The sequence below is a fragment of the Mustela erminea genome, chromosome 17 (assembly GCF_009829155.1).
Source record: "Mustela erminea isolate mMusErm1 chromosome 17, mMusErm1.Pri, whole genome shotgun sequence".
Taxonomy (NCBI): Eukaryota; Metazoa; Chordata; class Mammalia; order Carnivora; family Mustelidae; genus Mustela; species Mustela erminea.
The window spans coordinates 24704306-24776394 of NC_045630.1; the positions used below are offsets into that span (position 1 = coordinate 24704306).

A 72089-nucleotide genomic window follows, 5' to 3' on the forward strand; every position below is an offset into this window, starting at 1 on the left:
CCCTCTGTGGGCTGCCACTCACTCACCACCCGGAACACCAGGTGGTATTTGAGGGAGTGCACACATGAGTCAGTAAGAGAGTTGAGCTCCTGAGATGTTTGGTTTTCGGTCAAGGCTTGCTCTGTGGGAATCACCAGCTCATGCTGGTGCAGAAGCCTGGCAGGGCTCGAGGAAACAAGCACAGGACAGCACCATGGCCCATGACCTGTGAGTTCCCGCCCTGTCAGTTCCATTTATTCTCATATCAGGCATTTACTGAGTACCTACTACATGGCGAGTCCTCTGCTGGGCATCCTCATGAGGCTGGAGATTGGTACTCTCCCCCTGTTCATAGTCAGGGTGCAGGATGTCTACACAGGTGGCCAATGACCCCGTTCCTCCCCCTCTCCATCCGTGCTCCGAAGTAGCGACAGCGCAACCACCTCCTCCAGTGTCGTCTTTGTGGCATTTTGGTAGAGTGAGCGAATCAGATTGGAAGGACATGAAAAAGCATTTAAAGCAATTGCAATGTGCCAGGTCTGGTACTGGGCACCATCTACATACATGTTTCAGAGTGTCCCTTCCTCCTTGGATCGAGAAACCCGGTTTCACTCCACAAACATGCATTAGTTAATAAAGGGCCGCTGCTCTTGGGTTGTGCTTCGACCTTTGTGGAAAACTTGGCACCGTAAACTGACCTTGACCACTCAGATGCTTGACCTCTTCATTTGACTAAGACTGTGGCAGCTGTTCCTGGGGCATCACCAGTTTGAGCACAGTGAAAATGACCTCATCTTTGCACATTCTGTTCCCTCTCTCTGGAAGGCTGTTCCCCAACATCCTCATGGCTGGCATCCTTCCTTCCTTGGCTGACTGCAAGATCCCCCGCTGAGGCAGATCTCCCCTGGGCACTCCTGCTCCCTGAATTCTTGCCATTCAGTTGTTCTCCAGAGCACAGGTCCTCATCTAAGACAACAAAGTTCACCTATTTATTTTGTGTGTTCTTTCGTCTTCCCCATAAAAGGCAAGCTTCACAAGGCCCAGGGTCTAGAGACATCTGCTCCTGCTGTAGTCTCAGGACCCAGAAAGACAGCTGGCCCAGAGCACATAATCAAGAATTGTCTGTTGAATGAGTTAACCTCGATGGTATAAGGAAGCAATGACTCTGTGCTGCCGGAGGTCTTCCCTCGCATGGCGGGATTAGGGAATGGACGATTCATTCACTGATGCATTCATTCCCTAGGTATTTATTGTGTCTAGCACAGTGCTGGGTTTTGGGGCAGCAGATACAGTGAGACGTGGTTTCTGCTTCCAGAGAATTCAGTCCACCGAGGGAAAAGGACACATAAATAATACAAACAATAATGGCCATAATAGCTCACCCCTCGGGGAGCGAACTGTGCGCCCGCTGCCCTCATAAGCATGTTCATGTACACAGTAGTAACTCTTCAAACTCTTTAACAAAATGAGGGATTGCTCTTTGGCTCATTTCACAGATGAGGAAATAGAGGCACGAAGAGACTGGGAGCACAGCGTGGGGAGTGTTCTGAGGTGTGAGTGGGGGCATGACAGCAGGTCCCATGGTAATTGGGTATTCCTGGCATGGAGAGGGGCAGATTTGAGAGACCTGGGTGTCGTCCTCGCTCTGCTGCCTGTCTCCACTGACCTGCTCTTTTGGTTTCCGGACACCTCAACCCTCCCGCACTCCCATTCCTGCTGTTGCGAATCTGGTCTCTCCTCTGAGCTCAGCAAATGCTCTCATCCTGACCCTGGTGACCGCCAGCCCTTTGGATCCTGAGTCCGAGGCCCCTCCAGGGCTCTAAAGCAAGCACGATGGCTCAGCTCAGATGTCCCAGTTCCCCACGCTGTGTTCGCAAAAGTTGTGACCTTAGACTCATGTGACACTTAGACACATACCTGCATTGGGTCCCGGCATCCTCTGTGAGAGGGGAGAGACTGTGACCAGCCCACATTCCACGACTGCTCACTTTGCAGGGACCCGCAAAGGTCTGTAGTCACTGAAAGGGTCTGCTGGGAGTTTTCAAAATGAGAAAAGTTGAACACCTTCCACCTCCTCACCTTGTCTGCTTTGCCCTCACTCTCTTCTGGGTCTTGGGCGACCACCCTTTGTGCTTCAGAACTCTGGGAGGTCACTTGTCTTCCTCACCTAATGATGTGTTATAGAAAACAAGCTCCCATTACTTGCAAAAGTGTGACAGGAACATGAATATTAATAACTCCCATGGGTTTCCTACAAACATCCATCACCACGGCTTAGAAGGCTTGTTCTGACTCGCCTGGCATGGGGGTAACTGCGCAGCAGAACAATGATAAAGCATTCATGAACCCAGCTTAGGCAGAGTTCTTTCTGGGACTTTGAACTCCAGCGCTCCTGCGGGGCTCAGGGGCAGAATGTGGTCTCCTCTACCTGGGTTCTGGCATGGAGATGTTTGACTTCCATCAGGGACAGTAGCCGGCAGATGTGCCAGGATCCAGGGGAGACAGAGTGGGGGTCTTTTCTTTATCAGAAAGAAAGTTCTCCTTGTCGACAGCATCTTGGTGAGCAGGTGCATTTGATCTCATCTGAACCGGGTCAGGTTGGAGTGATGCTAAAGTCTGGAGCTGGAGAGCTGGTCTGGCACAGATTCGTAGAACTGTAGAACTCAGAGACCACCATTTTGGGTAAACTGAGGCCATGCAAGCAAGAATAAAGGCAGCAGCAGGACCAGGAGTAGAAAATCTGGAGGTTACCATTTTCCTTGGAGAATCCTAGGACTTGTCACTGTCATCTGTGACATAAGGGTGACACAAGGGTGTCAATAAATGACACCCTTGACATTTATTCCAAGTTTCCACTGAAATCTTTACATGGCTTCTCAGTAAAAGTCCTTTTCTCTGGGAAATATCCAATTACAGGGCATTTTCTCCTCCATGGGTCTCTGGATCCCTCTTGAGGATCTCCCGGCACTGACCTGGGCTGTAACAGAGCTCATGGGATTCCCATCTCAGGCAGTCTTATTTTTGGAAGACGTGGTCCCAGGATCTGGAGGGAATTTCTGAAAGGATTGTAGAATGGCTACAGTATCAGGACATTGGGGACCCTGAGGTCGAGGAACATGATGGCTCCATTTCTTGAGTTCTGTTGCCCCGGAAACCCCATGTGGTCTTTGGGGATTGAGCTCCTGTTTTGATGGCTGTTCAAGAACATTGCAGCCTGGGCCCCCTAGTTGAAAATCCACTGTTAGAATGTATTTGAATGTGTGTTGTGTGTGCCTTTTTAAAAAAATGTAGGACTTAAAAACTCATATCTCTAACTCACAAAAATAAAATAAAAAAAATCTTTGGGCTTTTTCAAGAAAACTATCTTCTTAGGTAATTTCGATGTGATCAAGGCAGCATCTGTTTTTCTGACCTTTAGGTCACTCATCAAATCTATGATATTAATGAAAATGCTCATTTTCTTGGGCAGAAGCATGCAAAATCTCTCTGCTATACAATTAACAGTGATGGGGAAATCTGCTATTCCTTCCAGCTGTCAGATTTTCCTATACTTGGAATTTCAACCTCTTGCACCAGATGAGACTGTACAGATGAATCATCGAAACATTCATGGCTTTAGACTTCATTGCAGGAGGCCACCCCCCATCCCCGCAGAGTTTGGACCTAGGTTACACTGGGTCATAGCCATTTCTGCCTACCCGTGTTTACTTGGGACACAGCTTGGTGTCATGGTGGAAGGAGTGAAAGAGTTGGAACCAAAAGATCTATAATGTGAATCCTGGCCCTGAAATTTGCTAGCTGTGTGATTCTCTTTTCTGAGCCTGAGTTTTCCCATCTGTAAAAGGAACATGTAGTAACAATGGCTCTGTACCTTATAGAATTGTCCTGAGGATAATAGGAAACCTTTGCATTGCTAAAGGTTGTTGTTTTGCTGGATATTGTGTAGAAATTGAGTTAGTCAAAATTTTTCTCAGGATATCCAAGAACATTCTTTGAACCACCCATAAAATGGTTACAGGGTATATGCAATTAAAGCTGATTATATGGGAAGGGTACTTTTCTGGTCAAAAGGGGAAAAAATTGTCACAGCGATCATAGCAGATAACATTGGCTCTGTTCTCTCCTCACTCCTTTCTCCTTCGTGAAAGAACCCTGATTTTGTTTATACATACACCCTCCTTTATCATAACCACATGTTTCTAGGGAGGTGGGATTTCAGAAGAAGCAGATCTTGCCTGGTCTCAGCTAGTGGTTTCCAAAATTTAATGTGGACCAGAATCTCCTGGAGGGCTTTTTGAAACACCAATCGCTGGGCTCTGCTCCCAGACTTTCTGATTTCGAAGATCTGGATGGGGTCAGAGAATTTGCATCCCGTGATGCTCTACTGCTGGACTGAAGACCAGGCTCTGAGCTGTACTGTCGAAGTCAGTCGTGGTGGTCCCATTCTCCATGCCAGTCACTGGTCAGGTACGGGTGCTTGACTCAGTGCTAACCAATGAGATGTGAGTCGTCGGCTGGGATCTTATGGGAGAGGCGTCCCCACTCCTCCAGTGTAACCCAGGGAAGAGCTGGCTTCCTTTTTACCTCTGGACCCTGTTTCCAGATGGAGCACCGGGGACCACTGCAGAGATAGAGGACTATGAAGGAAGTAACCCTAAGGACAAAGGGGACATCCCAAGAATGACTAAACAAGAAAGATGAAGAGCATCCAAGTCCTTAATAATGTCATTGGGTTGCCAAAATCACTGGAGCTGTACATCTCTTATTTGCTGAGACACTTTGAGTTGGAGATCTCTGTTACTTTCAGTCAAAGGGAACTTAATGGATAAAGTGACAGTGTTACAGTTTCTCTCCCGTCATGGGGACATCAGGGTAGGTTATGTGACAAGAGTGCTGAACCTTATTTGAGGTGATGGGAGATACCTGGTGCTAGCGACTATAGTCAGCCAGAAGCCATGCATCTAGGTCAAGGTCTAATGGGAGGAGAGTCAGGATGGGAACGATTTTAGGGAGGGGTGAAGGCCGTGGGAGCAAAGGGCTCACAAGCTGGGAGATGCGACCATATTGGAGTAGGTTAGGAGCATAGGATGGATGGAGGGTGTGCTGGGTACCTTAAGAGCCCCCAACTCTTGAGGAGCTTGTGGTCTGAGCAGGTCATGTTGGGTGGGAAGGGGAGCCCAGGGTTGGAAAGAATAGCCAAAGAGAGGCGGGCTGGGGGGATCAGAATCGGAAAATGGAAAATAAAAACATGGTGAGGGGCCTTCAGTTCTTGTGTGCTGAACGAGATATTATGTCCCCAAATGATACATTCTTTTCTGCCATTTTCACATTGGTAACATTTTGTCCATTAAAAGACAGTGTGGGGTCCTGAAGTGGCCTTTATCCAGAGGCGTGTATGCGATCCGAGGCAGCCAGTGATTTCACAAGAGTTATTAAGAATTCTCCTCTCCTCAGTCTCTAGGACTTGTAAATGTGTCCCTCTGTCACCAGAAGGCTTGATCTGAATCCTTCTGGTGTTTGTCCCATTTCCTTCCTCTTACTCTCCTGGGTGTGTTCAGTGGGTCTGTACCTGCCACCCCTTCCCTGGAAGCATTACCCACCGTGGGTCCGCCCTGCCCCTCTGCCCACCGCCAGGCCCAGGTTGGGGGGATCCCTGTTCTCAGCATTGGTGATGAGGGAACGAAAAGACAAGAGACTGTTCTCAGGACGGTCAGGCTAGGATGGCCCCGTCCAACAGGGCACAACACAAGCCACGAATGTAATTGTAGGATTCCTAGTAATGCCATTAAAAACAGTAAAATGGAAAAGGGATATTAATTTTAATGATATATTTTATTTATCCCAGTAGTTCTCAACCAGGGAAGATTTCTCCCTCCAGGGGGCATTTACGAATATCTAGCAATGTCACTTGGCAATGTCATCAGGCAGTTTGTAGTTGTCACACTGGGAGGGCTGCTGATGGCCTCTAGTGGGTAAAAGCCCAGGACGCAGCTAAGCCTTCCCTGAGGCACAGGGCAGTCCCCTGCAACAAAAGATGATGTGACCCCAAAAGTCATTACTGCCAAGGTTGAGAAACCCTGATCTAGCCGGATATATCCAAAATGTTTCATTTTATTCTATCATCAAATCAAAAAAAAATCATAAATCTGTTATTTTGCGTATTTTAAAGTTCTAAGTTCTAAAATCTAGTGTCTCCATTTAGGGCAGTCATGTTTCTTTTCTTTATTTTTTCTTTTAAAGATTTTATTTATTTATTTGAGAGAGAGAGAGCATGAGCAGGGAGAAGGGTCAGAGGCAGAGGGAGAAGCAGGTTCCCTGCTGAGCAGAGAGCCTGATGTGGGACTCAATCCCAGGACCCTGGGATCACGACCTGAGCCGAAGGCAGATGCTTAACCAACTGAGCCACCCAGGCACCCAGGGCAGTTACGTTTCAACTGTCAAGCTGCCACACATGCCTAGCAGGCGTAGCGAGTATCCAGTAAAATCGAGGTGGCTCTCCGTGACTTCTATTTTGTGGGTGCAGCAAATCCGGTGAGACGCAACGTCTTCTGGGTGAGATTCAGGGTCCTACCACTGGTGGCAGATCCAACAATGAGGAGTTGGGACAAAAGGATTGCACAGGGTCTCTTGGATGATGAAACTAGGTAGGGCTACAGGTGTATTTCCAACAACATCTTTCCGACTCCTCACATTACCTCCCTGCAAAATGCCATTACGAGACTGTCGTTTCCTGCTCTCTGGAGGCAAAGGTCAGCCTGCCTCCTTGGGAGATGAGTGAGCCAGAGCTGGCCTCAATGCAGCTTTGAGGATTTAGGTATTGATCGCCAAGGCTTTCATGTAGTTAAAACAAACAACCAAGCAACAACCTTTGCCTCCTCTGAAGTACTCTATAATTTTTTCCATTTGAAAGATGAGAAATTAAGGTTTTCAGGTTAAAGAGAAGGTGACTGTGTAGTAATCAGAGCTTTAGAACGATCCCTGCCAACCTTGGTTCCACATGCTGTATGGCGTAATCCCCAGTTGGAGGGCTGCGCAGCAACTCATTAGTCTCGAGGAGCGGCATGGATGATTCTGTAGTGAGGGAGTAATTAAATGTGACATGGCAGCAGGCGGATGGTTTCAAGGCACACTCGGGGGTCTGTGGCGGGGGGGGGGGTGCTTTCCCGTCTCTGCCCATGAGGGAAGGCATTGGAGAAGCCTACAGAGTCCCTTTGGGGGAGCTGTGAGGCCAAGGCCCAGCAAGGTTTCCGGCATGATCCCTGGGGCCGGGGCAGTGACCCAGTCGGTGTGGGGACAGGGCCTCACGGAAGGACCCCTGGGGAAGCCAGGCCCCATTTGCAAAGCAACAGGGCCCCGTCTGTGGTGCTGCTGATCGTTCCTGGGCTACAGGGAACCGGTCCTCCGCTTTTGCAAGCTGGCTGCTTATCTGTCTTCCATCGGACAGGAGCCTGCTGTGTTTACCTTAAGTCAGAGTGAAGAATGCCACCCATTGTTCCAGAACCCTCTGAAACCTGAGCACATCTGACAAGCCAGGCTTTGTCTCAAATGAAGGAAGACAAAAAGAGCATTTTCTCATTTTTATAGTATTGATAGGACACCTATTTTCATAGGATTGTAGGCTTGGAGAGGGACTCACATAGTTCACCTTTTCAGAAAGCCCTTCACTCAGCTTTCCCACACACATAAAAATCTACCCTATTTTTCCAAGTCTGCCAGGGAAGGAACTTATAAAAATCTTTTTGGGAACACATTCAATTTCTCATTAGCTCCCAATGAAGATAGATCGAGCACAGACTTTGTGCAGGGGATTAAGAGCCAAGAGACTAAAGGAAAGGGAAGATACAGCTTCTACTTTTAAGGAGCTCATGAAGAGACATAAAAAAGACGGGTGACAAGTGCCAAACGGATGGCACATCCATTTAGATCCTTAGGGCTTCCGAAGAGGAAGCTGTAATGGAAAGGGACTTCCTGTGGTAGATGAACTTCAAGTTCTTCCAGGGTTGGACAGAGGGGAGGGGTTGGTGTGAGGGAATCGCATCTCCTGCTCTCCCTTCCCCCATCCCCCAATTTTAAGTTGAGTTTCTATAATGTTTCAGCAGCAAACCAGGCACCGTGGATCAGGCTCTGTCCCAGACTGATAGCAACTCACAACAGACCGATGCAAATTCCCTGAAACTTGACCTTCCATAGAAATGGGACTCAGGCCCACACGCTCACTCATTCAGATATTTGCTGAGCACCTGTCCTGTGCTTGGTGCAAAGGACACGGTGGGAAACAAGATAGACACAAGCCCTGCTTCCATGGTCTAGGGAGGCAGGAGATGAGTAATGACAAGTGTGCTAAGAGTTATGCAAAGTGGAGGCAATGGGTCCTATGGGTTGTACAGAGCAAGCTGTTCAACCCGGTCTGGGAGGAAAGGCTTCCCTTGGGAAGTCCTGTGTAAGCTGGCAGGTGAAGGCAGAGAGGGGCAAAAGGTGCGAGGAACATGCACCTCAGAGGGAGGAGACCGCACAGAAGACCAAATGCAGCTTTTGACAAGCCAAAGTTTCCCAGGATGGGCGCAGCAGGGATGGGATGAAGCCCAAACATTTGGGCTGGCCCTTTCTGGGTTGCAAAGGGGCCATGTGTTCCCATGGCACAAGGTCAAAACAAGTCAGAGCTAGAAGGGTCCCTGCCCTGGTCCCTATACCTGTTGCCTCCTCTCCTTCTCCATCAGCCTCCTAGCCCGGGACTCCTGCAGGCCCTCCACCTGTAAGCTCCGCCCCACCGGTCCCTGGGTTAATTTCCACCGTGAAGGAAGTGCTAGGACACAGAGTCTCTCCCGTGCCTGGCAGGCAGGGCACTCACCGAAGGTGTGTGTCTCTGCTGTGCCCGGAGCAGGGCCTGGCATTCAATTCTTTCTTGGGATAGGCTGAGCCCTGAGTAGCCGAGGAAGCTCCAGGTGCCAGTCGTTTTTTTTTTTTTTTTTCCAGGTGCCAGTCTTTTGAAATGCCACCAAGTTTGTTCATAATGGGGCTTCTGCCTCAGTTTCCCTGCTTAATATTCCTGTTACTTGCCAAGGTTGGAGATTTGCCCAGAAACTCTGGTCTCCCGGGTTTATTGAGCACCTGCTGAGTGCAGAGACCCAGCTGGGTTGTTGAGGCCAATGTACAGAATAAGAAAGCATTCCAGACGACCTGGCCCGGGATCACAGTGTTTGTGATGTGTTTGTGATGATTCAGTGTGTTGGATTATCACTCGTATTTTGAAAATGTGAAAATCATCTTTTTCATTCCTTCAAAGGGCGAGGTGATTCTTAATATAAATATGACTTTAAGAAATTTCACCCTTAAAAAAAAAAAATATATATATATATATATATATATATATATATATATATATATATATGGTCTACATAGGTGCCAACAACTGTTTCTTTTGTCTTCCAGTTGCCAGCAGTTCCAGCGTTCATTATATTTTTGTTCATGGAATCCACATGAGGTGGAAAGCGGCGCTAGTCAGGAGATGGGCTAGAATCCAGAGTTCTGGATTCTCAAAGCTTTCGACCCCCACCTCCGACCTCCCTCCAGGCTTCCCCACCCTCCAGGCTTCTTCAGGTTTCTGTTCAAACCGCCCCCTGCCTGGAATGCCCTTCTGTTTACCTTCTCTTCCACAAAGAGCTCTTCTCTTCCATTTTCATTGGCTTTGCCTCTTTTCCTTTGTCTCTGACTTCTTCCTCTACCCTTGGCTTCTGTATTCGCTCTCATCTTTCACCTGGTCCTCTGCGTAGACGCATGTCCTCCTAAGTCGCCCATGTACAATTAACATTGAGTTTTGAGGGTACCCGAGAAAGCTGACAAGAGATCTTCCCAAATGTCCAATTCAAACGGTTCATTTTTAAATTTAGGGAATATGGAAGATTGAAAAACACAAGGGTCTCCACTGACCGTGGAAGAATGGTCAAGAGCACAGGGTTCAAACTCGAGCTTTGTGATGTTGGGCAACTTACTTAGCCTCTCTGAGCCTTAGTCTTCTCAGCTGGGAAGAGAAAGGGTAAACCTCAGGTTGTGGGCTCACTGTGAGTATCTCATGAATATTCCGTGGCAAATGCTTAGCATTGTTTCTCACAAGTAATAAGCACTCGATACTTGGGAACTATTGTTATGATAACCATGGTAACAGTTTCAAACTCTTATTTATAATGTTACTTCTATTAAAAATACTTTGCAGATTCCAACTACCAATCTTGGGAGTAAAATCTGGATCTATTCCGTTATCAAGCTGTGGACTGTTCCTTCCCTCAGAATGAGAAGGGATTCGCTTCCCATCATAGAAACATCCATGGTGTCAGCAGAAAATGGACCAAATGTACTTGACTTTCTTGTCTGGGCCTGACAGTTGCGTCAGGCGGCTGAATGGTCCTTTCGGTGTGAAACCAGCAGTCACTTGACTCAGTAGCAGGTGTTTTTTATAGCACCCAAGTTCTTTCCTGGAACCTTCTCATATTTGTGACACGGGCCATGTGCTAGGAAGACTGCAGGCACGCCCTGTTGTTTCACAGTGGGACGCACTGATGGCAGACATGGCCTCTGGGTCCAACAACAAGATGGAACGAGGGGCCCCTCCTCATCCCACCCAACCTTCTGCCCTGGGCCACTAAAGGCTGTCAGGGTAACTGGCTCATCTCCAGTTAGGAAGAATTTCCATGACCACTAATGGGTAGTTAGGGACAGCATCCCAGTTTAAATAAAGGCTTTGAAGGGCCTGGAAAGCTGGTGAGTAAATAACCATTTATCTGCCTGTCACTTAGAGGACATCACATGGAACCATGTTCCAGGACTTGCAAAGGGAGAGGAGCCATAGATCATGATGGAGCATAAAAGTTACGTGTGAACAGGCTGTAAAACCGAGCAACTGTTTACCTCGGTGAAGGTTTTATTTACATGCCCTCCAGCAGATACTTAGCGGTACTCTGTACAAGGCTGTGGATTGGATCGCGGCTTCAAGCAGAGTCTGGCGAAGGGGAGCTGCCACGGGTAGGTGCCAATTGCAGCCTCTGATTTTGGGGGCCCAGAGAAGACCTCTCTGGCTCCCTCCAATGTTCTTTTTGCCTGCTGGATGCTTAAAACTTCTTAGAACTAAAGCTTTATTTCTATGATTACAGAAAATTCAATTGGACAAATTCAACACTGAAATCAGTACGAAACACACAAATAGCTACATTCTTTGCAGAGTGCTTCCATATGTGGACTCTTCTTGATCCCCAAATGCTCCAATAAGTCGGATCATTGCCCCCAATTATGAGGAGGGACCTGTGACTTGGAGAAGTTAAGTGGCTTGTCTGAGGGCACAGGAAGGTCACAGCAGAACTGCCTCCTTTGTGATCTTTCCACTAGAGCAGGCTCTTGCATTAAATACCTTCCACGGGGAAGTCCACGGCTTAAATGAATTCCAGCCTGAGAGCCAGTCCTGAAAGATGGAGATGTGAATGGGAGAGTGGGTTCAGCAGTCTTCCAGAGTCCTGCTCAGCTTGGAGTGGGGAGGGTCTTGAGGTCCTCTCCTCCTCTGCAGTGCTTCCTGTTTGTTCCTGGGCTGACCTTACCCAAGACACCCTCGGACCGTGCATGTGCACGCACTTCCTCCATTCTGCGGTGTTCATCTCGTCCCATGTTTGCATTCCTTGCTGGGACTGGAGCCCTGTTCTGACCCCCGGTCTCTGTGGCTGAAGTCCTGGACATCTGCTACTTTCCTGCCCGTTCTCTCCCCTAGGAAGTAAGGTCCGTTCCTTCTCCTCCCACCCTCAGCTGGGGTTTGATTCTTCTGGACCAATCTGCCAGAAGTGAATGCTGATTGACGCTTATTCCCTCTGACTTGTGCTATTGCAGGAAACTGTCAGTTCCTTCATTCGCTGAACTCATTTTTATTGAGCACCTACTACACACAAGACACAATCCAGAGTTGATTTCCCTTGGTTCTCAAGGTGACCCTAATGAAACAGGAGTTTGCCACCTGCCTTTAGAAAGCACACTGTGTGCTACCACTGTCTAGCTCACCAGATGCCCTAAGGCTGGGCCAGGGACCGCTACAGCTCACATTCACTGTCAGTCATGGGACCTGACAGTGCTAGGGACACTGAGAAGGCTGGAGGCCAGGGTGGGTGATGGCTGGGAAATGGGTTGTAAGAAATCCTTAAGACAACATGGGGATTTCTTCAAAAGATTTTATTTATTTATTTACTTGAGAGAGAGAGAGAGAGAGAGAAACAGCAGGAGAGGGAAAAGGATGAGAGGGAGAAGCAGGCTCCTCACTGAGCCAGGAGCCTGAGCAGGACTCGATCCCAGGACTCTGGGATCATGACCTGAGCCGAAGGCAGTCGGTTAACCACCTGAGCACCCAGGCGTCCCTCCTCCTTCTTCTTTTTTAATATGAGTTTCAGAGGTAGAATTTAGTGATTCATCAGTCGCATGTAACTTAATATTACCAAGTCCTGGCTGCCTGCAGCTCCAGGTGACTCAGTGAGCAAGTGACCCTGCAGAGTGACAGTCACTGAGCCAAAGAGAAAATGAGATAATTTATAGAAAAGGGTAATAAGGAATGACCTTCAACCCCATTGTTTAATCCTATTACTTCACAAGCTGCAACACTTTCAATTGACAGATCCTGGTGGCAGGACTTGAATGAATCTTATCTGAATTTCTGCTTTATTTATCTCCCCGCTAGCTTCAAGGATCCCCTTTTGTGAATGACAACTCAATCAATTCCATAACATACAATTTTACACAGTAGGAACCTAGTCCGGTACCCCCTTCGTACTTGTAATTGTCAGCTGCTTTCCTGAATAGCCTGTGTGTGTTTCAAAGCCAAGTTATTTTCATCTCCTGACTCCCCAGGTGGAGTGACACTGTGGGATGGACACGATTCTGACTTAAGGCTGAAGATTCTCTCCTCTCCCCCTCTTTGTTCACAGGCAGCTCTCCCTTGTCTCAGCCGGAGCTGCCAGCGCACATTCAATTTCCCATCAGTCCAGTCCAGTTAAGGAACCCACAGCTTGATCGGCAGCTTCATTTTAGAAGCTTTCTGAGAGGGTGGGGTTTTATACTTTGTTTCCCATGCTTTTGGAATGCTGCCAAAGCAAAGGAGGGTAAAATGAACATGTATATCTTGGCTTTGTTTTCCAGGGCTGGGTAACATGATGGACAGGATTGTATTAGGAGAGGAATTAAGGAGGAGATGGGTTGCACACATTGGTTGATCCACAGAGTCCGTGGGTAATGAACTGGGAAAAAAACTGCTGATTGAAAATTTGAATCATTAAAAGCTTTGAAATCAACAGCTTCTTTTAGAATTTCAATCTTTGGTGATTTGCTCAGAGTCCGTGCTGCAGTGGTCTGAGCCACGGGCCAAATGGTCAATGAAAATGATCAGGGTTTGCTCATGGCCTCTACTGTTTCAGAGAGTATATTAAACACTTAAAAAAGCTGCCGTAACTCTTCTGGGCACCAGAGCGGCCATCACAGTACAGCACTCCCTGGACTTACACTGATTTAAAATTTGCATTTCTCATTATTTGCAAATGACCCTCCAGGTTCAAAATATATTATAATTTGTATTTTTGTTGAAGCATGAATTAGAATTGCACTTGCTGGCCGGGGTGCTGGAGTGTCCTGTGGGGTTACAGGGCTGGTGAGCGAGTCTAACACCCTGCCCCCAGGGGCTCAAAGAAACAGTGTTTCTCTCTCATTCTATTTGCATGTTACAGGGTGGGGGCGGGGGACTTAGGTGATCTAGTGGTTCTTTGTGAATCCGGGAGATTTATAAAGGTCTTGGAAAGAAGTACTCTTTGAGTATCATGCTATGGGGTGGGGTATATCTTATAGAAATGAAACCAAGTAGTACAATGCCCTTCTTAACTGGACATTAAGATATGACTTATTTTGAGATCACTCTGTAAAGAAAAGATGGGGGGTTACTAAGCAGAAACTATAGATGTTCCCATGTCTACCCACACTAAAACTCATGCTCTTAACTCAAAGGTGATCTCAAATCCTTGCTCAGTCTGTCCTCTGCTCTTTTCTTTTTGGTTTGGGCCTCAGATGCAAAGAATTGAAGTCAGCGTCCTAAGGAGCTCATGGCACCCGCCTCTTCATGGTTTCTCACTTGGGTTAGTCTATTATAGTATTTCCCACCTTCATGTCCATCCCGATGTCTATTGTCTTCTTCGTGTACAGTAAACATGCACATTAATGTGTTTAGAATATGTCATTGAAATTTATGATAATTAGATTCATATAATAGCACTTTAGCATATGCTTTTTCCTTTGCTTTCTTTTCTTTTTTTTCTTTTTACTGTTTCTGTTCTGTGTAATTTTTTAGAGTTTATCCATGTTGGCGAACGTGCTTCTGGTCATTTCTTCTGCTATGTCATCTTCCAGAGTGTGTCCACCATGTTTTGTTTACAACCCCATTGTTGGCTCAAGGCTTTGTTGTCATAAACAACCCTTTTCTAAATGCCCCCATATGACCCTAGGTGAGTGTTCCTGGGGCGTTATCCCTGGAGTGGGATCACATGTCATAGGGTAATTGCACACTTCATCCCATGTAGCACTGCCATCTTGCCTTCCAGGATGGCTGTTCCACTGTCCTCTCCCGCTGGGAGTGAACCAGGTTTCCCATATTTCCACGTTCTCATCAGTGTAAATTTTTTTCCCAAGGTGATTCATATAGATATGTTTCTTTGGTTTAATTTACCATGTTTCTGATTATTAATAATGTAACACATCTCTTGATATATTATTGGTCACTTGGATTTCCCCTTCTCGGATTTGTCTGGTCATATGCTCATCCATTTTACTACTGGCTTTCTTGTCTTTTTCATTAATTTCTTAGAATTCTATGTATATTTTAGATGTTAATTTCTGTAGGTTTTAGCTGATATGAATTTATTCTGATATCTTTAGCTGAGATTATTTTATAAGTGGCAAATGTTTCATTTTAGAATAATTTTAGATTTACAAAAACTTGTAAAGATAATCCAGAGAGTTTCCATGTCCCTTTTACTGAGCTCCCTCTAATGTTAACCATCTTAAATAATTTGGCACATTTGTCAAAACCAGGAAATTAACATTGGTCTAATGCTATTTAAAAAACCACATATTCAGGTTTCATGGTTTTCCCCCCATCGATGTTCTTTTACTGTCCCAGGATCCAATCTGGGATACCACATTGCATTCAATTACTTTATCTCCTTAGTCTCCTTTGATCTATGACAATTTCTCAGTCTTTCCTTGTTTTTCATGATCTTCATAGTGTTGAAGAGTACTGGTCAAGCATTTTGTAGAATGTCTCTCAATTTGAGTTTGACTGCTGTTTTCTTTATGATTAGACTGGGCTTATACCTTTCTTGGAAGAACACGGTAGGAGTAAAAATGCGCTTATCATGTATCAAGGGGTTTACGATATCAGTATGACTTAACAATGTTAACCCTGACCACTTGGGTGGTATTTGCTATTTTTCTCCATTGTAAAGTTAAACATTTTCCTCTCTGCATGTTATTCTTGAAAGTGAGTCATGAGGTTCAGTTCATACTGGAGGGGAGGAGAATTAAGCTTTACCTTCTAGACAGTTGAGTATCTATATACATTATTAGGAATTCTCTAAGGAAGAAGGGATTCTTAATTTTAATGTAATCAAAACTGCCTTTTTTTTTTTTAACCATATGGCTTGTGTTTTTGAGGTCTTTTCTTCACAGATACAAAAAATTGAGAATCTTGAGATTAAATTTACCAGGATTACCTAGATTGGTCCTAAATCCAAAGACAAGTATCCTTACAAGAGACAGAGGAGGGGAAGATGCAGACATACAGAAAATAAGTCCATGTAAATGCAGAGAGACAGAGAGGGAGTGAGGCAGCCCCAGCTGAGGAAAGCCAAAGAACGCTGACTTCCAGCAGAACCTGGACGAGGCCAGGAATGGATTCTCCCCTTGAGCTTCCAGAGGGAATGCGGCTCTGCCAACACCTTAATTTTGGACCTTTAGTCTCTGAAACTGAGAGAAGAGATTTCTGCTGCTTTAAGCCAGTTTGTGGTAATTTATTAACAGCAGCCCTGGGAAACTGATACAGGTATTGATGGCTTCTGTTCTTTGTTTTTCAAAACTGTCTTTAATATTCATGGACTTTTGTTCTTTCATACTCATTTTAGCATCAATTTGATGAGATGTTTAAAAAAAGCCTACTGAAATTTTGTCTGTAATTCCATTAAATTTATGAATTAATTTGGGGTAAGAATTTATACCTTCATGGTGTTAAATAATCTCCCCCATGAGCAGTGGGTTTTTCTCCACTACTCAGAACTTGTATGATTTAATGGGTTTTAAAAATTTCTCCATAAAATTTTTAATATTTCTCTATAAAATTCTTGTGTGTTGTTTTTGAAAACATTTAGAGTTTTGCTTTTTGCTTACAGTCTTCATGTTGTTAGGGCCCGTGATCAAAGGAGCGAGACTGATACAAAGTGAAGGTCAAGCAAAGCTTTATTTTGTGCCAAGCATGGAGAATCAAACAGATTCTTGCAGAGAGAGCGAACCCTCCCAGCCTCACAGAGTAACTTGTATAGAGCAAAGACCATGTAGTTGAGCCTGGCCACACACAGGTGGCCAATGAAATTGTAACACACAGAGAAAGCTGTGCAGTCATGCTAGGTCACTCACGGGTGGCCAATTAAACTACAATTTACTCTATAGTAGATATTTGAACTAGCCTATCACCTTGGTCAGAACTGGCACCCAAAAGGCACCCAAAAGATGGGGCCCACATTCTTTTAGGAAGATAGTGATTGGATGTCTCCACCTGGCCTGACCCGCCCTTGTATTTGGGCTCTGTTATCTGGGACTGGTCGACCATATTTTACTAGCTTCCCAGACTTGCTTTTAAGTAAGTCCCCTGGGGGTGGGGGGCAGGGTCAGTGTAAGTTTTACTGCATAAACAACAAAATGGCCGTTCAACCAAGATGGAGCCGCTCTGGCTAAATAGGCCCTTACAATGTCTCATTTCATCGGCCAAGGCATGGAGAACCCTGTAGAACAGCTACAGCAGTAGTGAGTACCTTTGTCTTATTCTGGTATTAGAAGGAATACATTTAAAATGTACTGATTATGATATTGTAATACCATTGTATGGTGAAAGAGCTATACCTGTGCTGGTTACCACACTTGTGGTAAGCACAGCATAATGTATAGAGAAGTTGAACCATTGTGTTGTACACCTGAAACAACACAATATTGTGTGTCAACTATACTAAAAAAAATTAGAAAAAAAATGCATTGATTATGTTGAGGTTTCCTCTGGGTTTTGGGGCAGATCTCCTTTCTCCTTTATCAACCTAAGGGATTTCCTTTTTATTCTTGATTCAAAGGAATAGGAAAATAGACCTTATGTCTTGATAGGAGTAGAGGCCCAGTTACATTGTAAAGGTCAAGGACACAGTGAGCAGTGGAAGATTGTGACCGTTTTGCCCATTGTGACCATCCATCTACCCTACCCCATGGGGTAAGTTATTAGCCATGTTTGGCACAGTAAATTTCTGGGTGGAAAAAAGATGATGGGATTGGCAGTTGTGGTGTCAGAGACTCCTTTGTCATGAGAGAAATATCCAGAGCTTAGAGATGGTGTTGATGAAATGTAACTAATCACAACAGGGACATCATAGCGGCAGAAGTCTACAAAATGTTTTCTGAGGATTTCTTTTCTTTTCTTTTTTTTTTCAAAGAGTAGATTCCCAGGAAGTAAAACCTTTCATGTTGTGGAATTGGCCAACAATTTGAGCACCAATCCATCAGCAAATATTTAATAAGTCATTATTGCAGGCGAGGCACTATTATAGTGTTTGGAGAAATACAAAGAAAAAGACAGTTTGCCCTCAAAACACTTTCCATCTGTTAGGAAGATACAACAGTGCCCCAAAGGGGCCAAGGGACCGGTAATACAAAATGAAATGTAACAGACATCAAAAGAGAGGTCCATAGAGATGGCAATAAAACATTCAGCTTTTAAGAGAGATTAAAAAAAAAAAAAAAACCTTGAATATATCTTCAGTATAATGAAAACCAGTGGAGAGGGCGATTCACTTTTCATCACTAGGCCTTCAAAGTATTTCAATGCCAAAAAGCAAGGGACATTTATATTAAAATTTTGTCACCAATGGCACCCTACTAAGTGAATGTCCTAGAGGTATGAGAGAATTATTGTGACTTTGAAAAGAGCTTCCCACAATTTGGTTCTACGAATTAAATGTAAGAGACATGAACAGGTTTCCAAATCTTCCGTACTTGAGCCTCTCCACTTACAAACCACAAATAACAAAACTAACTCAATGCATGTGTTGACATGAGAATTAGCTAATAGAAACCATTGCGAAGCACCGTGGAAATCTTAAGTGCTGTGCAACTAGGTCAATAATGGATGTTGGCTTTCCTCCAGTTGCTCCTGAATCAGGGGAGGAGTTCAGTGACAGTTGAGTGACCATTTAACCTGCTAATCAGGCGACTGGCGGGATGCCTGATGATAGACAGAAGGAGAAAATTTATGGAAGACAAAGATTGGGGAAGCAAAAGAGATCAGATATCATGCGCCCCACCCAGGGCACTGCAGCCATTTTGGGCAGGATGACTTTTTACACCTGTTCTTTTAGTGTTTTGAGGACACATGGCATCACTGACCTCTGTGGAAATAAAGCCCCATGTACCTACCTTACTCTCTGCCCCAACTTTTGAATATAGCAACTATCTCAATAAGAAAAGCCAACTGACTTCCAAATCCTGTACCTCCCCTCTGGTTGAAAATCACTGAGACAGAGTTAGAAGCCCTCGGGAAAGACTATGGTCAGGGTGTTTAGAGGGACCAGAGTTTAAAGATGCAATTAATGGTGGAAAGTGTAAGGTCTAATTAGAATGACAACAATAATTCAGTATTTGAGCGGATTCAAGTGGGTTCACTTAGTCCAGCTCTGCCAGACTCTTCTTAAAAATTTGCTTTCATCTCATCATGACTCTGTTCTAAAACCTTCAGTGACTCCCTATTTCTTACAAATGTGGACCACATCCCTAAGCCTGACATTTGCCTTCCCTCTAAAACACATTTCCAACCCCCTCTCTTCCATTTTCTCATGTAGACTTTTCTGGTTCTGGTGAGTAGAACCTGACCAAAAAAAAACAAAAACAAAAATGTGAATGATCCAGAATGACCAAGATGGGAAATGAATTCATGTTAAGCTAGTTTGTGATCGAAAGTTTTAATGAAGAGTTTCAAATAGGGTCAGTCCCAAGGTGTAATCCTTTGTTTCTCTGGTTTTGGGACTTGTTAGCAATAGCACTGTCAAATTGCAGCAGTTCACCTGCCCACTTTCTCCAGTGTTGTAGTGGTGTTCTGATCACAGTCCCACCACTGGGACCCCAGGCATTTGTCCCATACTAGTATGACAGTCTTTGCTCCCAGATGGGTCCCTCACCCCTGCCATCTGGTCTTCTGTATAGAGGTTGTCATTCCCAGGGGATTGAACTTCAGTAGGAACTGCTTCAGCTGAATACAAGATCTATTGCTACCTGAAAAACTTGTCCATCTGAGGCTTCCAGGTCTAGAAATTAAGTATTTTCTTTTGTTATCCATTTGGTATGCTGAAACCTCAATTTCACATTGTCTGAAAATTGCAAATATCTGTAATGTTGCACAGAAAAAGTATCATATAAATCTAAATACTCTTTTTTAAAGATTTTATTTTTGAGTAATCTCTACACCCAATGTGGGGCTTGAAATTACAACCCCGAGATCAAGAGTCGTATGCTCCACTGACTGAGCCAGCCAGGTGCCCCCAAACTCTTAAAATTTCTATCTTACAAATTAAATCTTGACTTTTCATCCATGATAGAAATCTGGGATGCATTCATCATGGCCTCTCTCCCTTCTCTTCCTAACCAGTCCCATATCCTGATGATCTCACTTCCTAAATAGTTCTGAAACATCTTCACTCCTTTCAATCCTACACATAGGTCTTAGTTCAGATTCTTAACAGCTCTCACTTGGGTTAACAAATGAACTCAAAGTGTGCTGACTTTAGCTCCCACACCAACCCTGCAAGGCAGTATTAGCCCTATTTGCTGATAAGGAGGCAGTCTCAGGAAGGGTAAGTGATTTTCTCCACTAATGCCACGCATTAGTAAGTGTCTGAACTGGGTTTCTTTTTTTTTAAATTAAAGATTTTATTTACTTATTTGACAGAGAGAGAGAGAGAGAGAGAGAGATATCACAAGTAGGCAGAGAGCCAGGCAGAGAGAGAGAGAGGGGAAGCGGGCTCCCCGCTGGCAGAAAGCCTGATGCGGGGTTCGATCCCAGGACCCTGAGATCATGACCTGAGCCTAAGGCAGAGGTTTAACCCACTGAGCCACCCAGGCGCCCCTGAACTGGGGTTTGAATCCAGTTCTACTTGATTCAAAATCCCTGCTTTTTAACCCATACTCACTGCCTTTTCTGTATCCTGCCTTCTCTTTTCTTTCCTTTTTTTTTTTTTTTTTTTTTGGCTAGAACTTCCTTGTGAATCATTGCAGGAGAGCTGTGGCCTATTTAGTGGACAACACAGTGGAAACAATTTTCTGGGATCTGGGGGAGTATCAGTATCAGAATCAGAAGCCTCATGATATACCACATACAAAAATAGGGTAGAATTCACTTTTAAGTCTTAAATGTCTGCACTAAGAATCACTTCAAATGCTGTCTTTTTTTTTTTTTTTTTTAAAGATTTTATTTATTTATTTGAGAGAAAGAATGAGTTAGGGAAAGGGAGAAGCAGACTCCCTGCAGAGCAGAAAGTTGGATTCTGGACTCGATCTCAGGACCCCGGGAATCATGACCTGAGCTGAAGGCAGACACTTAACCGACTGAGCCACCCAGGTGCTCCTCAAATACTGCCTTTTTTTCTTTCTTGAATTTTCCATATGCCTGGGAAGTCAGTGTGAGCAAGAGCTGAGACTGTGGCGTCCGGAGCACACCTATGTGGCTGGGAGAAGGATGCGGGGGATGCCCAGCTGTGGGGGGCTGCGAGGCCTGATGGTGAAGGTCCTACCAGTCGGCGGGTATGGACACGTCCTCCTGAAGGCAAAGGGTACTCGCACAGTATTGCTGAGTTGGAGAGTGATGAAATCCATGTGTGGATTTTGATGGATTTTTATGTGGATTATTCCAGATTCAGGTACATGGTGGGTGGGGTCTGGGAGAGACTAGGAGACAGGAAGGAGGATTTTCAGGAATGGAGACAGTGGGATATTGGTTGGAAACTGGTCGATGGAGTAGAACAGATGGGAAAGACGCCATAGAGAGGGAGTAACAGGATTTGGTTGGTCGTGGGAGGTAATGGCATCATGAGATGGGAAGAATAAAGCATCATTAGAGAACTGGGGAGATCAGAAATGGGAACTTATTTCAGGTGGAAAAGAGTTTAATTTAAAACAGCATTTTGGGGGTGCCTGGGTGGCTCAGTGGGTTAAGCCTCTGCCTTCAGCTCAGGTCATGGTCTCTGGGTCCTGGGATGGAGCCCCGCATCAGGCTCTCTGCTCAGCGGGGAGCCTGCTTCCCCCTTCCCCTCTGCCTGATCTTGTGATCTTGTGATCTCTCCCTCTCTCTGTCAAATAAATAAATAAGTAATCTTAAAATAAAACAGCGTTTTGGATTGGGGGGGTATTTTGGGGTGGAGGTAATTTAAAAAGGGTCTAGTTGGAAGTATTTACATTGAAGAGATCATCCCATGTCTTTCAGAGACACCACCAGAGGGGGAATGTGAATCTTTTACCCATCTATTTAGGACTCCCGAAGACAGAGACGAGCCTTCTGTTCCTAGTGATCACCGGCCCCCAGATGAAGCCAGCCTCAGGATAATAAACCAGGTAATTATCTCCATCCTTCCTGTGACAATAATGGTGTCGAGGCAGGCAAAAATTCATCAGAGGCGGCTTCGCAAGCCCCCAGGGAGAGTGATGATAAAGGGGCTGATTGTCAGAATCTGTCTCCGCAGCCTTGCAACAGGGTGGCGTGATGACGGCTGAGGGCCACATGGTACCCCCAGAGTAAAGCAGCGTGCAGATGAAAACGGAGAGACGCCTACCTCCCAGCCCGGCACCCCACCAAGTCTGTGTAGATGGTCTGGATCAGTAATTAGAAACACGGTGCAATAAATATTGAAAGAAACTTCTGTAAACATTGTAGAGGACAATGAAATTAGAAATAATAAGCAGATGGGCTTTTATTCAAAGCAAATCATGCCAGATGGACTCAGTATCTCTTTTCTTTCTTCCTTTCTTTCTTTCTTTTTCTTCTTTTTTTTGGATAAAAGTACAAAGTTGGTGGATGAAGGGAAAATGGCACGTTTGATGTCACGTGTTTGAAGACTGTTAAAACATTTGAGTCTTCCAAGAAGTCTGATTTTCAGACTTGGCTCAGAATGCCTGGAATAGAAGCGCATACCTGACAAAAAAAAGTTGGATAAATGCTACTAATTGGGCAGTAGAAAGAGCTGGAACACTGGGCTGGCAGGACAGTCTCAGGAGGGGTGTTCCAAGCCACCACATAGCTTTGGAACCTGAAGGGACCTTCGAGATCATTGGTTCCAACCCTCTCATTTAAGGATAAGAAAACCCAGTCAAAAGGAGACAATGATTTTGCACCACCAGGTCTAGGACAAGGGTTAGGTGGTGATTAGGTCTGCAGTGTGGGTGAGAGGTCTGCTTCCTACCTGGCATCTCTCTTATGTAGGGAAGGAAATAAATGTGGTCAAGTAAAATTCTTTTTCTTTTTAATTCAAATATGATTATAATACAGTGTTGTATACTTCCGGTCAGATACCATTCTGGAATAATTGGACTCCAAGTGAATGAAGCTTGGGATGTAGATGGTCTCCACTAAGGAGGGTGGGGCATCAGGCAGAGTGGAGATGGTGGTTGAGAAACCATCTGGAGGCTTCACTACAGGCCATGTTCCCGAGGCCCACACAGCTCTCAAACCACCTGCAAGGCCCGTAACTCATCATTGCAGTGAAGCAAATGTGCCCATTTTGCAGATGAGACAATGGCAGAACTGGAGGGGATCCAGATACATGCCCAGCTTGGGTTGGACCACAGGCACTCAGCATGCCTAGGATGAAAGCTGATTTCCTCTGATTCTAGTCACGTAGCTCTCATCCAGATTTGGTCTCTGATAAAATCCTGGTGGAGCCCCAGCCTCCTTTCCTGCCCTGGTCTTCCTCCAGAAGCCTCCTCTCTTCCTCTGCTTTCCCAGCTCCTGTTCCTGCTCTGAGGAGTTCCCGCAAGGCCCTGGAATTCCTAACTTCATCATGTTCTCTGGAACTCCTCCCATTCCCACCCTGTGCCTTAGCAAATATTTCAGTCTCCTTCCCCACTCCGGCCAAGCTCTGTGCTCAGCCCTAAAAACATAAATTCTGTATAAGCTAAATCCCCACCATTGTGTTTGCAGATCATCATCTCACCTTCAGGAAATCATTTTACCTCTGAGCCTGTTTCCTTAGATAAAAAATGACACACAATGGGGTGCCTGGGTGCTCAGTGGGTTAAGCCTCTGCCTTCGGCTCAGGTCATGATCTCAGGGTCCTGGGATCGAGTCCTGCATTGGGCTCTCTGCTCAGCCTGCTTCCCCCTCTCTCTGCCTGCCTCTCTGCCTACTTGTGATCTCTCTCTCTCTGTCAAATAAATAAAAGTCTTTAAAAAAATGATATACAACAATGACGCCTAGCTTGTGACTCATGGCACATTGTGACTTACAGTGAGGACTGCGTGTGAACCCAGCTAGTCAATGCCAAAGACAAGTAGACACTCAGTATGCATTTGTTAGGAGGATTTTAGGTTGAGAACTTTTCTCAAGGCTCCTCTCAATAACTCTTCCTTCCTTCTTTTCTTTCTTTCTTTCTTCTTTTTTTTTTTTTAAGATTTTATTTATTTGTTTGACAGAGAACACAAGCAGGCAGAGAGAGAGAGAGAGAGAGAGAGAGAGAAGCAGGCTCCCCACTGAGCAGAGAGCCCAATGCACGGCTCAATCCCAGGACCCTGAGATCATGACCTGAGCCGAAGGCAGAGGCTTAACCCACTGAGCTACCCAGGCGCCCCTTTTCTTTTTTCTTCTCTTTTCTTTTTTCTTTCTTGAATCTGGTAAGGTGGTAACTCTAAAAATCGGATTCCTCCTCCTCTCCAGGGTTTACTGCTTTTGTTTTTGCTAAATTTTTGTTTGTTGTTGGCTGCCTCTGCTGAGGACCAGCCTGAGCTGTGAATTTAGGATATTCTCAGGTGTTTTCTCATCCTGGGTATGTGCAATGACTCTCTGATTTTTTCCACCTTATACATAGTTCTTTTTGAATATCTTAGTCTTTGATGTCTGGCTCCAAAAATTGGAAAAAGAGAAAAGTAAAAGGGGAGAGAGAAGGGTGCCAGCCCTTTAAATCCCCTGGAAGTTACTTCTGTTGGAGGGGAGAGGCTTGCAACAGTGGAGGGAGGCACAAAAACAATGGCCACCCACCATTTTGTCTGCACCTCTGAGATTAAAAGTAGCATTCAGTGATCAGAGTGCCGATTCACAATATCTGAAGGACAGGGTCACTTTTGCCCACCCTGGCTCCTGCACGCTGTGTACAAGCTGCTCTAGGAACACTGCACAGCTGCCTGCCATGGGAATAACTCTTCCTTTCTCATGCAGAGTATCTATGGCACCCAACCCCTCTCGCAGCACCCCACCCTACCCATTCAACAGAGAACCTTCTGGCTATCAGGATCTAGTCTTCAGGGTGGTGGCAGGTTGAAGTGGGAGGTAGACTGTTAATAGATGATTTTGTTCCTTTCTCACACAAATTTTTCCCTGTCCAGGTATGGGAAGAGCTTTTGCAACAGGACGCTTTTATTTATTTACTTATGTTTTTGAAAGAGGAGTCATGGAAATGTAGGGGGTGAAAAATGGAAGCCTGTTTGCTTCTCTATATTTCTCTCTATAGCTGAGAAACAGCTCCTTGGTCTTCACTGGTCCAGGTTTTCTGCTCTGGGTGACTCAAGAGGCAACATTGTTAAATAAAACCCAAACAAACTTTTTTTCTTTTTCTCCTTTCCCTTTCCCTTTCCCCCTTTCTTTCTTTCTTTCTTTTTGCATTAAGCCTCCGTGCATCTTTTATTAGGAAGCACACCCCATTTGCCATCTGCTAGGAACTGAATATTTGGTCCTCCCAATATTTCTATGATGAAATCCTAACCTCCAATTTGACGTTAGGAAATGGGTCTCTGAGAGGTGGTTGGGTCATGAGCGTAGACCATCAATGGCTTTCGTGCCCTTAGAAAAAGAGATCCCAGAGAGATCCCTCATTTCTTCAACCACATGAGGACACAGGGAAAAGACAGCTGCCTATGAACCAGAAAGTGGGTCCTGGTTAGATACTCAGTCTGTCGGTACCTTGATCTTGGACTTCTCAGCCTCCAGAAGCAGGAGAGATGAATGTCTTGGTTATAAGAGGCGCCTGAGTGGACTAAGATACCACTGACCTCATATTATTCATTCTTTTGCTTACTCTCCACAGAGGGGGCATGAAAGCTAAAGAAATGCCCCTTCCCTTTCACATGAAACCGGAGCTTTTGGAAAGCGCGGTGTCTGGGAATGACTAGACCTATATTTTTGTCCCATTTGTGTCCTATGGGAGCCTCAGGCAAGTGTCGAACCTCTCTGCTCTAGCTGGTCCTGGGTCAGTGGAATTCAGTACACTATGACCTCCCCCAGGGTAGGTAATAACAGCTTGTTTATCCTTATAGTGTTTGACATAACAGGAACAGATTTAGTTAACATTTCGGGATCATACCTTTACATGCTGCTGAAACACATCTTCATACAGGCCCATCCGTCACCAACAAATTTCACTGCGTTGGGTGACCAATATAATCTTATATTACTTACTCTAATCAGCACAAGAACTCTGCAATGAAACTACTATTATCATCACTATTTGGCACTAAGAAAACCGAGGGACACTGAAACTAATGTAACATTGTGTGTGTCAACTCTGCGTCAGTGAGAAAAATCCCTGAGGCCCTGAGATATTAAGCAAGGCCAGGATTTGAACTCAGGTCCATTTGCCTCTGTGCTTCTACTCTCTGGATCTAAGCTCATATTTAACCAACAACACTTCACAATTGCAAAGGGCTTTGGACTTTTTAAAGGTAACAGCCAAGAGGCTTCTTTGTTCAAAGATAGAGTAAGAAGGAGCCACAGATTCTTTTTTTTTTCCTTAAAGAATTATTTATTTAATTATTTTAGAAAGTGAGGGAGTGTTTGAGGGGAGGAAGGGGCAGAGAGAGAGAGAGAGAGAGAGAGAATGAATCTCAAGCAGACTCCCCGCTGAGTGCAGAGCCCAATGAGGGGCTCTACCTCACGACCCTGAGATCATGACCTGAGCCAAAGCCAAGAGTCAGATGCTTAACCTACTGAGCCACCCAGGCACCCCCTCACATTCTTTTTTTTTAATTAAATTTTTATTTTAACTCCATTGTAGTTAACACACAGTGTTATATTAGTTTCAGGTATACAATCTAGTGATTTAACAATTCTATACATTACCCAGTGCTCATCGTAAGAGTGCCCTCCTTAATCTCCATCACCCATTTAACCCAACCACCCAACACCCTTCCCTCTGGGGACCATTAGTTTGTTCTCTAGAGTTAAGAGTCTATTTCTTGGTTTGCTTCTCTCTCTCATTTTCCCCTGTATGCTCATTTGTTTTGTTTCTCAAATTCTACATATGAATGAAACCATATGGTATTTTTCTTTCTCTGACTGGGTTATTTCACTTAGTATTATAGTCTCTAGCTCCATCCATGTCATTGCAAATGGTAAGATTTCATTCTTTTTAAAAATTTTATTTATGTTTATTTAAATTCAATTAACATATAATGTATTATTGGTTTCAGAGGTAGAAGTCAGTGATTCATCAGTCTTATATAATACCCAGTGCTCATTACATCACATGCTCTCCTTAATGTCTATCACCCAGTTACCCCATTCCTCCATCCCCACCCCCAGCAACCCTCAGTTTGTTTCCTATGATTAAAAGTCTCATGGTTTGTCTCCCTCTCTGATATCACCTTGTTTTATTTTTCCTTTCCTTCCCCTATGATGCTCTGTTTTGTTTTCTTAAATTCTACATATGAGTGAGATCATATGATAATTGTATTTCTCTGATTGACTTATTATACTTAGCATAATACCCTCTAGTTCCCTCCACATTGTTGCAACGGGCAAGATTTCATTTTTTGATGGCTGCATAATATTCCATTGTACATATACACCACATCTTCTTGATCCATTCATCTGTCAACACACATCTGGAATCTTTCCATAGTTTGGCTATTGTGGACATTGTGGCAATAAACATTGGGTTGCATGTGCCCCTTTGGATCACTATGTTTGTATCTTTGGGGTAAATACCTAGGAGTGTGATTGATGGGTGATTGATAGCTCTATTTTCAACATTTTAGGGTACCTCCATATTGATTTCCAGAGTGGCTGCCCCAACTTGCATTCCCACCAACAGTGTAGGAGGGTTCCCCTTTTTCCACATCCTTGCCAATACTTGCTATTTTTTGTGTTGTTGATTTTAGACATTCTGATAGGTGGGAGGTTATATCTCATTGTAGTTTTGGTTTGCATTTCTCTGAAGAAGAGTGGTGATGGGCATCTTCTCATGTGTCTGTTGGCCATCTGGGTGTCTTCTTTGGAGAAATTTCTGTTCATTTTTTAATTGGATTATTTGTGTTCATTTTTAATTGGATTATTTGTGTTTTGGTTGTTGAGTTGTATTGTTTTGGGTTTTTTTTTTTGTTAAGTTTTAATTCTGGTATAGTTAATGTACCGTGTTATATTTGTTTCAGGTAGACAACATAGGGATGTGACAATTCCACTTAACACCCAGCACTCATAGAGTTGTATCAGTTCTTTATCTATTATTATTATTAGTTTTTGGTCAATAACCCTTTAACAGATATGCCATTTGCAAATATCTTCTATTCTGTAGGTTGACTTTTAGTTTTGTTGTTTACTTCACTGTGAAGAGGTTTTTATTTTTACTTTTTAAGAATTCATTTATTTATTTGAGAGCAAGAGAGTGGTGGGGAGGGGCAGAAGGAGAGGGAGAGAGAATCCCAAGCTGAATCCACCCTGTGCATGGCGCCCAACTGGGGGCTTGATCTCACAACCTGAGATCACAACCTGAGGTGAAACCTAGAGTCTGAAGGTCAATCAACTATGCCATCCAGTTGCTCCTGTGCAGAAGCTTTTTATTTTGGTATAGTCCCAATAGTGTAATTTTGCTTTTGTTTCCCTTGCCTCAGGAGACATATCTAGAAAAATGTTGCTACAACTGATATCAGAGACATATCTGCTTATGCTCTCTTCAAGGAATTATATGGTTTCATGTCCACATTTACGTTTTGAGTCCATTTGGAATTCATTTTTGTGTAGGATATAAGAAAATAGTCCCCTCTCACTCTTTTTCATGCAGCTGTCCAGTTTCCCCAGCATCATTTGTTGAAGCGACTGCTTTTTTCCCAGTGTATAATCTTGCCTCCTTTACCATAGATGAATTACCATATAATTGTGGGTTTATTTCTGGGTGGTCTATTCTGTTCTATTCATCGATGTGTCTGTGTTTTTGCCAGTACCATTCTGTTTTGATTACTACAGCTTTGTAATATACCTTGAAATCTGGAATTGTGATACCTCTCATCTTGCTTTTCTTTTCCAAGATTTCTTTGGCTATTCAGGGTCTTTGTGATTTCATAAAAATCTTAGGATTGTTTGGTCCAGTTCTGTGAAAAATACCCTTGGTATTTTGAAAAAAAGATTTGAAAAAAACAATCTGTAGATTGTTTTTAGGTAATATACACATTTTAACAATATTTGTTCTTTTAATGCATGAGCATGGGATGTCTTTCCATTTCTTTGTGTCTTCTTCAGTTTCTTTCAGCAGTGTTCTATAGTTTGAAGAGTATGGGTATTTCACCTCTATGGTTAAGTTTATTCCTAGATATTTTATAATTTTTGGTGCAGTTATAAATGGGATTGTTCTCTTAATTTCTGTTTCTGCTGCTTCATTATTAGTATATAGAAATGCCAACAATTTCTGTACATTGATTTTATATCCTGTGACTTTACTGAATTCACCTCTTAGTAGTTTTTTGGTAGGGTCTTTAGGGTTTTCTATACAGAGTATCATGTCATCTGCATATAGTGAGTTTTACTTCTTCTTTACCAATTTGGGTGACTTTTTAATTTTTTTGTTGTCTGATTACTGTGGCTAGGACTTCCAGCATTATGTTGAATAAAAGTGGTGAGAGTAGACATCCCTCTCTTGTTCCTGACCTTAAGGGAGAAGCCTTCAGTTTTTCCCCATTGAGGATGATGTTTGCTGTGGATCTTTCATATAAGGCCTTTATTATGTTGAGGTATGTTCCCTCTACACCTATTTTGTTGAGGGTTTTTATCATGAATGGGTATTGTACTTTGTCAAATGCTTTTTCTGCATTTATTGAAATCATCATATGGATTTTGTCCTTTCTCTTATTGAGTGATGTATTATGTTGATTTATTTGTGAATATTGAACCACTCTTGGATCACAGGAATAAACCTTACTTGATTGTGGTGAATGATTTTTTTAGTGTACTGTTGGATTTGGTTTGCTAATAATTTGGTATTAGGGTAATGCTGGCCTCACAAATGAATTTAGAAGTTTTCCTTCCTCTTCTATTTTTTTTGAGAAGTTTGAGTAGAATAGATATTAACTCTTCTTTAAATGTTTGGTAGGATTCCTCTGTGAAGTTGTCTGGTACTGAGCTTTTGTTTGGTGGGAGTTTTTCAATTTCTTTGCTGGTAATCAGTCTGTTCAAATTTTCTATTCTTGCTTCAGTTTTGTTAGGTTATATCTTTCTAGGAAGCTATCCATTTCTTCTAGGTTCAGTTTGTTGGCATATAATTTTTTATAATCTCTTAAAATTGTGTTTTTGTAGTATTAGTTGTGTTTTGCCTCTTTCATTTATGATTTTGTTTATTTGAGTCCTTTATTGTTATTGTTTTTTATTTGTTTGTTTGTTTTTTCTTTTTGATTAATCTGGCTAGAGGTTTATCAGTTTTGTTTATTTTTTTTCAAAGAACCAGCTCCTGATTTCATTGGTCTGTTCTATTGATTTTTTAGTTTTTATATAATTTTATTCCTGTCTAATCTTTATTATTTCCTTCCTTCTGCTGGTTTAGGGCTTGTTCTTCTTTTTCTGACTTCTTTAGGGCTAAGGTTATGTTGTTTAGTTGAGCTTTTTCTTGCTTCTTGATTAAGATCTTTATTGCTACATACTTCCCTCTCAGGACCATGCTTGCTGTATCCCAGAGGTTTTGGACCCTTGTGTTTACATTTTCACTTGTCTCTATGTAATTTTTTATTTCTTCTTTGATTTCTTGGTTGGCCCTTCGTTGTTGAATAGCATGTTATTTAACCACCATGTATTTGTGCTTTTTCAAGGGTTGTTCTTGTGGCTGATTTATAGTATCACAACATTGTAGTCAGAAAAGATGCATGCTATGACCTTGACCTCTTTGTATTTATTGAGACTTGTTTTGTGGCCTAATATGTGATCTATTCTAAAGAAATTTCCATGTGCGCTTGAAAAGAATGCGTATTCTCCAGTTTCAGGATGAAATGTTCAGAATCTATCTGTTAAATCCATCTAGGCCAGTGTGCCATTCAAAGCCACTCTTTCCTTGTTGTTTTTCTGTTTGCATAATCTGTCCACTGATGTAAGTGGGGTGTAAAAGTCCCCTATTGTTATTGTGTTACTAATGATTAGTGCCTTTATGTTTGTTGTTAACTGTCTTATGTATTTGGGTGCTCCTATGTTGGGTGCATAAATATTTATAATTGTTAGATCTTCTAGTTGGATTGCTTGCTTTATATCATTATATAGTGTCTTTCTTTGTCTCTTTTTACAGTCTTTGTTTTAAAGTCTGATATAAGTATTGCTACTCTGGCTTTCTTTTGATTTCCATTGGGATGATAAATATTTCCCCATCCCCTCACTCTCATTTTGTGGGTGTCTTTGGGTCTGAAATAAGTGTCCTGTAGGCAGCATGTAGATGGGCCTTGGCTTTTTTTGTTTTTCTTTTTTGGCATTAGGAAAAACAATATTTGGAATTTATTTTTTATTTATAATTTAAATTCAATTAATTAACACATAGTGTGTTGTTAGTTTCAGAGGCAGAGTTCAGTGATTCATCAGTCTTGTATAATACCCAGTGCTCATTACATCACACGCCCTCACCTAGTGACCCTATCCCCTCCAGCGACCCTATGAGTAAGAGTTTCCTATGAGTAAGTTTGTTTCCTATTAGTGAGTTTGTTTTTATGAGTAAATAATGTTTCCTATGAATAAGAGTCTCTTATGGTTTGTCTCCCTCTCTGATTTCACCTTGTTTTATTTTTCCTCCCTTCCCCTATGATCCTGTTTTGTTTCTTAAATTCCACATATGAGTGAGTATTATATGATAATTGTCTTTCTCTGACTAACTTACTACACTTATTACACTTACTACACCCTCTAGTTCCATCCATGTTGTTGCAGATGGAAAGATTTCATTTTTTTTGTGGCTGAGTAGTATTCCATTGTGTGTGTGTGTGTGTATCTATATATATCTATATATCTATCTCACATCTTTATCCACTCATCAGCAATGGACATTTGGACTCTTTCCATAGTTTGACTATTATGGACATTGCTGATATAAACACTGAGGTGCAGGTGCCCCTTCACATCACTACGTTTGTATCTTTGGGGTAAATACCTAGTAGTGAAATTGCTGGGTCATAGGATGGCTCTATTTTTACCCTTTTGAGGAACCTCCATACTGTTTTCCAGAGTGCCTGCACCAGCTTGCATTCCCACCAACAGTGTAGGGGGATCCCCCTTTCTCCACATTCTTACCAACATCTGTCTTTTCCTGACTTGTTAATTTGAGCCATTTTGACTGGTGTGAGGTAATATCTCATTGTGGTTTTGATTTGTATTTGTATTTCCCTGATGCACATTAAGTGATGTCGAGTATATTTTCATGTGTCTTTTGGTCATCTGGATGTCTTCTTTGGAGAAATGTCTGTTCATGTCTTCTGCCCATTTCTTGATTGGATTATTTATTCTTTGGGCGTTGAGTTTGAGAAGTTCTTTATATTTTGGATACTGGTCCTTTATCTGATATTTTATTTGCAAATATTTTCTCCCATTATGTTAGTTGTATTTTGGTTTTGTTGACTGTTTCCTTTGCTGTACAAAAGCTTCTGACCTTGATGAAGTCCCAGTAGTTCATTTTTGCCCTTGCTTCCCTTGTCTTTGAGATTTTTTGGGAAGAAGTTGCTGCGGCTGAAGTCGAAGAGGTTGCTGCCTGTGTTCTCTTCAAGGATTTTGATAGATTCCTATCTCACACTGAGGTCTTTCATCCATTTTGAATCTATTTTTGTGTGTGGTGTAAGGAAATGGTCCAATTTCATTATTCTGCATGTGGCTGTCCAATTCTCCCAACACCATTTGTTGAAGAGACTGTCTTTTCTCCATTGGACATTCTTTCCTGCTTTGTCAAAGAGTAGTTGACCATAGAGTTGAGGGTCCATTTCTGGGTTCTCTATTCTGTTCCACTGATCTATGTGTCTGTTTTTGTGCCAATACTGTACTGTCTTGATGATTACAGCTTTGTAATAGAGCTTGAAGTCTGGAATTGTGATGCTGCTAACTTTGGCCTTCTTTTTCAACATTTCTCTGCCTATTCAGGGTCTCTTCTGGTTCTATATAAATTTTAGGATTATTTGCTCCATTTATTTGAAAAATTTGATGGTATTTTGATATCATACTTAATTTGGGTATATTAGAAGAAACTGCCTCCCAAAATTTTAAAGAAAGAAAAACATATATATTTATAAAAATAAGGGTACACAATGAAAGGATGGAATATGACTATAAAGATAAAAATTAAACAAGATTCTAAAAAAGGAATTGATAATATAAGATATTGGTTGGGAAAAGAAAAGAAAAGTATATGATCAGGGTGGAGACTAGAACAAAGCCATGCACTAGGTTTAGAGTTTATTTTGATCTATTAGAAGACATTGTATCCCAAAATTTAAAGAAAGAAAAACTTATATGTATTCAAAAAATAAGGTCAAATATAATGAAGGGATAGAATATGATCATAACAATGAAAATTTTAAAAGATTTTTTAAAAAAGGTATTGATAAGATAAAATAGTTAAAAAATATTAAAATAGGAAAGAGGAAAAATTTTTAAGAAAAATAAAATTTAAAAAATTTAACTTTGAAAGACTCATGGGAAAAAAGCCATGACTTCTATGTGCTGTATTCCGTACCTCTGAAGTTTTGCAGTTCTCATTGATCAGTGAACTTCGTCTTGGCTGGATGTTTTTGCTGATCTTCTGGGGGAGGGGTCTCTTGCAGTGATTTGCAAGGTGGAATTGCACCACCCTTTCCAGGGGCCAGGTTAAGCAATCTGCTTGGGTTCAGTCTCCGTAGCTTTTGTTCCCTGAATGTTTTCCATAGAGCTCTGGAGGATGGGAATGAAAATGGCGGCCTCCCAATCTCTGGCCCAGAGGAGCCAAGAGCTTGGGCCCCCACTCCTCAGTGTGCCCTCAGAGAAAAGCAGTAAATCCCTCCTATCTCCCTGGTCTCTGGCCGCTCTCCAAGCTCACTGGCCTGTGACTGAGCATTTCTGTCTCTGGTCATGGCCCCATTTGGAGTCTCCAAAGCCAGCAAATTCCTGCCACACACTCTTGTGCTGCTCCTACCAGAGGAGGAAGGAAGGTGAGTCTCCTCGGATCTGCCACTTGTGGGGTCCCTGCTGGAAAAGCAGTGTCCCAACTGTGCCTTGGATCATTGTTTAAGGTAAGCCCAAGCTGAGAGCTCCCTTCTCGGCTCCATCTCTGCCGCCATCTTTTCTGCTCCTATACCTGGGGGCTCTGCCACACTCAGACACCCCTGGTCTTTCTTTGATCCTGTGGGACCTGAGACCACACTGTCCCCGTGAGGGCTCCATCCCCCGCTTAGCTTCTGGAGTGACGTACCTCAGTGGAGCAGACTTCCAAATGTTCCGATTTTGTGCTCCACTGCTCCACTGCTTGCTGGGATCCACTCCTCCCCCTGTGCTCTGTCTTCCTGTATGTTGTCCCGGATTCACTTCTCCGCACATCCTACCTTCCAGGAAGTGTTCACTTTTCCTTCCTAGAATGCTGCTCTGCTCCTATTCAATCTCCAGCTAGCTGCTGCACGTGAAGACAACAGCGTTGGCAGAGGCAGTGATGCCCTTGTCTTCTCCAGAGACTACAGTGGTGATGCTGTTGTTCCTTTGTCCATGTCTAGTAAGTGGAGCCACAGATTCTTAAAAGGAAGCTCCAGTAGATACTGATAGGCAAGGGGAAAAATCTTGTCTTTCTGATGTTTTTCTCTAGAACCATCCCTCTAGAACCTCTCTGTCCCCTAGTACTTGACCCCTTTTACCTTGGCTGGGGGGCTGTTTCAGGATTTGCTCCACTCCTGGGTTCAGATGCTCTATTTCTCCCACTCAGCTAGAGTCTTCTGTGAAGTCAGCACTGTTATTGAGCCCCTAAATACATGTTGTGTTGGCCCCAAGGATACCCTGTAAATAAGATATATCTTTTCTGTTTCTTGTAGGAAATGACAATCCAGCGGGGAGATGAAGAAGTAAACAGTTTCTAGGAGGATATGATCACAGGGTGCTCAGCAAGCACATGGTGGTGTCACATAACTCATCTTTGGGGAACCAGGGAACTTGGGCTACAGTAAGTGGTGTCTGTGCAGAGACCATGGGATGAGTAGGTTAGCATGGGGTGGGGCAGATGGAATGACCCAAACAAAGACCTGGAGACCACAGAGAACATTTTAGATTTAGAGACTAGAGTTTTCTTTTGATCCTAAGATGCAATATTCCAGGAAAAAAGTCCACCCCTCCTTCCACCACCATACTCAATTTCATTCAAGAGACCGCTCTATTTATTTTCTGGCTCTAAGATCAGACGTTCCATCTCCTTCCCTCACACTGCCCGCATGGGTAGTGTTTCCAGGCCTCTCAGACGCTGACTCCTAATGAGATCAGTTAGTCCTTTAGTAACCATGAGCTCTATGCCACACCTGATTCATACAGAATTTAGCCTTCAAATAGTAGTACCACCTGCGGGCCTGTCAGTGTATTTATCTGGCATGTATTTTTACTCAGTGACAACTAAGTGCTCAGAAGTAGGCTATGATACTCAGCTTACATGTTTTGTGTGTGTGTGTGTATGTGTGTGTGTGTGTGTGTAGAAAACACATAAAGGACACCCCAGGTGGTTTTTACTCCCTTAATTATCATGTTGCTTCTTAACCTTCACATGGCTAATAGTAAGCAAATTCTCTCTATATTTTTTTCTCTTAAATCTTTCATTGCAATCCCCAGCTGAAGTTTTTTGTTTGTTTGCTTTTTTTCCTTTGATAGGTCTGATTAATATCTTTAAAAAAAGGAAAGATGAATTTTTCTCACCCCATAGTTAGTATTACAGTAGCAAAGGGAGTCAAAAGCTGGAACCCATGAAAGCAAGCCTGGGACCATGGCTTCAGCTTGTGTGTGACCCCCACACCCATTAATTTGGCAGCTTCATTTGCATTGAATCTTCAAGTCTGTCCTAGTAGTATCTTTACAGCTAAAGATAAAATTCCTTCTATTTTCCCTTATGCTAGGAGAGGGCTCTCTCCAAATGTCCTGTCTGTTGTCCCCAAAGCAAAAAAGATTCCTCCCAGTGTGAAATATTGCACGCACAACTTTTTCTGCTTTTCTTTTCCTTTCTTCTTCCCCCAGGTTTTGCAAAGGAACTCTGAAACCAACTTCTGCAATGAAGTGAATCTGCCCAAGGGATATTTTTTACCCTGAAAAAACACGAACTCCCCTAAGAACCGAAGAGCTGGTTTTTTGCAGAACTATCTTATTGTTATTTGGGACTGATGGACTGTCAGTCTTTTCTGCCAGAAACAGAAATGCTAATTGGGCCATCAGTATGTTGGGATGGAGGACTCGCACTTCTATGCTTGGCTTAGGCCCAGGTGGACAATGGTTTTGCTGAATCTTGTTTTCGTAGGTCCTTCTGGAGATGCAGCCGGTAAGAAATGTTGGCAATCGAGAGAATATTGCTTTAACCAAGTTCATTGTAGTACATTTTTCACCAAATTACATTAGCATATATAACGTGGATTATTGATTTCTTCTTTACTTGTTGTGGTTTCTGGGCAAAAGTCCAGTTTCCAAAGCAAAGAGAACATACACACACTTGAATGGAGAGTCATTCCCTTCTCTCTTTATTTTCTTTATTTTAGAGGTGGGTGACATGGTCCAGGAAAGTAGTGTGACTTGGTACTCTGATTTTTCCACCTAACACCGGCATCGGGCTGTACTCAAGCCTCCCATGGTATAGGTCTTCTAATCTGAATCCAAAACAGAGAGGGAGGAACAGGCTGGGAACCATTTGCTGGGGCGGCAGAGTACCCTCCCTCTGTTAAGCGCCGATGCTGTGTCAGACAGTAGATGGCGCTGTAGTGACAATCCCTTTTCTGGTAAATGATGTCCTTATTTTGCCGAAGAGGAAATTGAGACTTGTTGAGGTTGAGGAATTTGTTCCAGGTCACCTCAAAGCAAATGTAAGATTAGTGGCTATTCACTTTGGAAAACGTTCTGATGGTTCCTCCAAGGATTAAACACAGAGTTACCAAATGACCCAGAAATTTGACTCCTAAGGATAGACCCAAGAGAAATGGAAACATGTCCATACGAACACTTGTACGCTGATGTTCATAGCAGCATTGTTCATCACAGTCAAAAAGTGGAAGCAACTCCAAAATCCACCAATTAATTAAGGGATAAATAAGGTGGGGTCTACCCACACGGTAGAATATTATTTGTGGTGAAAAGAAACAAAGTATTGATCCATGCTAAGCCTGGCGAAACCTTGAAAACATTGTGCTAAGTAAAATAAGTCAGTCATAAGGGACCACATACTGCACGAGCCCATTTACATGAAATGTGCAGAATATAGAGAAAAATACATTAATGGTTGTCAGGGGCTAGTCGGGGGAGAATGTGGGAGAAACAGAGAGGGACTGCTCATGGTCACAGAGCTTCATTTTGGGTGATGAAAAGTCCCCCAGAAGTGATTCTAAGTTTGGTTCTAACTTGGTGCTAAAAAAGAATTGGTCTCGAAGTTGATTGTGATGATGGTTGTACAATCCTGTGGATATACTAAAAACCACCAAATTGTATACTTTAAATGAGTGCGTGGTATGGTGTGTGAATTACATCTTAATGAAGTTATAAGAAAATTAGTGGCTACTGTCCGCAGCTCTCATGGAAAGGCAGTGTTGCTCAGATCGGGGAGTGACCTCAGATCCTCCTGACTGTAGAAGCCCACATACCAAATAACAGCAGCTGCATCCGGCTTTCAAGTACTTACTAAATGTGTGGCACAGCGGGACACTTGGGTGGCTCAGTTGGTTGGGGGACTGCCTTCAGCTTGGGTCATGATCCTGGAGTCCCGGGATCGAGTCCCACATTGGGCTCCCTGTTCAGCAGGGAGTCTGTTTCTCCCGCTGACCTTTCTCCTCTCATGCTCTCCCTCTCTCTCTCTTGTAAATAAAATAAAACCTTAAAAAAAAAATGCGTGGCACTGTGCTAAGCACTTTACATGCATCATCTTATTTAGTCATCACGTAACCCCAGGAGCTCAGTGTTACTCTTACTCCCATTTTTGAGAAGAGGACACTGAAGCTTACAGTGGCTTAGTAATTTTCTCAAGGTCATGCATCTGGTAATCACTGCAGCTACCTCTGACTGAACAAAAACCTTGGAAACCACTGTTTGGTGTTTTGTTTTGTTTTGTTTTGTTTGTTTGTCTAAGTCCCAGCATTGTATATATAGTAATGGCTAAGAGAGTTAGACCTGCAGGTTGATGGCCTCGACTTGAATCGGAATTTTGTCGCCTGGGTCCTGCATAAATGTGAGCGAGCTGCTTGAACTCTGGAGTCCACAGAGAAAGTGGGAAGCTCAGCGAGTTGAAGATGAAGTAATGTGAGGAGCGTCAGGGCAGTGCCTCGCACATAGCGAGTGTGCAGCACATGTGAATTGTGATTAATGCGTTCTCCCGTGGGGCTGGAGGGGTGGGAGTACAGCAAAAAGTAAGTCATAGCTCGTGGCTGAGCCGCTGGCTGGTGGAGAAGACAGATGGAGACATACTGAAATGGGAAACAAAGGCAAAAGCAGGTAGACGGTGGAGCCACATCTCGGAGGCAGAGGGACTCGCAATTAATGAAGGCCATTCACGCTTGTGGTCCTAGATCTTTGGTCTTTTATGCATGGATAGGAGCGTGTTTATAGCAGCAGGATTTTCTTTCCTTTCCCCTGGGTTTCACGCATACACGAGAATCATGAAATCTGGTTGGGAGTTTCATGATTGTGCTTTTCCTGACAGCTTCGTCCAATTTTCACACTTGAAAGGGCAGGGCAGAGAGAGTAGACACAGTCTTTTATTTGGGCTTCCTGAATATTTAAACATGGGTTCGATCCTTAGGCTAATATAATAGAAACTGGATCAGGAGATGAAGTCGGGAAAGGAGAGCGTGGGAGGGGTGTCCGTCCTCTGGGGGCGCGGGCTTCCTCAGATTCTAATCACACGGAAACTCAGGGATATGTTGGGGATTAGCTCTTTATTGGTGAGCGTGAACTGGAAGATTTATAAGTGGATGTGTCTGTGTCGATGTGTCATGTATAAAAGTTGAGAGAAGGGTTTCAAAACAGAGCTAGGCTTCTGAATCCAAAGGGGCAGAAGGAGAGGGCAGCCTGCGGAGACACTGATGTGAGGCTTCCGCCTTGGTTCCCAGCCCCGCATCTGTCTGGTGTGTGGCAGGCATTCACCAAATATTTGCTTACTCTGGATAAATAGATGGTTTATGTTCTCGTTCATATGCTGAGGATGACCTCCATGACTGGCGGATTCTGGATTTGTTTAATCTCTGAGCATTTATTCAGGAAAACAAGGAATAAGTGAGACCACCTTCGTCAGAAGTTCCCTTAGAGTGGTCACCTGTCCTTGTAAAGAATGACCCAGAGGACATGGATGGAGTGGGAGGTTTGGGGAGGTGTGGGGGGCGGGGTGGGGGTGGGGGAGGTGGGTATCTGGAAGCCTAACCTGTCTGCGGCTTAGAATCTCTTGGGGAGTTTTTGAAAACACACGGTTGCCAGGCTGGACCTCACTCCAGACGAATCTAATCAAAACCTCAGGGTGCAGGGCCTGGGTGTTGGAATTTTCCTTTCCAAGGACTCCCCAGGCAATTCTAATGGGACCCGGGGGTGCAAAGTGCTGGACAAAGGCATCTGTAGATGGGAAGGTGGGTGGCATCTGGCAGGAGCCTTGGTCTGCATTTGGCCAGAGGTAATAAGCTATGGGTGTCACCTGCATGGCTACCCCTTTGGCTTCCAGGATTCTTTCCAAGAGAACTCTCTGAGCCCAGCACAGGGACAGGGAAGGTGCTGGGAGGATGGCTGCAGAGGAAGGAGGTAAGGGTTAGTCATTGGAGGCAGCACTGAATTTTCAACTACTTCATTGCTACAATTTCGAGATTTCCCATAGCCTGAGACTAGGTGTGGGGGTGGGAGAGATGTAAGGAAGGCAAAAGGCGCTGAGGTATCTGGTCTTGTTGAAGGCGCTGAGCTGGGTCAGCAGAAGGCTCCAGTGCCCCTTGCAAAGACTGCCCAAGTTCCCTTGAGATCTGGCTCCCCTCAGCTGCTGCACCGCACCCTGGGACTCTCACTGTCAAGTCCATTAAGATGACCAAAGAGTCACCGGAGAGTTGTGAGAGCCTCTGAAGAGTTTGTGGAGTGTGACTGTGACCATGGGAGCATATTTCATCTCGCCCTGAACCGAACCACTGAGGGATGATTCACTTGTATTTTCAACAGGGCGGAGGTAGCGGTCAGACACACAGCTCTGAGCGCTCTTCTGGTTACCAAACAGCAACTTAGAAAAGCTACCTGAAGTTTCTGCAGGCAGCCCGTCTCCTTCAGGACATAAACCCTTCTTCAGTGTAGGGTATTTCGGGGTCCCTTACTGAATTTGAGGAGACCAGGGAAGACATGCGCTCAGGGAAGGAAAATTTTCATTGTTCTTGAAGCAGGAGAATTAGATTACGATTCTTCTCTAAATTCTTCCCTAAAATGCATTTTAGGGGCACCTGGGTGGCTCATTTGGTTAAGTGTCTGACTTTGGCTCAGGTCTGATCCCAGAGTCCTGAGATTGAGCCCCATGTTGGGCTCCCTGCACAGTGGAGAGGCTGTTTCTCCCTCTCCCTGCTGCTCTGTCTTCTTGTGCTCACTCTCTGTCTCTCGGCCAAATAAATAAAAATCTTAAAAAAAAAAAAATAGCACACACATTTGAGCCCTTACTCTGTGCTTCTTGCTGCCTACCTCCTCCTCTGGAATTCTTCTACAACCCTCCCCCTCCCCACCCCACTCTCTCTCTCCTGCTCTCCTCCCGAGGATGATTCCATCTCAACATACCCACGTGATAGAATCTCGCACACAGGCGCATTTATTTTGACCAGCTTCTTTATCTTGGGTAGTATGTCACACGTAGTCAAGACTATAGCTCTTGAAGGTACTTTCACAGATTTAAGATGAAGAAACAGTATCCATATAGTTCCAGAGTCAAGTGTGATAGCCAGCCAGAGCGAGGGGGAAAAAAAAAGAGAGAGAAAGAAAGAAAGAAAAAAGCACTAAGACTACTGGAGAGTGGAATTTTACTCACTGGAGCCAGCTTGGACTTTAGATATGAAACATTTGATTTATAGTTTCTATTTCACTCTGATAGAAAACTCTGCTTACCCTTATTGGAAGGTCGAATGTGTTGGGCTCCTTAGCTAAGGTAGCTGTTAAAATTTATTTCACATTCAAGGAAAGGGGCACTTGTTATTCACCATGTTCCCATTTTAATTATGATTTTCCTGGCATCATTTTTAACAAGAATAACCTAAGGCCTGCAAGGAGTGATTTCCCCTAATCAGTTCCTAAAGCCGCCCTCCCCCCTCTGACTAGTGGCTGCCGCTCCAGCGCCGCAGACAAAATGAAATGGGGAATTGAGCAATTACCTGGTGAATCCGAACAGTGTAGAGTCAGCAGTCAATTAGAATAGTTCAATTACAAAAATCCTTTTTTCTCCCTTCTTCTTTTGGTCTGTAGAATTATCACCTTAACTCTTCCCACACCATCTGCCCTATGCGGAGTCATCCTTCTGCCTCTGCTGACCCCGGACACTCTGGACTGGATGGCCGCAGCTCCTCTGCCCTCCCAGCCCCCCTCTCCGCTGCTTTCCGGAAGAGTCCTCACGGACGTACTCCCCCCGGGGCAGTGGGCTCAGAATTGAGCAGCCCCTCGTGTCAGGCCGACCCCTGAATGGTCATGTCATTTCCCAGATGGGAGCCCACATCCCCATTGGTCTCTCAGACTGTGGGCCTGGGCTTCTAGAACATTCCTCATTCTGAAGATGGTCTTTGCACACAGTGTTGACTCCTCAGGCTCTTTATTCGTTCAGGGATGCTGCTTATTTTTGCCAGCTCCCCTCACTAAGAGCCTGGGTTTCAGCCTAGCTGGTTGTGAGGAGGGCATCTGCTCTCAGGTGCAGATCTCACAGGCCTTTTCTGGGCCAGTTTGGGGCTTCCAAGGATTTCTTCTTCAACACAGTGTCAAGCACCTGTCTGCCTCTTGATTGGTGATGGCCAGTCTCCTGTGAGGCCGATCCCCATATCTGGGTGTTAACAGCAGCCTGGATAGAGGCCTTAAATATCTCTCCTTTGGTATGTCTTGCTGAGAATACGAGCCATAATTATCTATTTATTTATTTAGATATTTATTCATGTATTCAGTCACTTAATACATGTTTGTTGAACACCTAGTATGTGCCAGGTCCTCATTTAGCTGCTGAGGACTCAAAGTTAAATAATACATACTTCCTTTTTTTTCCTCCATTTTATCGCTCTTACTTTTTTTTTTAAATTGAAGTGTAATTAGCATACAGTGTCATATTAGTTTCAGGTGTACAGAATAGTGATCCAACAATTCTGTGTATCACCCAGCACCTATTAAAAGAAGTGAACTCCCTAATCCCCATCACCTATTTCACCCATCTCCCCCATCCCCCCAACACCCCAGGGGATCATCATTTTGTTTTCTGTAGTTAGGAGTCTGGTTTTTGTTTGTCTCTCTTTTTTCATTAGCATACACACACGTATATACATATATATATATACACATATGTATACATGTATATATATACATATATAGTGTATTATTTGCCTCAGGGGTACAGGTCTGTGATTCATCAGTCTTACACAATTCACAGCACTCACCATAGCACATACCTTCCCAAACGTCCATAACCCAGCCACCCTATCCACCACCCCATTCTCCTTCCCCCACAACTCTCAATTTGTTTCCTGAGCTGTTTGTCTCTTTTTTCTTTGTTTGCTCATTTGTTTTGTTTTTTAAATTCCATGTATGTGTGGAATATATGAAATCATATGGCGTTTGTCTCTCTCTGACTGCCTTGTTTCACTTAGCATTGTACCTACCCTCTAGGTCCATCCACACTGTTGCAAATAGCGAGATCTCATTCTTTTTCAGATGGAGTAATATTCCATGGTACAGATACAGCACGCTTCCTCTCTTCATCTACCAGTGGACTCTTGAGTTGCTTGCATACTTTGGCTATTATAAATAATGCAATAAATATAAGGCTTCATACATATTTTCAAATTGGTGTTTCTTTTTTTAGGATGGATACCCATTAGTGGAATTATTGGATCATACATAATTCTGTCTTTAAGTTTTGGGGAAAACTCCATACTGTTTTCCATAGTGGCTGTACAGTTTGCATTTCTACCAACACTGTATAAGGGTTCCTTTCTCTTCACATCCTCCCTAAGAATAGTTATCTCTCTCTCATCTTTTTTATTCTAGCCATTCTAACAGGTGTAAGGTGATATATTATTGTGGTTTTGATTTGCATTTCCCTGATGATGAGTGATTTTGAGCATCTCTTTATGTATCTGTTGGCCATCCGGATGTCTTCTTTGGAAAAATGTTTATTCAGGTTCTCTGTCCATTTTTGAGTCAGATTTTTTTTTGGTTTTGAGTTGTAAAAGTTCTTTTTATATTTCTGATACTAACACCTTATCAGACATATCATTTGCAAATATCTTCTCCCATTCTATAGGTTGCCTTTTCATTTTATTGATGGTTTCCTTTGCTGTGCAAAAGCTTTTTATTTTGGTGTAGTCTCAATAGTTTAATTTTGCTTTTGTTTCCCTTGCCTGAGGAGACATAACTAGAAAAATGTTTCTATGGCTGATGTCAAAAAAATTACTGCCTATGTTTTCTTCTAGGGGTTGTATGGTTTCAGGTCTCATGTTTAGGCCTTTAATCCATTCTGAATTTATTCTTGTATATGGTGTAAGGAAGTGGTCCTGTTTCATTCTTGTGCATGTCGCTGTCCAGTTTTCCCAGCATCATTTGTTGACGAGACTGTCTTTTCCCCATTGTATAATGTTGCCTTCTTTGTCATAGATTAATTGGCCATATAAGTGTGGGTTTATTTTGGGCCTCTCTAGTCTGTTCTACGTGTCTATTTTTGTGCCAGTAACATACTATTTTGATTACTACAGCTTTGTAGTAGATCTACAAAAATTTAGGATGGTGATACCTCCAGCTTTGTTCTTTTTTCTCAAGATTGGTTTGGCTATTAGGGGTCTTTTGCGGTTCCATACAAATTTTAGGATTCTGTCTTCTAGTTCTTTGAAAAATGTGGTTGGTATTTTGATAGGAATTGTATTAACCCTGTAGGTTGCTTTGGGTAGTATGCGCATATTAACAATATTATTTCTTTCCATCTGTGAGTGTGGAATAACTTTCCATTTCTTTATGTCATCTTCAATTTCTTTCATCAGTGTTTCATAGTTTTCAGAGCACAGGTCTTTCACCTCCTAGGTTAAGTTTATTCCTAGGTGACAATATATACTTCTTACCTTTAAGGCATGTGTGCTTGTTTGCTAGGGCTTGCCTAACAAAGTCCCATAACCTGGGTGAAATTTATTGCCTCGCAGTTCTGGAGGTTAAAACTCTAAGATCAAGTGGTTGGGGACATTGGTTCCTTCTGAGGGCTGTAAGGAAGAATCTGTTCCAAGCTCCTTTCTTTGGCTTCTTGATAGCCATCTTATCCCAGTGTCTTCATGTTTTCTTCATATTGTCTTCCTTCTATGTGTGTCTATGTATGTGTCCAAATTTCCCCTTTTCTATAAGGACACCAGTCATATTGGTGTCCCACTGCTACAGTATGACTTCATTTTAACTTATTACATCTACCATGACCCTATTTCCAAATGAGGTCACATGCTGGGCTGCTGGGGGTTAGGACTTCAATATATTGTTTTTGGGGGACACAATTCAACCCATAAGAGCATGCATCATTTTATGGGGGTGATAATGAGAGATGTTCATATATGTTCACTGTGCACCCAGTATGGGGAGTAGTTCCCTTTTCCTTACTTTTCAGACAGATATGCCCTCAAGACACCTACCATTTATCAAGCAATAACTATGTACCAGGAACTGTTTGTATTTCTTGAGCACTTTCTATGTCTTGAACACTATTTAGTGATTTACAAGCATTGACACCATCCTATGAAGACAGTGAGGATCAGCAGGGGTCAATACAGAGCTCAGTTTCACATGGTAAGGAAATGAAGCAGATCAGGTATGTTTTGTAGGAACTGAATTACTTAGCCCATCTACCCCTACCTTCCTGCAATACCAGTCTCTCTATGAAGGGTGTCTCCATTGTTTTAGACCCTGCCTCTCCCAGGGCACAGCCATCAGAGATTACTACTATGTGCAGAAGCCCTATTGCTCCAGGCTTCTAACCCTCATGGTTAGAGCCTTTGTCCTAATGTGCTCTTAAAACTGGCACCTCCCATCTATTTCAGATCCTTTTTATTGCCTTCCCTGTATCTTTCAAATATAATTCTTTTATTCATTTGCCGACTTGCTTATTATCTGTCTTCCTGATAGAGTGTAAGCTCCATGAAGGCAGGGACTAGCATTGCTGGTGCCTAGCACCCTGCCTGGCCCATTGAGGCATTCCAGAAAGACCTTTGAGTAAATGGATTCTGCTACAGAGAAAGCAGATTTCTTTGGAACCTTCTCAAAAACAGGATTTTTTTTTTTTAAACACAGAATGCAAAAGGACTCTAGGAATACATATATTAAATAATTGAGTAAAAATGAGACATTTAGAGAATCATCACTTGTCCCTAGCACAGGTGTGGAGGACACTGAAGACATGGGCTAAGCCCTAATGTCATATTCCAACATTTGCTGATAATTGTCATCTCAGCTGAAACAGAGAATGCTTATGTAACTCTAGCAACAGAGCTGTTAGGTTTCAGTTGCACAGAGAGTACTGGCTTCCCACCCAGGGCCCGGTCAACACTCTGTCTCCCAGCACTGACCCACTCCCACTGCTTATGAGAACAGGCTGCCTATTCCAGGCAAACCTGACCGGTCTGAGGTCACCTTGGAGGACAGTGTAAGTCATGTACACTCGGGGGCGGAGCAGAGAGGGCGGGGCTGGCCTGTGGAAGGCCTGGGTTCTCACGTGTGAGTACCCACAGGCAGCTCGAAATTTATGCTTGCATGGGGTGTCCTCATTTGGAAAACGGGGTAAATGATTCCTGCCTGGTCTGTCTCACAGACCACTGCAGGGTTCAATTAAGATAATGCACTGAGAAGTGCTTCCGACCCACATCTATACATACGAAGATTGACTACCTGGGAGTCGCATGGCAGGGTGGAAAGAGCAGGAGCATTGGAATCTGACAAACTGGGCTCAGATCCCAATTCTACTACTTATTCACTGTGACTTGAGTTGTTTAAACATCTCTGGGTGCTGCAGTTTTGCCATCTGTGAAATGGGGAGAACAGCGTCAACTCTGCTTTTCCATGAGGAGTGCTATTGGAGAAACCCTACACACGTCGTAGCAATATTTTCTTATTTACTTTATTTTTTCACTTAATCAGATGATGCCATTGTATTACTTTTCTAGGCTGTCATAATGAATAACCACAAATTTTGTTACGTACTTACTATCTATTAGATCTGTTGGTCAGAAGTCCTGTGGGCTCTGCTGGTTTCTCTGCCTATCTTGGGAGACTGACCTTAAGGTGTTGCTGGGCTCTGGGGGATGACTTGCCTCTAGGCTCATTCACCATGTTGGCAGAATTGAGTTCCGTGGGGCTGTAGGACTGAGGTCCCGTCTCCTTGTTGGCTGGAGGCCTCCTTCCTCCATCCTCAGAGCCAGCAACAGTTGGCAGAGTCCTTCTCACACTGCATTACTTTGATCTCCTTTTCTGCTTCCCTAGTCCCTTTTTAAGGGCCAATGGGATTTGATTATATTGGGCCCACCGGGTTAATCTGGGATAATCCACAGCCCTATCTTAAAAGTCCAGAACCTTACTCATCTGCAAAGCTCCTTTTGCATATGACCATATTGTGCCAGCGTAATACAGTCACGACTTCCAGGGATTAGAACGTGGACATATTTGGGGGCATTAGTCTTCTTACCACAACCAGATGTTGATGGCCTGTTGTTTTAGATGTATTAATAATGTCTGCTCAATGCGATCTAATATTCAAAATATTGAGCTCAATGCCTGGCATAGAGTAAGTTCTTGATCATTATTAGCTTCTCTTTTTGTTTTCTGTGAGCACGTGACAATAAGTCTCTTATTTTCTCCAGAGGTCCTGGAAAAGCCACCTGATTAAGGGAGACCTCTCTTATGATCCCTCTTTTGTTTTCTCCAGAAAGTCTTTCTGATCCCAGACCTTGCCCACCAGGCTGGGTTCAGTGCCAATCCTCTGTTTCCAAATCACAGTACTTACCTTGCTTAACCCTTCATGTCTCTTTCTGCTAGACCCTGAGCTTTTTGAAGACAGAAGCTAAACAGATTTTTTCTGGTATTGTTTAGTAGAGTGTCTGTACCTAGTAGGTGCTCAATAAATGTTTCTCAAAGAAACTAATCATGAGAAAATCTATTATTAAAAATAGTTGATCAAATGATTACTGGCTGGAATGCATCCCTAAACAACATAAATATTGAAACATTGTCTTAAGAATGGGACAGTGTTTTCCTAGAGATGCTCTACTTTCTAAGACAGTTGTCTTTATATAGAGCTTTCTTGAAAAACAAATATAGGTTATGCTTTTGAATTGTTTAGACCCAGATCTTATAAAGAAAGTCATTTCTAAAACTGCCATGGCGGGGGAGGCGGGGTGTTTCCTGGGTGGCTCAGTTGTCAAGTGTCTGCCTACAGCTCAGGTCATGATCCTGGGGTCCTGGGATAGAGCCCCACATCAGGCTCCCTGCTCAGCTGGAAGCCTGCTTCTCCCTCTCCTCCTGCTTGTATTCCCCCTCTCTCTAGCTCTCTCTCTGTCAAATAAATAAATAGAATTTTATTAAAAAAGTTAATAAAATTGCCGTAGGGGAGCATAGGTAGCTCAATGTGTTAAGCGCTGATTCTTGATTTTGGCTCAGGTCTCCATCTCAGGGTCATGGGATCCGGCCCTGCATCTGGCCCTGCATCGGGCTCTGCTCGTCCCTCTGCTTGTCCCTTGCCCCACTCATGCTCGCTCGCTCTCACTCTCTCTCTCTCAAATAAATAAATAAATAAATAAATAAAATCAATCTTAAAAAAACTGCTGCAGACTCCTGGTAACTATTGCGAGTGGAACTTACTGAATGATTTTTGTCACTGTTTTTTCTCTGAATGCCTCAAAGAGCATACAGCCAGAGCCTTGCGATGAAGTCGCACCAGTCCAGCACCCTTCTCATTTGCTGACATGTGGGATCTTATTATATCTAACAGCCAAATTGGACCCTGCTACTGTTTCTCTTGGAAACTCACAAGTAGCTCTTCCTGTGGCTTCTTGGTGATGGTGGTAGTGGTTGTCGTTTTCCTTCACACGTTGAATGCTCATTCTCTTTGTGAAGTGTCCTAACGATACTGCAAGGAGTTAGTGGTCAGTGGGTTTGTTCTCAATATGTTAAAATGTTATCTATCTTGGTTGTCAACCTGCTCACGTTGATGCCAGGTCAGCCTGGGCCAGGGTCCCTTCACAGCTGTTTTGAGCTTGGCTGGTCCTTTTGCAGTAATTGCTCCCATTCAGGGACTTTGGTCTTCTGATATTTATTTTTAGGTTCAATATAGTCTCCATTATTTTAAAGGAACAGTTTTATTATCTGAAACAAACAACCACAAATGAAAAATTGAAGCCAAATCACAGGTCTCAGGACCCAGATGAGGAATAAAGAAAAATTGTTTATAGCCATAAATGCTTTCTTTGCAGTTTTCCTTCTGTCTGTCGGGCTGGGGCACATTTCCTACCATCACAGACCACTGATTAGGCATTAGATTATGTCTAGATGTTGTAAATGTGCTGCCCTCCATTGGAAGTCTGAGAATCCCAATTTCCTTCGAATTCAGTGTTCCCCTTTGGAGTCACAGCTCAGTTCACGTGTGAGGCTCACATGGGCCCTTGAACAGTTTTAGTGAAGCCCGTTCTCTGGCTACCTCTGATTGACCACCCTTGCACCAGTACTGGCAATGCAGGAAATGTTTATGGAACTCCCGCTGTGTGCCAGACATCATGGGAGGTTCCTGATAGACTCGCAGATGCATAAGACATGGTTCCTGATTTCAAGAAGCTTATGACTGGCTAAAGGAGATGGACATATACACAAAGAAGTAGAGTGGGAAGCCAATTCCATGAAGGACTACAGCTCTAAGGAGTTTTAAGTGGTGTGTTAGCAGAGTCATGGCCAAAGGGTTAGGACTTAGTACTGGATCCATTGTTGTCTCAATGCCATATGGGAGGTATTTCATATGTGTCGCGTGCTTGATGTTGGGAAGGTGATGTAATTAGAGCACATTGGCGGGGTGGGGGGGGGCAGCATCAGGAAGGGCTGCACCTCATGGGCATTTTCCTCTCCTACTCAGACTCTGAGTGTTACTGGAAACATGGTGTGTAACTTCAGCTCTGGCAAAGTTTGTGACTTGTCTTGTGAGATGCTCCATGGGAAAGAGATCTGTGTTAGGATAATAATAAGGATAGTTGGATAGAATAATGAAAATAGAATAGTTAGAATTTAGGGGAAATGCTGTTTACTCTTTTCTGTTCGTTCATTATTATTTATTCATTCCTTCATTGACTAAATATGTTTTAAACATCTACTATGTGCCAGGCATTGTTGTAGGCATAGGAGACACAGCAGTGACTGGCAGAGATCAAAGTCCCTCTCCTCATGGAGCTTACATTCTACCTAGTGTGATAGACAGGCAATGGGTGAAATAAGAACTTGAAGCATATAGTATTTTAGAGAAAGGCATTAACTACTATGGAGAGAAAAACAATAAAGTGGGAAAGAATGTTGGAAGTGGGGGGAAGAGAGTGTTGGAAATTTGAAAGGGAGGTCATCTCACCAGATGTTAGGTTTAAGAAGAAACCCAGAAGAAGAGAGGAGTGAGGAGGGTGCATCTCTGGTTCAGGAGCAGTCAGAGGAGAGGGAGCTGTGAGCATCCAGGCTTTACAAAGGAGCACCGAGCCCAGTGTGGCCACAGTGCAGGGTGGGAGGGGAGGAGATGGGAGATGGGGACAGAGAGGTCATGCAGGAGCACTGTTTAGGGTTTGGGGTCATAGTCAGGACTCTGGCTTCCATTCTGAGTAAAAGGAGAAGCCATTTCAGTGTTTTAAGGAAAGGGGTATGGTGACCTGTTAAAGTCAATGAAGCACGCTACCCAGGGGACTATGTTGGGAACAGATGCCATCAGAAAGAGCAGAAGCAGGGACACTGGTTAGGAGGTCCTTCCGAGACTTCAGGTGAAGGATGATGGTGGCCTGGACTGAGATGGCAGAGTGGGCTGTGAGAAGTGGTTGAATTCTGGCTATAGTTTGAATGTTGAGCTGATGGGATTTTCTGATAAACAAGATGTGGGGTGTGGGAGAAGCCAAGGAGTCAAGAATGGCATTAAGCTTTTTGACCTGAGTAACTTGACGGAATGAAGTTGCTGTTACGTGGAGTAGCAAGACTGAGGGAGGAGGTTGAAAGAATGTCAAGTTTCAGATGTCACTCAGATATCTCCCTGGAGATCAGGAATCGGCAGACTAGGGCTGAGAGCAGAGGTGAGAGCCCCAGATATAAACCGAAGGGTTGACAGCATATATCAGGGAGACTGGGTGACGTGTAGGCAAGGGAGAGAAGAGCGCCAGGTCTAAGCCTCGGGATACATTGAGAGTTGAACTTGAATTCTCAACTCTGACCATCCCTGAAGAAACGAAATAGGTTGAACTTGTCTTTTCCCAATCTATTTGACCATGGGACCCACATTCCTCTACGTAACTATGGAAATGATATTCCATTGGATGTATCTTGAAGGAGGCCACTATAGGTTTGAGACGTAATCTGGGACCATGAGGCAAAGAATGTTTCATGCTCTGCTGGGGAGTTTGGACTTTTTCCTCCAGGTGGGAGGGCACGGAGGGATTTCAAGGGAAGAACTGTCAGGATTGCTTATTTTGGTGGCAGTGCAGAGGGTGGCTGAGGGAGGGTAGTCTGAGGGAAGAAGACAAGGAAACAAGCAATTGCAACAGCTCAGGTGAAGGACTATGAAGCCGGGAATGTAGCAACTGTGAATGGAGACAAAGAATCAGAGAGAAGAATAGTTAAGAAGTTTAGAATCTGTAAGATTTGAAGACCAATTAGATAGAGTGGGTGATGAAAAGGTTCCATGATAACCTTAAGGGTTCTGGCTTGGATGGAGTTTTCTATAATTACCCGAATCCCTCAGAGAGGTCTACCAATGCAAGCTATGAGCTAATGTTCCATACAATTAACTTTTATTTTTTTTTGTGGTTCAAGTTATATTTTAACAAAACAATGTGAACTAGTGTCCGAATGATGACACCTTTCATTCTTGTTATTCATAAAGTCACATCTTTTTTTTTGTTAACCCAAAAACATTTAAAATGGTATTTAGTAGGGTATGGTAAGTTGTTTGAATGTGCAGGGGATTATAATGCATTTTCTTTAACATTGATATTGTATTTTGGAATTAGTGTGTTCTAATCTCTTACATTTGCAGAATACAGATTTAAAAAGAAAACAGGCTATATTGACTAGAAAAGTGTACTCAGTGGTAGGGCACCTGGGGGGTTCAGTTGGTTAAGCTTCTGCCTTTGGTCTAGGACATAGTCCCAGGGTCCTGGGATTGAGCCCTAAATCACCTAGTCCAGCTTCCTGCTCCAGGGGAGCCTGCTTCTCCCTCTCCATCTGCCCCTCCCCCTGCTTTTGTGGTCTCTCTCTCTGTCGTGAATTAAAAAATGTTCTCAGTGGTAGGGTTAATAACCTTGTATATATACTTAGGTCCCATTCTCCAACATTGAAGAAAAGGAGAGACATTTCCAACATTGCTTATTTTGATTTTTTTTTTTTTTTTTTTTTTACCTTTTTCAGTAGCCTCTTGCTTGCAATAGTGACATCTCCCAAATGGTTTACATTCTATACCCTGGATGAGAGGCAGAACCAAGTGTTTAGTGTTTTATGAATGGTGCATAATGTCCCATCTTGATTGCTAATGAAGCAGAGAGGGAAGACTTCCGCTCTGACAACCAATTAATTCTTGAGAAAACAACGAACATTTTTTGGGGTAGTAAATACTGGTTCTGTTCACAAATATTTCTGATTCTCTTCCCTCCAGGCACATCGTAGGATTGAACTTCCTAATCTGCATTAGAAAAGACTCATCATATGTCTGACTTCAGCCAATGAAACATAAGTGGAAGTGACAGGCTTCACCTGTGGATGAATGAAAGAGGCAGTTCACAGGTTTTGTCAGGGTTTGTCACACGTCCTTTCCCTTGTCACAGTGACCATGGTGCTCCAGACGATGGAGGCTCTGTTTGTTCTGTTCCCAAGTGACACAATGTGGGGATATGGCTCTGGTGGATTTATAGCCTTTATTGTTTGGAACGACGGAGGTTTGGGGTTTGATTGTTATAAATCCCATCCTGGCGTATAATATGTTTTTAATTCTTTATTTACACATTTTTTAAATGCTGCTCATATTTTCTGATTATCATATGTTCATCATGAGGAATTTTGAAAATATTGAAAGTTTCAGAAATACACATGTACTGAAATCATCCAGAAAGAAATAATTTCTATTAACATTTTGATGTATTTTACTTCACTCTCTCTTTCTCTTACACCTATATGTTAAATATTAAAAACTAAGGTCACAATTTATATACAATATTGCTTTTTAAATTCATATTATATCAATAGTCTTTAAAATATATACATTTGCTGCACGGTATTAGTGAAGGAGTATTATAATCTATTTTTCTCTATTATATATTTTCTATTTATAGTATGTATTTAATAACGAAGTATGAGTTTTTTCCAGTGCTTTTTCTTGTTGTAAACAACATGCCAATGATATATTTGCTCAGGCTGCTGCTTATGTTCTTAGGGTAGAACCTAGCAGGGGAATTACTAGGCCAAGAAGTAGGAATATTTTTAAGACTTTGGCTATGTAGTGCGAAATTGCCCAGGAGAAAGGTTGCACCAATCAGCATGACAGCATCGAGACGGGCTACCTCACTGCCCCTGTTGACTGTCAGAATTCCTTTTAATCTCCATTAATTTGACAGGTGAAAATGTTATCTTGTTGTTTTATATTTGCATGTCTTTGATTACAAGGGATGTTGAACATCTATGTCATATGTTTATGAGTCATTTGCATTTTTTCTCCTGGGAATTTATCAAGCCCCCCAAACACCAAACTGTTAAACAGAAAGCAACACAGGCAGCCAGCAGCATGGCTCTGTTGCCACGGAGCCCTAGCACGTGTTTTTGAAGTGTGAGTGGGGAGCAGGCTTCTCTTATTCCCTCTCATCTTCCTTGTTTTGATTATTTTTCTCTCCAGTCATGTCCCTCCACAGCCCATGTCTCCCTCAAGCCTTGGTCACACTCCAAGCATTTCATTGCACCAGGCAGCAGTCATGGCTGAACCTGAGATTTGGGAGAGGGAGAGAGAGGGACCAATGAGATCAAAGGTAGTGTGAAGGAAAACAGCATTAGTGGAAAAACCCACGCAGTGCCTTCCTTATGCAAATCCCTCCCTACCATCTGATACATCCCGAGGACCATGACCAAAAGGCGATGGGCACATCCTCTCTTCTCCTGGGGGGTCAGTGATGAACAGCCCACTTCTCTGGGTTTAAGGCTCTAATCTACCGTCCCTGGTGATAAAGCATCGGTTACTCTTCCCGGAAGCGTTCTTATTTATTTCACAGACGTTGCATTACCCCGGGATTGTCTACTTGGTGCTTTTAAGAAGAGAGAAGGAAGAATCTAAATTTCCCCAAAGTGAGTGTTAATTTTTAGCTAGTGTGAGATAAAAGACAGATTGAAATGGCGCCAGAGGGACCTGCCCTTCACCCTCCATCTTCATCGGAGTCGGAAGCTCACATTGGTATGTCAGACAGCAGCTGGCAGGCTCTTTTATCATCATTAATTGTCCGCTGAGTTGTCACAAGGAGAGAGTGGAATTCAGGTTTAATTACATCTGTATCAGCTCCGATCAAGTTCAGGAGATTCTGGTGCTACAAAACAGGCGTGGGCCAGTGATGCGCCAAGGATACTCCGGGAGACAGAAGCCAGGTGTATCCTTGAGGGGAAGAGGTGAATTAACTGAATTCCGAGAGGAGTAAGGCTTAGCAAGCCTGGGAGACTCTCGTGAGGTATGGTGATGGGGACGAGGGGGAGGCAAGTTGCCTGTGGCATTGAGCAGGCTGAGGGCAGTTTGGTTTATTTGGGACCAGTATGGTGGGCTTCACAGAAAACAAGCAAAGGTCTGTTCAGGGAAATTTGCTTGGTTTTATGGACAATAACCAAAAGTCAGACAGGGAGCAAAGAAATACATTTGGTTTTAGATAAAGCAATAGCACTGCCCCTCCCATTCCTTTATGAGATGGGTCTCCAAATGGTCCCCGGTTTAGTTCTGGAAATACCGGTGCGGAGTGAGGCTTCACTGGCAGTGGGGCTGGTTCTGGCTAAAATGGGAACTAAAGGTCACCTTCATGGGCATGGCAGGGGCCGGTGGCATGGGAGCTGAGTGTCCGTACCTCATTCTTCCATGTGATAAGGCAGTGAGTGCTGAGAACCTACACCACACTTAGGACAATGTCCTTCTGCCCGGCGTAGCCCAGAGGGTCTCATTCCAACATGTTCTCAAGCCCTGGGGACCCCTCTGTCCGCTTCTGTTCCTCTCCTTACTGAACGGCATCTGAACTTGGTATCATAGAACAAAGCTTTGGCCCTACTCATTTCCCTCCATCAGAGCATGGATCTTGTGCTTAAGAACGTTAGCCACTAAATTTCATCTAAGCTCACTTCCTGAAAGAAAATCTGAGGCCATTTCATGAGCTCTCTCTTGTGGAATTAAGTTTTTTCAAAGAATTGTATAGATTGGCCATCTGGCCCTCTGCTTTTCAAAAGGATAATTTCAGTGCTACTTCCATATCTTAGGAAGAGCAATTTATTTTAGTCCTCAGGCCCTCTTTCAGCATTTAGAAAAGAAAAAAGTAGATTGCTTAAATGCAACCTGAAAAATCTAAAAATAATGATTGTATGTGTGTGTGTCTCTGTGTACCATACACAGTAAAAGGGTTTTGCACACATTCTAAGTCTCTAGTAAAAGAGAAGTCTCCCTAATCTAAAGTTTGTGGTGTTTTCTGTTAGGTTTCTCATTCAAACCACAAAACTAGTATTTGCTCTGATTTTTATAGCCAGGAACAGAACTTACAGGGATAAGTTTGGAAAAACAAGTAAATCAAATTCAGAACTCTCAAAATTTAAATTATGTTGACTAAGATACAACAAGGATTAGCATTGAATACTATATATATAGTATATACACATAGTATTTGACATATATACATTTGACATATATATTTGACATATATATGTATATATGTCAAAGTTTACATGTGATTGCAAGTTTCTTAAAGCTAGAAGCTCTATATCTGTACTTCTATCCGATAACACCAGGCACAGGGAGATGCTCAGCATATACATACTGAACGTATATAGTATCTATGAATGTGTTCAACAGCTTTTGCAGTTATCAGAGGCCCTGGTGGGCTAATCGTGTTCATTGAGGTGTGAGTAGAGTAGATGCTGAGTGTCAAAACACGAGTCGTGGCTGAGCTCATCCCGCGTCGTGAGTGCACCAGAGCTGCCCCTGAGTGTGGAAGAATGAGGTGATTGTCCAGGCCCCAGGGGTGGGCCTTGGTGCTGCAGGGGCTGGTAGCTGGGTACACCTCAGGTGGCCTTCCCACCAAGGTGAAGGATATATACATACATGTAACCAGGGAAGAATGGCAGGTAGACACTTGTGTTTGTCTCCTATTGCCGGTGAAATACACAGATGCCCTAGGACCTTTCTGTCCAAGCCAGAGTAACTCAAATGGTTCTCCCATCACTTCAAGCCTCCAACATCATCTCAGGATGGAAACTGGTATATCTGATCCCATGTTGTAGTTAAAACTCAAATTTTGGAGGTGCCTAGGTGGCTCAGTTGGTTAAGCATCTGAGTTTAGCTAAGGTCACGGTCTCAGGGTCCAGGGATCCAGCCTTGTGTCAGGATCCCCACTCAGCAGGTAGTCTGCTTGTCCTTTACTCTCTCCTTCTTCCCCAACTCATAATTAGTCTCTCTCTCTCTCAAATAAATAAATGAGCAGTGGGTGTTGTATGCAACTGATGAATCACTGCACACTCCATCAGAAACTAATAATGTACTCTACTTTGGCTAATTGAATTTAAATTAAAAACAAAAAACAAACTAAAAAAAAAAAAAAACCCTCGGGCGCCTGGGTGGCTCAGTGGGTTAAGCCTCTGCCTTCGGCTCAGGTCATGATCCCAGGGTCCTGGGATGGAGCCCTGCATCGGGCTCTCTGCTCGGCAGGGAGCCCGCTTCCCTCTCTCTCTCTCTGCCTGCCTCTCTGTCTACTTGTGATCTCTGTCTGTCAAATAAACAAATAAAATCTTAAAAAAAAAACCCTCAAATTTTGTTTTAAAATAAAAAAATATTCTCCCTTTCTCTCACTTGAGACTTATTCCAGGCCTTAGGCCATAGTCAGGGAAACGGAATGTTCTCAGACTCCTCCCTCTCCCCTCTCCTCCCTGGCACTTCTAATCCTTCTTCCACATTTGGCTAACTCTTGGGTTCTGATGAAGGAGACCATGCATCCTGGTTTCCTCAGGCTGGTCCCAGTTGCTTGTTGCCTGGGCCTAGTTATTAGTTGTTCCCCTTTGTATCGTGGTTTTCCAGAGAACGAGAACCAACAGGATATATATTTACACATATATCTGCATCCACACACACATACACACACGTGTGTCTTCCACATCTCTTAGTCTTGCAGTCTTACACCCTTGATGTGATTGAAGGGATTAAGGGTTGAATAGTTTTTGTTTCCCTCCTTTGAAATCTGATGCCATAGCAAAATGGTATCTATGTTTCCCGATTTTAGCCTAAAGCCCCATTTTCACGTTCTGTACAGACACACACAAAGGGGCACGCTGGTGTACATTTATCTATAAATATCACCAATGTGCAGAACTCCCAGTAACAAAGAAAAAGTGGGTAAGGCATTTGTGCCTCTCACTGGCCCTCTTTGTTTTCTCCTTCATACAGTCCTGGATGTGAATTGTGATTTCATTTTACCAGGAGGTGTGTATGTGTGGTGGGGAGGTGGCGGGGGGCGTAGACGTGACTCTCCAGAGGGTGGTTACTCTCCACCCCCATATTCCTGTGAGTTCAACCCTGGGTCTCACATCAGGCAGGCTGTCTGGATGTTCTTTAAACTAAGCAGCAGGATGAATGCTACTGCTGGCATCCCCCTTTGCTACAAAAGCATTGAAAACAAGGTCCGAGGCAATTAGGACATCAAATAATCTGATTGCTCTTATAATACCTAAATATTAAATATTTAAAAGGTAAGCAGGCTTGAAATTTGTAATGGAGAGAAAATTTCCCTTTAAGTCATTAAGGAGTGGGAGTAGCCCCAAGCCTTTGAAAAATAGTTGGTCCAAGTCTGAAGAATTCCTAACTCAAAAGAACATAAGTTACGTTCATAAATACGTAGAGCTTAGAGCAATAACATAAGGGCCAATGTAGAGGTACGTTTAGGAAGATGACCAGATCATAATTAAAGTAACTGGCTTCCTAGTCAATTTGGAATTCTGTCTCCAGGAAAATGGTTACTATGTGACAGTCACAGACAACCCTGAGAAAATGAGCATCCAAAACTGTATCAAGGAAGAAAATAAGCTGAGGTGGTTAGGAGAGATAATTCTTTTTTTTTTTAAGAAGAGTTTATTTATTTATTTATTTATTTATTTGAGAGAGTGCAGGGACAGAAGGAGATGGAGAAGCAGACTCTTCATTGAGCAAGGAGCCCAATGGAAGGCTGGAGCTTGATGTGGGTCTTGATCCCAGGACCCTGGGATCATGACCCGAGCTGAAGGCAGAGGCTTCACCAACTGAGAACCCAGGAGAGCAGCTTCTATCATGTGAGTGAACAGACAGAAACCTGCCTAAATAATTTATGATCTAGGTGGCCTTGGAATAAGTAGAACTTTTCTCTGCCTTAGTATTTAAATCTGTAAATTGGGACCTATCTCATAGGGTGTTTGTGAGAAGGCCAGTAGTGTCCTTGGTACACAGTAAATGTTCAGTAAATGTTACTGAATCTGGTAATAATATATTTATTTTTTCTCCCGAGGGCACTAAGAGTCTGACACGAAAATGAACATTTCAAATAAAGAGAAGCTGTAAGATAAAACCAGCTCATGCAAGCTAATAACAGACAGCAGTCCAGATTTTCTCTTGACTGGATTTGATGATATAATCACAAAAATAAATAACTGACTTTCAGATATAAGGGAAGTACAAGTATGACAGAGAAAGTGTTTACTTCTACCAATAGAGGGGGTGACATTCAGTTTGCTCTTTTTTTTACCCCCCAAAGTTTGGTGTGCTAAATCTCTCTTTTTCTCCAGAAGAGAGAATAAAAGTCCACAAAAGTTGTTTCATCTTCTGATTCTGTTGTTTTCTGTTGGTTTATAGCTATACCCATTATAGACTCAATTCTTGAGTTATAAGGATGTGATCCGTATTAGTTAGAACTCACCATGTGCTGTAGTCAACATCTCCTACCTCTCATCAAAGTTTATTTTTTTTTAGAGATTTTATTTATTTATTTTTCAGAGAGAGAGAGAGAGAGATATCACACAAGCAGAAGGAGCTGCAGGTAGAGGAAGAGGGAGAAGCAGGCTCCCTGCTGAGCAAGAAGCCTGATGTGGGACTTGATCCCAAGACCCCAGAATCATGACCTGAGCTGAAGGCAGGCACTTAACCAACTGAGCCATGCAGGCATCCCTCATTGGGGATTATATCAGCAGAAGTTCCTTCCTCCCTTGTGTCAGAGCCTCCTGGAGATCAGGCACGTCTTCGAAGGGCTCTACTCGTGTTGTTATGGGGACCTAGAGCCCTTTTGTCCTGTGGTTCCCAGGTTTCCTAGGACATTTTCGATGTTCTCCACTAGAACTTCAGCTTTCCTCATCTGATGAGCAAAGATACAGAATGAGGTTGGTTGTGTGGGATATTTTATATCCAGCTTGGGAGTGGCAGTCATCATTTATTCTTATATTCCTCTGTCCAGAACCTAGTCACAAGGCCCCAGCCCACCTGCAAAGGAAGCTAGCAGATGTAGGTTTCCTGTATTCCATGATGGGACAAAGGGACTGACAAGCATTTAGTTAGCCTCTGATGTATGACTTTCGTTGATGTGAAATCAAAGAGTTTTTGTATTGGGTAAGGCTTTATAGGGCGGTTTGCCACAAGGGAAGTTCAGAGACCTTGGCCATTGCATCAAGGCAAGAGCCTTTTGTACTTCAGAATGTGAATATGTACATTAATATGTACAGCAGTGAGGACCTCTTTGAGTAGGGTGGACCCTGATCCACTGGGGTACAAGGAACTCGTTTTTGCTTCCTCAGGTCAAGTTGCTGAAGAAGTGGCAGTAACCTCATGCTTGCTAGATATTCTCCTAAGATCAGGACCACTCCAGAGAATATTAAAGCCCCTTTCATCTGGCTAATCTAATTCAACTTGATGTTAACTTGATATTGCCCATCTCTTCTCTAGAATTTTCTCTTAACATGCTTCAACTTTTATATCTGAGTCTGTCTGGATCATCAAAAATGGTTCTTGCCTTGCCATTACTCACTCATTCCTCCATCAATCAGCTGTTGAGTGTCTACTAGGAAAAGACAGTAAGAATAATTTTTTGGTTGTATCTTCAGATACGAACGCAGTTTTACAAAGGGGTAGAAAATTTCAGTTCATGAAACAATCTATTCAATAAGAGTAGTTTATAAAGGCCCAAGACAATGTGCTAAAGGAATAATCATGCTAGATGGCTTTTGGCTTCTCATTTGAGTTACTAATTCCATGAGAGTGTGGGCAAATACGGTAGAGTGTTGATTAACTTTCAAAGGAAGAAGTCAAGACTGCCCTCATAGAGTTTCCAAATGCCATTTGGGCTATATGATGTATGGCTTGGTACTATTTTTGTTAAGGCTGGATTGTCTTGACCTTTAATATCTTTATTCCTTTGTTTCTCTGCCTCAGTCAATGAGAAGCAGGATCCAGATAATCACTATGGCTCTTTGAATCGATCATTTGTTTTTTCTGCCATCTAGCCCTCCTTACTTCTTCCTTGCCCTGGTGTGAGCCCAAGAAAAAGGAAAAGCAATTTAGTTTTAATGTTATCTGAAGTCAGACATAATTAGGAAGACAAATCTACTGGAAAAAAATCTGCATTCCAAAGCCAAATGCTGTGGTGTTGGCAGTCAGATCAAGCACCGACCTAATGCATTAACTGTGCTCTATGAGGCTTTCACTGAAGGTAATAGTTATGTTTCAAGAGGGCATGATGTGACCCATAGTATTTCCAAATTCTCAAGAGTAACAAGCCATGAAAAAAATAGGATTTATTTGTGTGCATGAGTTCTTAAAAATCATCCTTTGATTTTTCATGGAAGGAAGAGTATCAGACTGAGGCAATGTTATTGAAGTACCATCTAGGATATTGTTCAAAATACCAATTTGTGAACTCCACCCCACACTTTATTAAGTCCAAATATCTGAGGTAGAACTTAATAATCTGAATTTCTAACAAACTCCCCAGTTTGAGAGTTCATTAAAAGCTTGGCAACCATTAAACAAGTAGTCAAATCACAGAACTGTCTTCATCTGTAAAAGGAGAATATGGACACTTACTCTCCAGTCATGCACGGCTGTTGTCCAGGTTAAAAGGAAATCAGGGACCCAGAGTCCTCTGCCAGATGGAAATTTCCCTGCAAATATGAGCCTGGGTTTTTACTGTCAGGGGCAAAATCTGAGACAACCAACCATCTTTTGCTCTCTATTTTGTAGTCCCCTCCCCTCAGGAGTTTAGGCACAGAGTACCAGAATGCGATGCATTTATTCTGGACCCCCTGCTTTAGTTGAGTTTATGTCAACGGCAGCAGCTCCAAAGCACATATGGAGTTAACTGCAAGCAAAGTTCCATTTGTGCACTTACAGGTTTTAAGGGGGACAAGCACAATGTTCTGTTGATCAGGGACACAAACAAAGCTATTAGCTCTAGGTCTAGGGAAAGGGGAAAAAAAATCACTTTTCATATTGTGCAACCAACCCTAAATCAGGTCAATCTCTCCTTCATTGCTGGCTAATATCCAAGTCACAGTGAAAAGCTGATGTTTTTGTTTAGAATGGATTTTTGCAGTGTTTATAAACCAAGACTCCTTGAAATTTTCATTAGAGGACCATACAGTTCACCTCTTGTCCTGCCCTTTATCCTTTCTCCTGGAATAGTTGAGTGATTTTGAAAATTCTCACTAGTTTAATTGATTAGTGAGGAGAGTTATTTTTGAAAGTCACCCTCTGCAAAGCAGAACTGAGATTGACATACAGTCAAGATTCTATGACCTTGGTTTATGCGGCATAGGGAATGATGAGAACGTGACCTTCATTACAGCTTTGAATGTGTGAGGAACGGAAGGGAAGGGAACTGTCAGATATGAATTCAGTGCCAGCACTTGGCTAGGCATGTAAGTCCTGTTGTGTCATTGAATCCTAATAATTTATGAACCTGTGACATAGGTATATCCATAAACAAGGAAACTAAGGCTCAAAGTGGTTAACTTGCTAGTAGATGGTAGAACCAGGGTTATTTCTGTGGGACAAACCACCCTAAAACTTGATGACCTACGAAAACAGTCATTTATTAATGCACTTAAGTCAACAGCCAGTATTGGTAGACTGGGCAGCTGGGCAGTCCTGCTGACCTGGGTCAGATTCAGCTAATCTTGGTTGAGTTAGCTTATGCATTTGCAGTCGGTTGGCCAGTTAGCTGCTGTGTGTGTGTGTGTGTGTGTGTGTGTGTGTGTGTCTGACTGGTTCAGGATGGCCTCATCATGTGTCTAGCAGTTGGTTAACTGTTGGTTAGGTTATGGGAGTGTGGAAGACTGCATTATCCAAAGATGACCACCATAATATATCCTGTCTCACGTGTTCTTTTTACAATGGAACATTGCACTTTCCCCTTCCCCTTGAATCTGGGAAGAACTTTGGGACTGCTTTGACCATAGAATAGGTCAGAAGTAATGATGGGCTAATTTCCAGGCTTAGCCTTGAGAAACTGGCAGCTTCCATTTTCTTCCCACCATGACTTTGCTCTTGGAACCTACAATGTTGGGAGGAAGTCCAGCGGCCACAAGGAGAGACTGTGGCTGGGTGTCGAGCCCACAGACCCAGCCGAGGTCCCAGTAGACAGCCAACAGAGGCCAGAAGACATGTGAGTAACATTTAGCTGATTCCAGATCCCAGACAAGTCACCCCCAGCCTTTGAGCTGCCCTAGCTAATGCTGTGCGAAGCAAAGATAAATGGTCTCTGCCAGGACCTGCCCCAAGTGCTCATTTGTAAGGAAAAATGAATGATAATGGTTGTGTTAAGGCACTGAATTTGAGGTGGCTTGTTAGGCAGCAATAGATAACCGGAATGGAGTTACAGTGTCACTCAGCAGGCTTGATGGGGCTCGTTTGCAGGGTAGCTAGCAGGGTTCCTGCGGAAGTGCAAAAGGTCTCTCAGGCCTAGGTTCTCAACTAACTTACTCTCACTTCCATTGCATTCTGTTGTGCAAAGCACATGACAATGCCAGCCCAACTCAAGGGAAGGGGAAATAGACTGCTGTTTGATGGGAGGAGCTAAAGTCACAGGGGAAAGTGCTTGGATAAAGGGAGAAATGAAGCCTTGTGACCAGTTAGGGAAGCTATGGCATTGTGCAACTTCCCAAAGGCTATGGACAAGAAAGGGGAAGTGACCCTTTCAAAACCCAAGAAATCTTAATGATTCTGTTTCATATAACAATATATAGACAATAGGACCTGCCTTCTGGCAAGATTGGCCATATAGACTATCACTCACGTGAAAAAAAAAAGTCAATAAAATAGCTATCACAAATTCCATCCATATACTTTGCTAAGAACAGAGGAATTCTATCTTCCCCGCAGCCCCACTGAAGTAGCGAGGAATAAGCTTAGAAGGAATGGGAACAGTTTTATTCATTTACGCTGCAGAATACATGGGGCATGTGTCAAAACCTGATTTACATTCATTCACTGATTTAATTGGGAAACATGCATTCACTGGGTCTGTCAAAAGTTTTAAGTGATGGTCTTAGGACTACTGTCTGGGTCCTTGCTGGGACTAAGATCAAGAACATCCATGTCTAAAGATGGGTTATATTGGGGAGTATAGGAATCCAGGTTCACTGGGGCAAACAATGTATTTGGGCCAGCTTTGGAGTAAGTTTCATGATTTCTGGTAGAGGCCTGACTTGTGGAAATGCTCCAGTCAGTCACCAACTTGCAGGGCTGGGGAATGCAAGGGGTATCTTCTGGAATGGGGTATAGTGAGAACAAAGCTTCTTTCGATTTCTTCAGACTAATCAAACCAGATCCACTTCAGTTTAATGCTACTCAAATCAGCAAATAGTTCTTTGGAAAATTGTCTATTCATGTCTTCTGTCCATTTTTAAACTGGATTATTTGTTTTTTGGGCATTGATTTGATAAGTTCTTTATAGAATTTGGATACTAACCCTTTATCAGATATGCCATTTGCAAATATCTTCTCCCATCCCATAGGCTGCCTTTTAGTTTTGTTGATTGTTTCCTTCACTGTCCAGAAGCTTTTTATCTTGATAGGTCCCCATAGTTCAGTTTTGCTTTTGTTTCCTTTCCTTCTGAGATGTGTCTAGTAAGAAGTTGCTACAGCTGAGGTCACAGAGGTTGCTGCTTGTTTTCTCCTCTAGGATTTTGATGGTTCCCTTTCTCATATTCATCTATTTTTGAGTTTATTTTTGTGTATGGTGTAAGGAAATGGTCCAGTTTCATTCTTCTGCATGTTGCCGTCTAGTTTCCCCAACACCAATTGTTGAAGAGACTGTCTTTTTTCCATTGGATATTCTTTTCTGCTTTGTTGAAGATTAGTTTTCCAAAGAAGGCATCCAGATGGCCAACAGACACATGAAAAGATGCTCAACATCACTCAGCATCAGGGAAATACAAATCATAACCACATCAAGATACCACCTCACACCTATCAGAATGGCTAAAAATAACTACTCAGGAATGGGGAAGTTTACTGGTGTAGCCACTGTGGGAAATAGTATGGAAATTCCTCAAAAAGTTAAAAATAGAACTACCTTACAACCCAGCAATTGCACTACTAGGTATTTATCCAAAGGACACAAAGATGCTGATTTGAAGGGGCACATGCACCCCAATGTTTATAGCAGCATTAGCAACAGTAGCCAAATTATGGAAAGACCCCAAATGTCCACTGATGATGAATGGATGAAGAAGCTATGCTATATGTAGTCAATGGAATATTACTAGGTGATCAAAAAAGTAAAATCTTGTCATTTGCAACAGTGTGGATAGAACTAGGGTGTATTATGCTAAGTGAAATGAATCACAAAAGACAAATATATGATTTCACTCATATGTGGAATTTAAGAAACAAAACCTATGAACACAGAGGAACATAAAGGAAGGAAAAATAAAGTAAGATATAAACAGAGAAGGAGGCAAACCATAAGAAACTCCTAACTATAGAGAACCCTCCAACTGAGGGTTGCTGGAGGTGAGGTGAGTGGGGGGCGGACTAAGTGGGTGATGGGCATTAAGGAGGGCACTTGCTGTGATGAGCACTGAGTATTATATTTAAGTGAAGAATCACTAAAGTCTACTCCGGAAACCAATACTATGCTATATGTCAACTAACTTGAATTTTAATTTTTAAAAAAATCAACAAATAATTATCGAGCATCTCCTATGCTCTAGTCACTTTCGTGGGTGCTCAATACACAGAACTGAAATGAGATATGGGTCCTGCTTCAGAGATGTTCATGGTCTTGAAATCACTTGGCAAACCAATCTTACCATTCAATGTTCTCAGTACTTGATCATGTCAAAGAGGGTGTGAACAGGAAACCCTGGAGAGGGTCATTGAATTTAGCCTGTGGAAATGGGAAGGTTTTTGGGAAGTCTCCAGGAGGAGAAGGACTTACCTAGGGTAAGTGGTGAAAGGGGTGAAATAACATATGCAAAGACCCAGAACCAAGATGAAAAAGTCTAGATGTATGTGAGAGAAAGGCAAGTAACAAACCCATAGAAGAAGGTAGGCTGGACAGAAAGGACGAGATCAGATTCGGATTTAGGAGTCAGGAACATGGAGAATGGATTCAAGGAAGAGAACTGGGAACTTGGAGAGGTAATTGTGGTGACTCAGGCCATCAGAGGACCCAGACATAGTCACAGGATTGGAAATTTTAAGAACATTTATTGTCACTGAATTTGGATTAGCTGGATGGGAGAGTCCAGGCTGATGCTCAGATTTGGAACGATAATTGGCTGGTGCAGCCATTGTGTGACACAGGAAACAGGGGAGGACAGGCAGGCTAGGGTTGGGACAATGATGAGTTTGGCTTAGGACATGCCCTGTTGGAGGATCCATGAGACATGAGACATGAGACATCTAGCCTAACAAACTGTACCCTGAAGACTTGAAGTCTCTTTTCTGGGTTGTTCCAATTCTTATCTTCTCCCTCTCTCTCTTTGTCTGCTTTCATCCCTGCCTCCCCGTACCCCACAAAATCCAAATTTCTGAACCCAAATACTGAAAAATGTATTTGAAACAGTTTCTATGTTCACATGGAGTATTGTGCATGTCTCTAGCATCTCCTAGATGGCATTGCATCCCCTCTTGAGAGACCTACATGTGTATAGTAACTAGATCCCTAAAGGACTGTACAACCTCCAAGCACACTTTAACACACACCATGGACATTAGAGGCATGGGTGGGTCTGTAAACCACCACTCTGTATCTGCCTCCAAACCTGAAAGCTATTACACAGTTTTCCAGTTGCAGTGCAGGGAAATTCCCTTCTATGGCTTTACACATTCTATGATTTATAAACTACAACTTCTGGTGTGTATCTCACAACAGTCCTCTAATATTCATGAGAAAGATATGAATTCCATTTTATTGATGGAGAAATTAAGGCTGAAAAGCATGTGACTTAAGCACTATGGTTGATCTGGAACACGCAGCCAGACCTGTTTCTCCAAGTCCAATGCTCCGTCTGTCCCTGAACCTTGTCCTTCTTTGGGCAAGAACAGCCAAGACATGGTGCACCCCATAGGGCCTGAAATTAGATCCTCTGTGTAAGCCTGTTGTGATCTGACTTGGGTAACATCAGCCTCTCCTACTGAAGGGAGCCTCCCCCACTGTATCCCCCGTTGTTTCCCTGGTCAGAGGCTGTGCCTGGCTGTTGCATTTGTCTATTGGGCCCTTTACTGAGGTTGTCTGGAGAGAATGGGATCACTACAACTCTTTTGGGAGCACTAATTAATATAATGTGATATATAATATAATTACACTAATACATTATAATATAATAATTGTATATACATATGTAGTGATATATATATGTGTGTGTGTGTGTATATGTATATGATAGCTTTCTGCTTTTATGCATAGGTACTATTTTTCCTTGCCACATATTTCTTTTCAGCTCAATAGCTAGTGAAACACAAATACCACCACTGAACTTCATGTCTGAAACTGACAATGTAGATGTGCACCTTGGCAGCCCTTCACTTACAGCCTAGGGTGATGGGGCAAGGGGTCAGGGAGAAATGATGGGCTGAAAATATCTTATTTTTCTTGGTTACTTGCTTGATGAGCCCTGGTGTGCCACCTGCCTGGCAGATAGTAGGTACTCAGAAAGCGTTTTCAGGAGAGGCTGTATTTTAAAAGGATGTGTTATAAACATTTTCTGGCAAACTCCATGTCCTTGGTGATACTATGGGAATGACCTTAGTCAGTAACCAGTCTCTTATGGCAGCAAGTAGGTGGGGTGACTAATGGAAATATCATTATAAAGGACTTTAGTGATGGTAAGATAAAAGATGCTCAGCGTGAAAAGATATGTTTAGAAAAACAGATATATATTGAGAAAAAAATGGCTCCCAAGAGGCATTCTTTGAATAACTGATGGGCCATAGTGAAGTCATTTGAAAAATACAACACCAAGTTCCAGCATGAACAGATGGGCATATTCTCATGAGAATGAGTGCCATTCTTGTTATTCATTCTGGGGCAAGATCCTCTGCTCCTTAAGAAAATGCCAAGTGATGGTGATTTCCTGGGCTGGATATATTTCCCTGTCCAGAGGCTCCCTCAGAGGTGAGCTGAGCATCACTTGGCAGGTGAGGGGCTGCTGAGCAAGGAGTCAATGAACCAACATCTCAGTCTTCTTTAGGCCATGGGCTACTTTTTGATCTCATCCCAGTTTCTCATTAGTCCACTCTTTCAAGCAAGAATGCCATCAGGATTCCTAACAACAGCTTGGAGAGGACGGATATAAAGGGGAGGCATGGCAGGTTCAAAGCCGAGCAAATGCTGTCTGAGAAGAGCCCCAGGGATGGAAAAAGCACAAAGAAGCCAGCTGGGTTCCTGGTCAACTCTCCCTAGACTGGGCAGCAGTATGAGATAAGCCAGTGGTTCTTCGTAGCCTGTCGTCCATGCTTAGGAGCTCCTGCTCTAGTCTTTGGGTATTCCAAACCCTACCCTCTCTTTAGCTTGGTCTGAGTCAGTTGAGAAATTGTTCCTTTGTTGAGAGGCCATGTGGCTTCATGAGAAGAGCCCAAACTAGCATCTGAAGTCTCTAGGTTCAGCCCCCTTTGCTGACTCTGAACAAGCCAGTTTTACTGTCTAGAAGTAATATCATATCTAAGATAAGGGAAATAATTGTATATGGAGAATTTTACCTTAATATTCAGCTACAATCAGAACTCAAAAACAGTGATTGTTCTATTTATTATGACTGTGGTGGTCAGTGGGGCTGGATGAAGGTGAGGAGGAGGGAAGACCCCTCCCCTCCATTCCCAGGCTTCAGAGCAGAGTTCGCTTTCTGACTTCCCCTGGGCTCTCCCCTTCCCCGCCCTAGTCCCCATCACACTCTCACTGCTGGGCTTCCCTTAACAGTTCCTGCTCATTCTTGTCCCCTTGACAAAGAGGATCACTCAGCTCTGCGGGTACGCCATAGTATGCCCTGCCAGCCTGCTCCAGACACTCTCAAGTGTGGATTTTTTTTTTAATTTTTTTTTTTCAGTGTAACAGTATTCATTGTTTTTTCACCACACCCAGTGCTCCATCCAGTCCGTGCCCTCTCTAATACCCACCACCTGGTTCCCCCAACCTCCCACCCCCCGGCCCCTTCAAAACCCTCAGATTGTTTTTCAGAGTCCATAGTCTCTCATGGTTCACCTCCCCTTCCAATTTCCCCCAACTCCCTTCCCTCTCCATCTCCCCTTGTCCTCTATGCTATTTGTTATGCTAAATGTGGATGTTTTTGCTCATTCCCTCCCACTCCTTCCCCAGATTTGGTGTGAAGCAGTAAAGAAGGGGATGTTTGTTGCCTGGATAGGAGAACTTGGCCAGGCTATGGATGGTTTTAATAATTATAATGATAAATATGTCAAAATAGATACCAGTTATAGAGTATCTGCTATGTTTAGGAGCTTTCCCTTAGCATGTCACTGAATTCTTATCTTAATCCTTTTGGACTCCAAGACCATGCTCGTTCCATTAAACTTTCACCAAACAGGAGGCCCAATCATCCTGCCTTCCTTTTGCACCATTCATTCTTAAGGATTCCCAAGTTCTGGAGTTTCAGATGGTTTATTCATTTGAAATCTGCTAAGGAGACACAAGACAATTAGTTTCATCACCTGCTGGTCACACCTGGTTTCCTTTCTACATCAATCAGCACCTCCCAGCCCAGTCGCATGGGTACTGTTTCCAGAGTCTAGTCTATCCCAGAGCCCAGTAGACCCGCTGGGGTCAGTGTCTGGTATAGAGCACCAGCCTTTCTGTGTATCTGCAGGACAACTTCCTGTAGGGTGCATGTTATCCTGGTGGAGGGCTTTTCATGACAATGGGAGCTCTGAGGTGTGTGTGTGTGGGGGGGAGATCCAGGGCTGCTCCAGGGATAGCATTTTTTCAAAGACAGAGTCTGCATTCTGAGCCCAGACTGTGACAAATGGCATAGCTTAAGAAGGCGGAGCTTGGGGGATCAGTTGGCAGAAGACCCATGTCTCCATTGTTCCCCTCTTTGAAGAAGGTGTAGGAGGAGAAAAAGTTGGGGAGGGAGAGTTTGAATGTGGTAGCTCCAAGACACTGGGGTTAACCTCACAAAAGCCTACCAGACTGTTCTTGTCATCAGAGAGTCATAGTTTGGTGCCACAGTCTCTCCATGCATGTGTATACACTACACACACACACACACACGCGCACACACTTTTTGCTGGTTCAGCCATCCTCCAGAAAGCAAAGTGGAGGGCTTACTTCTCCCTAATTGCCTGATCTCCCCTCTCATCGCCTTTAGATGTACAGATGCTGCAGACCTCCTTCTCCAAATTTCTCCTAGTGCTTATTTCTGTCCCGGTCCTGTGCCATGCCTTACTTTTCTCCCCTTTGCTTTGAAGAGTGGGGACCCTCCTTTGCAGGATAACAAATAGAAGTGTCAAACACATCAGCACTGCCGCCTGCAAAGATAAATGGGGCGGCACGTGGAGCAACCTCTGTGGGTCTCGGGGCCCCAGCAGGAGCGGACATTGTGACAGATGGGGGGACAAGTGGCGCTGACACAATCAGGTCATGTGAATGTCGAGGGGGTGAGGGTGGTGTCTGCCCCTCTGTTGGCTCCCCCACCTCTGTACCATGTACACACTCTGCTGTTGGAGATCATAAAGAGATAGCAGGCAGGTCACTGCTCCTCACCAGGTCTTATGAATCTTCCCTGTCAGCGGCACAGGGCAAGGAAGCAGACTGTCTGCAGAGCCTCCTGCCATCTCAGCAGTGACAACTGAGTCACCTGGCAGAGAAAGTCGGTCCTCGGCAAAGATTGTCCTGAACCTTCAACGTCATCTCTTCCGAGACCTGCCGTCTTTGATCACACATTCTTGTCAGCCCTTCCCTATATCCACGGGGTTCACCTCACCTCTGGCTCTCGCCCAGGAGCCCCTTCTAGGTATTGCCCATCAACTCAGGCAATGGGTCCTTCCATACTTTCCTCTTAAATTCTAGGCAGTAATGGTTCACTTTCAATTTCCTTCTTCATTCGGCCTAAAGAAAAGTTTTCCTTTCCTCACAGGTGCCATTCTGAGCCGAGATCTTCTCTGGGTCTCTGCCTTCAATATTCCTTGCTGATGGGACACCTGGGACCCAAATAGTCAATTCAACTCATTAAACGTGTAGCGAGGACCTGCTTTCTGTAGAGCAGTGTGCTGACTGCGATGGGCCTGGCGGGAGTCAGAGGAATGGCTGCAAAGATGGATAAGCTGTGGATTGTCACATTTGGGGAATCACAACTTAGCTGAGAAGACAGACGTGCAAGGCCAGCCCTGAACAAGGATAGAGTAAGAAGAGAAGGAGGAAGATTAATCTTGACTTGAGAGGAACAAGGACATCCTCTAAGGAACAGGGGGAATTTGGCAGGGACTTCAATGTTGAAGAGGATTTGGACAGGTTGAAATGGCAGGGACAAGAATCCAGGGGGAAGGAATAAGAATTCAGCCAGATGAGGGGTGCAGAGTGTTCTGGGGTCTGGACTTGGCCAGATATGACTGTGTGTGTGGTGTGGAGTTGGTGGGGGGGAAGAAGAAGAGGAAGAGACAGAGAGTATTTGGTTGGGAGAAAAGATTGGGCACAATTTAGGAGTTTGAGTTTCATTCCATATGGGGGACAGAATGCTACTTCATGTTCCATTTTGTCTCTCACTGCAGGATTCTCAACGGAATTGGATACCGCCCATAGAGGTGAGGGAGGAAACAATCAGGCAGTTCTCTTGGATGCTTCATAAAAACTGGGGATGATGAACAGTAGGGGTAGAAAGAATGGAGGGAAGGAGTCAGTAGAGGGCGCCTCTAGGCGGAATGAATAGGCTTGTACCAGCTACTTAAACTCTTTCAGGCCAGTTTTCCTGTCATAAATAGGGATAACATTTAACTCCTGGCCTAAGAGGAGGATAATACTTCCCCCATAGGCTGTCGTGAGGCTCATTTGAGAAGATGCATGGGAAGCATTTAGTGCAGTACATCTCCATACCCGGTGGCTATTATCAGGTTTATCCCCCTGCCTCCTGACCGAATTTAGTAGGCAAAGCTCTCAGATACTGGGACTGGACAGCTGTATGGAAGGAGCGCCTGGTTTGTCCACAGGAATGATGTTGCAGAGGGATGCTCAAAGTCTAGATGATGAGGAGACTTAACAAGATCAATACCACTTTTGGAAAAGATTATACGCTATACTAGGCAGCAAATAGACCATTGAAACTGGATTTGAAAGCATTTATGGGGTCCATTAGAGATGGTTAAACATACCAACAGAGAGAAAAATAAATAGTGGTTGCACGTGTCCATGCACATATGCAGCCTGCTAGCGCTCTTTCTCTTTGTGGCTCTCTCCCTCTCCCTTCCTGCCTCTCCATTTTCAGGTTTAGGTGAGTAGGACTGATCAAGTAACCTTTTCTACGAAACTTACTCTGTGGTATTGTGGCTGCCCAGATCCAGCCACTTAGTGTGTGGAATTTTAGGAGCTGAACAGGAAGAAATACCTCCATTTACAGTGGGCAGTGGATGAGTTCTCCCTGATTGATAGGCTGATGGGTTTTCCAGGAATAACTCAGACCTTTTGGTTAGCTTTTTAAAGTTACTGGCGAGCAATTTAGTGCACTAGAGCGGTAATTTCGTGTTCTCTGGTGGCTTGAAATAATTAAATTATTTTGTGGAATGAATAAATGAGAAGTTAACTCAGTGGCAGGGATCAGTGTGGTAGCATGATTTATTTCTTGCAAAGGTGAATGCTTTAGAGTCTTGACCCTGCAAATAATTGTTTTGACTTCCTCCCCTTTCTCATTTGTAATATGTTTTGGGTCATTTTCTGGGGGAGGTTGCCCAGTGGAGTGGAAAGAGCATATGGACTTTGGGATCAGCCAAATCTTGATTCAGTTTCTACTGGGTGTGTGACCTTGGGCAAATCACTTAACATGCCAGACCCTGCTTCCTAATCAGTGGTAATAGCGCTTACCTTCTAGGAGAGGTGCATGA

At 43.3% G+C, this 72089-nt stretch overlaps 1 long non-coding RNA gene across 3 annotated transcripts; it reads left to right on the top strand.

Annotated features, from left to right (window-relative positions):
* Positions 1–10530: 10530 nt before the first annotated feature.
* Positions 10531–36311, top strand: LOC116576355. Of its 3 annotated transcripts, XR_004280117.1 has the most exons (6): positions 10531–10734; positions 10914–10995; positions 21761–21888; positions 34304–34436; positions 34750–34877; positions 35930–36311. It is a non-coding gene; the product is annotated as an uncharacterized LOC116576355 (long non-coding RNA). The 3 variants fall into 3 exon arrangements; XR_004280115.1 differs by lacking the exons at positions 34304–34436; positions 34750–34877; positions 35930–36311 and adding an exon at positions 22017–22180; XR_004280116.1 differs by lacking the exons at positions 34304–34436; positions 34750–34877; positions 35930–36311 and adding an exon at positions 22017–22180 and having other exon boundaries at positions 10917–10995.
* The last annotated feature ends 35778 nt before the right edge of the window (positions 36312–72089 follow it).